At 42.5% G+C, this 71,776-nt stretch overlaps 5 protein-coding genes across 11 annotated transcripts in view; 2 read left to right on the forward strand and 3 right to left on the reverse strand.

The window, feature by feature from the left end:
• The first annotated feature begins 14,116 nt into the window (after window positions 1-14,116).
• Window positions 14,117-15,568, forward strand: pth1b (parathyroid hormone 1b). The gene is made up of 3 exons (XM_077024177.1): window positions 14,117-14,156; window positions 14,246-14,348; window positions 14,475-15,568. The coding sequence occupies exons 2-3, from the start codon at window positions 14,254-14,256 to the stop codon at window positions 14,671-14,673; spliced, it is 294 nt and encodes a 97-aa protein (XP_076880292.1). The 5' UTR covers window positions 14,117-14,156; window positions 14,246-14,253; the 3' UTR covers window positions 14,674-15,568.
• Window positions 15,569-15,845: 277 nt separating this feature from the next.
• On the forward strand, window positions 15,846-22,921 carry btbd10b (BTB (POZ) domain containing 10b). Of its 2 annotated transcripts, none has more exons than XM_077023638.1 (8): window positions 15,846-16,040; window positions 18,213-18,404; window positions 18,676-18,967; window positions 19,090-19,192; window positions 20,162-20,282; window positions 21,130-21,327; window positions 21,606-21,716; window positions 21,880-22,921. In XM_077023638.1, exons 2-8 carry the CDS (start codon window positions 18,251-18,253, stop codon window positions 22,209-22,211), a joined length of 1,311 nt encoding a protein of 436 aa, XP_076879753.1. In that variant the 5' UTR covers window positions 15,846-16,040; window positions 18,213-18,250; the 3' UTR covers window positions 22,212-22,921. The 2 variants fall into 2 exon arrangements, with proteins under 2 accessions (XP_076879753.1, XP_076879754.1); XM_077023639.1 differs by lacking the exon at window positions 15,846-16,040 and adding an exon at window positions 16,113-16,208.
• A 206-nt stretch (window positions 22,922-23,127) lies between these two features.
• Window positions 23,128-38,162, reverse strand: bmal1b (basic helix-loop-helix ARNT like 1b). Of its 2 annotated transcripts, none has more exons than XM_077023637.1 (19): window positions 38,036-38,162; window positions 32,196-32,261; window positions 31,892-32,039; window positions 31,671-31,691; window positions 29,008-29,046; window positions 28,793-28,831; window positions 28,509-28,666; window positions 28,309-28,388; window positions 28,108-28,200; window positions 27,843-27,960; window positions 27,445-27,594; window positions 27,111-27,354; window positions 25,916-26,022; window positions 25,642-25,792; window positions 25,376-25,461; window positions 24,678-24,786; window positions 24,484-24,580; window positions 24,292-24,385; window positions 23,128-24,179 (listed from the first exon to the last, which is right to left on the reverse strand). In XM_077023637.1, exons 2-19 carry the CDS (start codon window positions 32,206-32,208, stop codon window positions 24,019-24,021), a joined length of 1,908 nt encoding a protein of 635 aa, XP_076879752.1. In that variant the 5' UTR covers window positions 32,209-32,261; window positions 38,036-38,162; the 3' UTR covers window positions 23,128-24,018. The 2 variants fall into 2 exon arrangements, with proteins under 2 accessions (XP_076879752.1, XP_076879751.1); XM_077023636.1 differs by having other exon boundaries at window positions 23,129-24,179; window positions 27,111-27,357.
• A 28,697-nt stretch (window positions 38,163-66,859) lies between these two features.
• On the reverse strand, window positions 66,860-69,119 carry rassf10b (Ras association domain family member 10b). Its single transcript, XM_077023640.1, has one exon. It carries the CDS (start codon window positions 68,811-68,813, stop codon window positions 67,476-67,478), a length of 1,338 nt encoding a protein of 445 aa, XP_076879755.1. The 5' UTR covers window positions 68,814-69,119; the 3' UTR covers window positions 66,860-67,475.
• Window positions 69,120-70,675: 1,556 nt separating this feature from the next.
• Window positions 70,676-71,776, reverse strand: part of tead1b (TEA domain family member 1b) — a 48,984-nt gene continuing 47,883 nt past the window's right edge. For all 5 annotated transcript variants that reach the window (XM_077023645.1, XM_077023644.1, XM_077023643.1 and 2 more), the window contains one exon: window positions 70,676-71,776. This exon is cut by the window's right edge and continues 2,109 nt beyond it. The gene's annotated coding sequence lies outside the window, so the exon portion shown is untranslated.

Raw genomic sequence — 71,776 nt, forward strand, 5'->3', positions numbered from 1 at the left:
CTGCATGTAAGCCCCTGACCCTCTGCTGTACTGATGCACTTTACATCAACCCTCCTCTGAAAGGTGTATATTATGTTTTACCATGCTAAATATTTAGTGTGCAAGGAAACTGTGTATGTATGTGAGAAAGAAACAGGAAAGGACATAAATTGTGTGTGTGAGTGTGTCCTGTCACATTGTCATTTGCCATTTGAACTACTGACCTCAACAATGTCTTTGTATCTAAATGGTTTAAAAACTGTATAAATACATCAAATTGGTCATGTTCATGTTTTTGTATTTTCATTTCTTTTCATTTTGTATTTTCAGGAAAGAGGAACTTTCTTTTCTTTATAAGCGGGTTATATGGGTTAACATATCTTTGCAAGTTGTCAATTGATGTGATAGCACCTCATATTAATGTAAGTCTGTGTGATGTTTTGTGGTTTTGCATCTCAGGAGTGTTCTATTTTAAAACCGGTAGAGTTGGCAAAACACATTACAGAGGCAAAACAGTGCAAAGAATTTGTCTGCAGTACAGTTGGGGTTATTAATTCTTGCCTGTTTTGTGTATTATTTTTTCCAGTACAGTACAGCCAGGACCGACTGTTAATGAGGATTTTTAGCTCCTCCCTACTTTGTTTGTGTTAATGAGGCCTTTTAGCTCCTCGCTGCTCTGTTTGTGTTAATGAGGCCTTTTAGCTCCTCCCTGCTCTGTTTGTGTTAATGAGGCCTTTTAGCTCCTCCCTGCTCTGTTTGTGTTAATAAGGCCTTTTAGCTCCTCCCTGCTCTGTTTGTGTTAATGAAGCCTTTTAGCTCCTCCCTGCTCTGTTTGTGTTAATGAGGCCTTTTAGCTCCTCGCTGCTCTGTTTGTGTTAATGAGGCCTTTTAGCTCCTCGCTGCTCTGTTTGTGTTAATGAGGCCTTTTAGCTCCTCCCTGCTCTGTTTGTGTTAATGAGGCCTTTTAGCTCCTCCCTGCTCTGTTTGTGTTAATAAGGCCTTTTAGCTCCTCCCTGCTCTGTTTGTGTTAATGAAGCCTTTTAGCTCCTCCCTGCTCTGTTTGTGTTAATGAGGCCTTTTAGCTCCTCCCTGCTCTGTTTGTGTTAATGAGGCCTTTTAGCTCCTCCCTGCTCTGTTTGTGTTAATAAGGCCTTTTAGCTCCTCCCTGCTCTGTTTGTGTTAATGAAGCCTTTTAGCTCCTCCCTGCTCTGTTTGTGTTAATGAGGCCTTTTAGCTCCTCCCTGCTCTGTTTGTGTTAATGAGGCCTTTTAGCTCCTCCCTGCTCTGTTTGTGTTAATGAAGCCTTTTAGCTCCTCCCTGCTCTGTTTGTGTTAATGAAGCCTTTTAGCTCCTCCCTGCTCTGTTTGTGTTAATGAGGCCTTTTAGCTCCTCCCTGCTCTGTTTGTGTTAATGAGGCCTTTTAGCTCCTCCCTGCTCTGTTTGTGTGGTACTAGAGCAATTGCACCAGGCTCTTGCAATTGTTTTGATGCTAACTGCAATTTGATGCAGATTGGGTGAACACTTTAGGACTAGTTTGCAAAATCAGATTTTATATATTGTGCAAATTAGAAGAAAAAAACTTGCTCATGGCAGAAATGAAAGAGCAGGAGTAACTGAGCAGAATTTAGGAAGAGCCTGTGAAAAATTATTTCTGCATGAATTAAATCAGCAAGACTCAACCCTAGGCCGAACCTTACTGTCTATTACTGCTCATGTAAGCCGAATCATGCAAATTCTTAAATTTATACATTGTATATAAAATACATTAATAAATTGAACTGTCGCATACCATAGACACTGCTCCTTCACTCAATCCAGATGGGAAGTCTGTTGGCAAAAGCCAATTACCTGAACTCTATTGATCACACGGACATCCCGATCACCCTGAGATTAGAGATTCACCCTGCTGAATTTACGTCCTGAGTGCAGCTTGCAGAGTATTGAGCTGAGCTTAGAAACAGAGCGCTGAGTTTAGAAACACTGATCACATTCCAAGGAAAAAGTGGAATTGGCTGAACACAGACATGCTAAGGTGAAACATGGGGCAGCTGTGGCAGTATGTCTCCAGTATGGAGCCCCAGACTGACACAGCTGGGGCTGCTCTGGGTGTGGAACACAACAGTGGCCATGACATGAGAAGATGTCAGCAGAATGTCAGCAGTCATTTGAAAATGTCTGTTTTGGGTGAACCATAGAGGAATTGTAACCCTTTTTATACATATAGTCCCTGTTTTAAAACACTAAAAGTAAATCAAAACAGGTATTTGAAAAAAATTCTTGATCTTTTTAATTTGAAAAGTTTTTAAATTTCAGGACTGAATGTAATTCTGCAGTGATGATAATTGTCTATCACTACATACTTTAACTTCTTAACAATGTAGCATGCATTTAAATTAGGCTGACCAAAGTTTCTAGTCCCAGAAAGTGACTATATATTTACATTCACTCAACAATCTGATCAGTCAGATGTCTACAGTTATCTGATTATTCAAGTGCTCATGTAAAAAGCATGCTCTGATTTTTTTGACTGGATTAAGGCCATAATTGTATTTCTTGAAATCTGATAAAGAGAAGTCGATTTCAGCTCAGTAATTGGGTTTCTCTGTATCTATATACACTGACTTCTGTCAGATATCTTACACTGCACATGAGCAAAGACACTCCTGGACAGACAGTGTGTACCAGAAACTGCAAATGCTCTTTTGAATGATAGCAGAAACAACAAAACAGAGAAAACTCTAAGAACGGCATCATCGCACCAAAGAAACCATAAAAACTTTTGACAGGAAGTTTTAAATTTACATCACATGCCACTTCATCTGAGAGTTTACTGCTGGGCTGCACTACAGGAACCAGATTACTGCCAGACTCATGTTAAATTTTCCCGTTATCTGATTACTGAAGTGCATGTAAAGTCATTAATCGGATTACTGATCAAATCTGCTTTCTTGCAGTTGCCAGATTATTGAGTGCATATAATCACATGAAGTGTTCAACTAACCTCTGGGAGGGACAAAATGAATGACCTGAGTCACTCTGAATGTGGGTGATATGCCAGGCAATACAACTCTAGCACCTCCCCAACATCCTGGTCTTTTCACCCACAACTGCACACAAAAGCAAAGAACTGACTATCGGTGGATGAAACTACATCAGAGCTCAAAGGATAATAGCAAAGTTCATGCAAACAAACAAACTGTCCCGCATGAATTCAACATCAGTGTGTAGAATTCTGTATAGAACTCACAAAGTATTAGACTTTGTCTTGAATTTGCCTCAACAGAGAAAGAACATGTCAGCTACTGATGCCGTCAGCATAAAACCACAAAGTACATCCCCAGTGGACCCAGAGTTTGTCACAAACATCCTTTATAACCATCCTGTCGGGCGTCAACGCCACAGGCTTGTGATTGTAGAGACAGTGTGTTGTTTCCCTGTCACACATTAGTATCCTGAATAGCCATCAAAGAACACCTGAAGAGCACCACGCATCTGAACATCACTGCTCAGAACATTCATGCTCTCACACCTACCCTTCATTCAGAGGCACCTCGTGAGTCACCCTGTTAGGAGACAGGTAATCACAGTAGCAATCACAAACAGTCCTAGAAACAGGGCAGCGTGTTTTTTATTGCTTCAGTAAGCTGCACAGTCTCTGCATCCTGGCCTTGCTGAGCATATTTGGGATGAGGTGGAGAGTTTCATGCAGCGGCACCGTGCAACCATCCAATTTGAAGCAATTGTGTTATTTCTTCATGGTAATATAAACCAGCACAACACATCCTTGGACAATCCCTGCTGTAGAAGATAGTTAGACATAATGAAATGAGAACACACACACACACACACACACACACACACACACACACACACACATATATATATATATATATATATATATATATATATATATATATATATATATATATATATATATATATATATATATATATATGTCTGACTAAATATAACCTGCAACAAACGCCCTGTGATTACATTGAACCTTACATTGCACAAACAGTTCTGAAGAACAGAAGAACAGATGTTAGTTAACACTGCTGTTGCGGTATTTGTGGGCTTCATGTAATGATGGGGAAGCCAGCTGCTTTGTATGTAGCTTGGCGTGCAGTGTGTGTATGTGTGTGTGTGTGTTGGGGGGCTGCAGATGCAGCACCTCTCGCTCCAGCTTCCCTGCCGTACGAGCCTGTCACCTGCATGCAGCCGCTCTCATTAGCACACGCTTGCCTGATCCTCCATGACGGCCTGGGTAGGTGGGGCCCCTGCTCATATTAATGAGATCCACACCTTCAGAAATGTGATGTGTTGTATTTGCATTAAGATTTGGGCGGCATGATATAATCCATAAAATGTGTGCAAATTCTTTTCTGGTAAACCAAAACTTTTTTTTTTGCCATGCAGTCGCAGCAGATTTCTCACATGCTGCATGATCTCAGTGTTACCCGTGAACGATGGATCACACCACACAGCTGCTTCAGATCTGTGGAAAACATCGTCGTCTGAGAAATATTGGGCTGTTGCATCACGAATGCTTGGCGAAGCACTAGGGTCCAGTCCTGGGTGCTGGGGGGAGTACGTGGAGGGCTTTGTGCTTGTTTCCTGCCCGTGCAGGTGGATCCTCCCATGTTTGTGTCCCCAGCAGCAGGAGTTGGCACATTCTCATTAGGGTGTCGTGCACAGCAGTAGCTCTCGGTCTCCAGGTAGCAAATCTGTAGCATGAATGCGTCTACTCTGCTAACTCAACCTGGGCTCTACAGAGAAAGAATTTATACCAAAGTTCATGCAGTTTTCTGATTTTCTGTGCATGTATATTCATGTGTATGTGTGTGTGTCCATGATAATTGTGGATAATTGTGAATTTGCACTCTTCAATGGAAATTTCCTGTTTACTACCCATTTAGCAGCTCTTGACAGAGCCCAGCCTTTAGCTGTCTGTCAGGAATGACTGCAGGTTACAAGCCAGTGATCCTGCACACTTTTCATCCTGGAGTGTGTATCAGAGCAGAGACAGGATGGAAGAAGCCTCCTTCTGCCCCATTCTACTGCCCCTCGCCAAAATACACCTTCATGATGTAGTGTGCATCCATCTCTGAAATGACCACCCAGTGCAGTTCTGTGTGGCCACGCCAGGCTTAATAAATCTCATTTAGTGAAACAAACCTTTAGTGGATAAGTTAAAAACATATCCAAAGAAATGAAAGTTTATCATATGTCAAGGAATTTGTTTTAATAATAATTTAGTTCAAATATATATTGACACCGCACTTTATGAAAAATTACAAATAAAGTCTAACACTGCTTAATCATAATTAATCATAATATCTCTAAATAATTGTTAAAATACCCTGAAATCTAAATTTTTAACCCCCCACCCCCTCAGAGTAAGGGTTAGGGCTAGGGTTACAGTAAAATACTTACGGTCAAAAGGTTAGTGTTAGGATGAAATATAATAGGCATAAAGTGTAAAGTGTCATTTGAGAACTTTCTTCTGTATTATCCAGCATCACATTAGACATTTTGTTTGTTAAGAGAATAACTTCTATTTCACTGATGAGGCTTAACAAATGAATACATATGTTTACAGTTTTTTTTTTTTCTTTTTACTCATACCACCTCCTGGGAACATTTACACTAATTATCATTGCCACTGGCCTTCCTTTAATTATTCGAAAGTTAATGGATTTTAAATTGCCCTGTCTATTGAATTTTTAATATCAGAGCAGAACTGCCATTAGATAAAAGCGGATGTTTAAGAACACCTCCCCTGCAGTTTTTACCTGACGTGTAAATTAGAATCCTGCCAATTCGCTGGGAGACTAAAAGTTGCTTTATTAACCTACTTGAACAGATACTAAAGCTTAAAGCCACTTTAATCGACTTCACAGCCCTCGATACTTTACGTCAGACGTAGCCACAGGAGGAGGAGTAAACCCGCTGTGTGCTGAGTGTTAAGTCTTCTTTGAATGTACTGCATGCACATGTGTATTAATTGATAGGCAAGGGCGGGTTGTGTTGTAGAGAAGCTTGAGTCTTGATTGGTTAATGCGTCTGAACCATGCGTAGGTTTTCCGTTGCTGATGCCAGAACATGGAGTCACTGATGTGTTTTTGTTTCTTAAAGCAACTAGTTTAGTAGTAGCTAGCAGGACGTAAAGATAGTTTAGCCAAAATATTTTTGAAGTGAATTATGTGCAATGTTTTGAGACAGATAACTGGAATGGCATGGAAGCAGAAACAGTCCAGAAAGTATTATTAAGAGTATAATTTCAGAAGTAAATACTTTAATATTCTGCCCCATGTATGTTAGGCTTAAACTGGCCAAATCAGCATTACATTGGTAATAACACTATTGTTGTCAGATGGCTGATTATTTTGGTGTGATAATTATACAGCAAGATCATGACTATTCTTACTACTGGATTTATTCACAGGATATAATTAGTGAGCAGAGATAATAAGCTTGCCTTCTGACAGCATCACACACACACACACAGCCAAGACACATGCGTACATGCTAAAATGCGTCTCATCATAGACATCAAATGAACTGTTCCTCCCTGTAGCCAAAAAAAGGATCAAATATAGAACACAGGACATTAGACGATTAGATTCACAGGATATAAGTCAACAGCAAGGACAAGACTTGTATCTATCATACATGGGTATTAAAGCTATTATGTTTGGCACCTCCTATTGTGAATCATTTCATTCCTGTGCTTAAAATGCATTCCTTTTGCATGTGGTCTGGTAGGTAGGGCTTCGTGACCTGGTTCCACTGCCCCAGCTATGTGTTTGAAACTCTGGGCATGAACTGAGCCCAGTACAGCAGGCCAGAACAGGTCAGACTGAGTGTCCAGAACAGGTCAGACTGGGTGTCCAGAGAGATTCAACAAAAGCTTTGTGATTCACAGTCTGACAGGTTCCTGTTGTTAGGTGGATGTTTCACTACAGGTTTCTTCTTCTTCCTCTTTTTTTTTAGGTAGATAACCTGCTCACACACACACACACATGCACACGCCTTCCTCTCTGTCTCTATCTCTCTCTCTTTCTCTCTCACACTCACACGCATACACATGCATAACCCCAGTTTGATTAAATTCCTGTCTCACCCTTACAGTAGGTGGTCTACCAGAGGCCTGGGACTTTGAGGGGACCTGTAATTGCATTCTCCTGTCCTGAGATTGATGTTGGCAGTACTGGGATCTGTCAGAGACACTATAGCTTAGCTTAGGGGTCACAGCCCCAAACGCCCCCATCACCACGTGGACGACCTTGGGGTTAACCTTCCACATTCTGACTCTTTCTTCATCCAGTCCTTTGTATTTTTCCAACTTCTCATAATCCTTTGTATGGATGCTTCAGTGACGTGGAGCTACCATATCTATTACCACTGCTGTTTTCTGCTTCTTGTCCAATATTACGATGTCTGATTGGTTCTCCACTGTTTATCTGTCTTAGCCTGTCTGTAGGGGTGTCTAGCTCATGTACTCATGTGCATATATATCAGAAATGTTTATTCTTTTGGTTAAAAAGATGCATACAAAGAGCTGAATACACCCCCCCCACCCCCAAATACAGTTCACACCCTTCCCAACACCTACTTTACAAAGGAGTTTTAATTTTAATGATTCACATTTTTTCCTGAACCACTTTCTAAATGCACATCCCTATGCTGCCACCTAATGGATACACTCGTGTATGGCAACTCATCCATCACAACTCACTTATATTATACAAAAAATATTCATAGCTGAATCATCGTCCTGGAAGGTCAATGAAACATTTCCCAGAATACAAAATATAAAAACTGAACCTTGTGCCTCTGTCAATATCCTTAATATAGTTCCCTCATTACCTTGTACAGAATGATCTGCAGAAGGACAAACAAATTAGCAAATGTGCTTTTCCAATACACTCGGATAACAGTCACAGTAACACGTGTCTATAAAGAGACTTATTTTTACTCTTTGGCTTATGAGCTTATGATGGTAGCTAAACTGTTATTTTGTATGGGTATGATGTGGACATATATATATAGTATATAATTTTTTATTGATTTTACTTTTAATTTATGTTTTATGTAAAGCACTTTGGGTAACACTTGTGTTTTAAAGTGCTATATAAATAAAAGAAACTTAAACTTAAAGGGGGACCTGTCTTGTCCAGTATGGAGGCCAAGTATCCTAAGGTCTTCTGAAACTCTCTAATAGATATCAGAGATAACATATTAGAAATAATATAGTAATATATTACAGGTGGACTGGGCAGTGGGACTAACAATGAACATTTAACATTTTACTGATCATTCAAAGTGCTAATCAATACATTACGATTAACAATTTTCAACCTTCCAGTTCTTATTTTGATTGGATTCATCAAGACTAGCTAAGCTACATTCTGTGAGATATTACCTCTGAACTTTAGAATTCAAACCTCAATGTTTGGTACAATTGGCCATCCGTCATTCTGCATATGCAAGACAGTGTGTGATTGGAGAATAAAGACATGGTGGGGACCTGGCAAGGTGTTAATCATACCTGCCTTCTTGTTCAGTGATATCATGGATTATGTAAACTGCAAACCTTTTGCAGCCAGTAAAGTGGCAGCAGATTGAAATGTGCAGAGAGAAATGTGGGTGCTGTCTTGCACAGGACCTTCATATCTGCTTTGCCTCTCCCTGTATAGTTATGGATATTTTCCATAAAGAAAGTGTGTGTGTGTGTGTGTGTGTGTGTGTGTGAGCACATGTGCTTTTATAGGCACACCAGTATGAAAATTACATTCATACATTTTTTTTTACCTGTGTAGTTTTAGTTCAGGTTCAACACTGGTTTCCAATTTCTTGGTTTTGAATTCAAGGCACATCAAAACTTCTTCTCACCCAATTTGTAAAAGACAAGCTGTGTTTTAATTTCTGGAGGGGTAAATGGCTACAACACTACAGAACCTCCATGGGACCTCAAGGACTGAGATATGGACCACACTGCAACACAGTGAAGATGGCTACCCATCTTCACATCTCACATTACCAGCTGCACCCCACTGTTACTAAATTGTGGCATACCAGTGGTGAGATTGGAGTTTCACTGACGTCTCTGCTAAGGTGCCCTTCACATGTGTTTGATATGCATATAGATTTGGGTTGTTAGAGCCGGCAGAGCATCCTGTGAACTCATGAATGAGGAGACAGAGTTGAAAATGGGGCGATTCCCTTAGGAACTCTGTTTAGGCTCTGTTTAAAACAAAGTATCAACATAATTTACCACATATCTATAAGGAATCTGTACCCAGTTATCATATACACAATGTGTTAGTGTGTGGTCTTTATGATCCAGTTTGTCCTAATCTGTCTAACGAGTTTGTGTTTGTGTACTGTCCACTGACGCCCACTGACACTAACTGTTGAGCTCATGTTGTTGGTTAAATGTTGAATAACAGGTTATTAAACAGATCGTTCAAATGTGTTGTTCCTATAATGGTACATGGTAGGTTCTCATATTTTCATTTTAGTTGAGTTTCTACTTTGGTTTCCTTTTACTTTGTTTTGCATTAAGGGCACAAGTAGAATTTCAAGAAGGGACAACAGATGAGTTTAGTAAAGAGCCAAGACAATTAAGAGGCCTGCTGGCACTTCAGTGAGGGAAGGGCTCACGTCACACACTACGTACAAAAAGTTAGGGACTTTTGGCTTTCAGGGTACATTTGTGGAAAGTGTAAAATGTTCATGCTACAGTGATATATCATGAAAGCAGGGCATTTCTTCGTCTCAAAATATTTATTGAAACAAAAGCCGAAAGTAGTGGGTATACCCCAAGAAATAATGTCAGTGTCTCAATAATTTGTCATGTACTCTCGTCTTGAGCATCAATTACACCTTGACAATGACTCTCCATGTTGTTCACATGTCGACTTATTGTCATGGCATCTCACTCTTCCTGAAGGACCCTCAGGTCATTGAGGTTCTGGGGTACAGAGTTATGAGCTTCTGCACCACGACTCAGCTGATCCCATAGATTTTCTATGAGAGTCATGCCTGGACCATATTTCATAGCGATGGCACCCACTACGACGACTATATTTCATAGTGATGGTACCCACTATGACGACTATGTTTTATAGTGATGTCACCCACTATGACGATTATAGTTCATAGTGATGGCACCCACTATGACAACTATATTTTATAGTGATGGTACCCACTATGACGACTATGTTTTATAGTGATGTCACCCACTATGACGACCGTAGTTCATAGAGATGGCACCCACTATGACAACTATATTTTATAGTGATGTCACCACTATGACCACTATATTTCATAGTGATGTCACCCACTATGATGACTATATTTCATAGTGATGTCACCCACTCTGATGACCGTAGTTCGTAGTGATGGCACCCACTATGATAACTATATTTTATAGTGATGGCACCCACTATGACGACTATGTTTCATAGTGATGGTACCCACTATGATGACTATGTTTTATAGTGATGTCACCCACTATGACGACTATAGTTCATAGTGATGGCACCCACTATGACCACCATATTTCATAGTGATGTCACCCACTATGACGACCATAGTTCATAGAGATGGCACCCACTATGACAACTATATTTTATAGTGATGTCACCCACTATGACCACTATATTTCATAGTGATGTCACCCACTATGATGACTATATTTCATAGTGATGTCACCCACTCTGATGACCGTAGTTCGTAGTGATGGCACCCACTATGATAACTATATTTTATAGTGATGGCACCCACTATGACGACTATATTTCATAATGATGGCACTCACTATGACAACCATAGTTCATAGCGATGGCACCCACTTTGTCGACTATAGTACATAATGATGGCACCCACTTTGACTACCACTTTGATGTCACCCACTATGAGGACGGTAGTTCGTAGTGATGGCACTCACTATGACGACTATATTTCATAGTGATTGCACTCACTATGACCACCATAGTTCATAAAGATGGCACGCACTATGACGACTATATTTCATATTGATGACACTCACTATAACGACTATAGTTCATCGTGATGGCACCCACAATGACCACCATATTTCATAGTGATGTCACCCACTATGACGACTATATTTCATAGTGATGGAACTCACTATGACGACCATAGTTCATAAAGATGGCACGCACTATGACGACTATATTTCATATTGATGACACTCACTATAACGACTATATTTCATAGTGATGGCACCCACAATGACCACCATATTTCATAGTGATGTCACCCACTATGACGACTATATTTCATAGTGATGCCACCCACTTATCTCAGTCTTGTAGCCTTTCTTATATTCCTTCAAAAGGGACCAATTGATTTTGACAGTAGTTGAAATTCCCAAATACCACATTGTTGGAAAAAGAGGTCATGCAGAATTAGGAACCTGAAGGCATCATTATTATTATTGTTGTAGTTACTCATACCATGTGTTTGGTTTTATAGTTGCATTTGTATGACTTTACACATCTTTCACTATGTGAGAAGATTAAGTGGACTAAAATGAGTCAACCCTGTCATTTCCTGATATCATTTTCAGTGTGATTTATAAATATATTTCAACATTTTGCTGATTCAGAGCTTGGTTTAAAGAGTCGGCTGTGATGCTCTTATCAGACTGGTTTTCTTCAGTTTCTCTTTAGTAGCGTAGCTGTTTTCTGTGAGTGGTTGTAATGGTACATGCATGCGGCCTGGTTTTTCTTCCATGACTATCTAAATGTGGAAGTGGCTAAACTGGTTATAGTGAAACTCCCTCTTCGTAGCACAGACCAGATAAAATATTCTTGCATATATAATGATTTAGAAACATGACTCCTCCAACATGATAATGCATAGCTATGTCATGTTTAGCCATACATTCTTAACATTTCTAGAGTTGGTGTCATGTGTAGGTAGACTGATTATTGTTTATTAGTTAATTTTTCAAAATCCAAGTTTGATACATCAGGTTGAACTACAGCATTACATCGTGATGAGAGATATTTCAATGTAAGCTATTTGTTCCCATTCCTGAATTATTCATATCTTGGCAAGAGATATCTAAAAATGTGAAGGACGCAACATTAATTAATTTCAGTTTATTGCATTTGTATGATTTTACATTCTTCCAGGCAAAAATATCACTGGAGTTACTGACAAAGAAACATGCCAAGCACAAGCTTTACCAAAAGGTTAAATATAGATTCATGTCTATATATCTACCTCATCGTTCCAAATATAGAGGGAACCCTGTGTGATGTTCATTCTACATGGTTGTCATTGGCATTGTGGGGGTGACCCCAGTTAATGGTTTGTAAGCAATTCTTCACCTTAATCCTCGCCGAGCTCCTATGCACGCTGCAGTAGCAACATACCATTAGTGGGATGGCAAGCATTACAGCCGCATGAGGTAATGAGAACAGCTTGGCTGTGCTGGGTCCTGCATCTGCAGCGAACCTGTTCAGGACAGTTTTAGGAGTAAGCTGTTTACATGTGAAATGTGAATTCCGTGCTAAATGTGAAATGTGAATCGCCTTCTAAATCAGTTGTGTTCAGTGTGACACCAGGCATGCTTAATTTCACAGAAGTGCAAAGCTGTCAAAGTTGCATACAACTTGCTCATATGAATAAATAAATATGTTAATTGCTAACTAAATATAGAAAATGTAGTGCTATTGTTATACTGTGGCTGCCACTATAACATCATACTGACCACACATCAAATAGGTTATTATTAGTGACCCTATAATGACCTGCAACAATGCTTCTACATAACACACATCACACAAATCAACCTTTGCCCTTTGAAAAAGATCCTGTGTGTTGCGCTGTCTGAACAATGCCAGGCTAACACACTGCTCCATGTGGTCATGGGGGTAGAGTCCTCTCGACCTCGCTATGTAAGTGCGCCCTTCCTGAGTTAAGACAAGCACTGTGAACGTTAAGATGCGGGAATGGTATATGTACCATTGTGAAACATGAGAATCCTTATAAATGCCACACAGTGCCCTCACCGCCCACCCCTGAACAGAAGACTTTCAGTACTATAAGGGAGATTTGTCACACCACGCATTGTTTTGAATCCTTTCTGGAACTCACTTCTTGTGTCATGACATAGCCATTCCTCGGCCACATTTAGAAAACTTCTCTCATGGTTAACCAATGTGTCCCATGCGAGTATGACAAGGTTGTCCTCTTCCCATAGATCACTGGAGATCATGTAAGTATCAGGGAGGCTTTGCTTGACACTGCAATGCTGAGCAACGGGCCATCAGTTCTTCTGTTGGACTCACATAACATCAAGTGAGCAATAATGTACAAACCTCCAGCAAGTTAGATACTAAACAAACACACATTACTATGGAGTTTTCTGCTGGATTTCCTGTCATGGGTTTCCTTTTTTGGAGGTTCAATGGCGGTAGATTCATCATGGTCACTATCTGGGAATAAGCTTTCCAAAATGGTGGAAAACAATGGAATATCCACAAGAGAAATGCAGTGTTTGTGTCAGGAGGCGGGGCAAGTGCTTTGATGGGCAGCTTTCATTAGTGTCTTGGTTTGTTCTCAGCAGTTCTTCTCCTCAATCTCTATTTCAAACTCAGAAACCCTGTAATCAAAACCAAAGAATCACCTTTCCACTCTTATTCACTCCTTTATTACAAGTGCTGGTCCTTTTCTCTGCCTCAACTCTTATTGTCCATCTGAAAACACTAACCGTTTGTGTTCTTGGTTACGTGTATGAATGCACGCAACGTTGGTTCCTAGTAAGTGAGTCAGGGAAATAGCGATTTACTGGCCTGAAGGGCGTACCTTCTGACAAACATCATAGCCATCTATGCATGACCCAAGTTCAGAAGTAGTTTAATCACAAGAGGTCTTGGCTGAGGTGTTGAAAACAGAAGTGGGTGGTGGGTGGGGTAGGTATTGGGGGGGGGTTGGTAGAGGGGTCGTTATGTACATGCCAGTCCTCATCAAAGCACAAAGCGACATTACCATCAATAATCTGGATTGCTCATCAATGACCAAGGGGAGGGGCTTCATACATAAAAAGGGAGGAGCAGGCACGTCTGACACAATTACTACACTGACACATGGAGTTTCTGTGTAAAGCAAAGCTACGATCTGGTCCCACCTTTGTAAGTTCATTTTTAAATTTAATTTAGCATCAAATTTCATTGTAAAAAAGTCATGTTCTCCATTCTTATAGATATTTGTTATGTTTCAGTTAATGCGATGTCTTCGATACGTGCCATGGACAAAACCATTGTAGTGATTTTCCTCTGGAGCTTGTGCAATCTAGTTCTACGTTTGGAGGGAGTTCCAGTCGGGTAAGAGGATTTATAACTACAATGATGTATTTTAAAATATAATGTCAGAGTATTCTAACAGCCCAGTTTGTTTCTTACTGCTTGTATTGCTTTGGGACTGACCGGTAATAATCTGCACTTCCACAGCAAGAGGTCCATCAGTGAAGTTCAGCTCATGCACAATGTTGGAGAGCACAAGCAGGCATTGGAGAGGCAAGACTGGCTCCAGGTGAAGTTAAAGGCTGTTCTCATACCTTCGCTCAATGACTCTCAAAAAGGACAAAGGGGGAAAAACAGGACTCTTTTCTCAGTTATTTCATCGCCCAAAGCCCAAACAGGGTCTTGAGTTTATACTGGAATGTCTTCATGTTTGGTCTTAGTAATATGATACATTTTGCATCTAAAAATGTTTATCGTTCAAAGTGTTTATTGTCGTCACTGCGTCTCTGTGTGGGCATTGCACTGAAGTCGTTGTTGATAAAAAAATGCACTAATATGCAATTGCTTTATTTATTTTCATTTGTTAATTTATTTCTGTGTTCCACTGTTTGACATAAATGTAACTGTTTATGTCATAAATGTCTTTATTTATTTTATTTATTTATTTATTTATTTTGTTTTTTGGTTATGTTGTCCATTTATTAAAAGTTACTTCTAATGTGACCCAAATTAAATAGTTTGTTCTATCTTTCTTTTTACACAGCAGTGGCATTAAAATGTATTTATTTATTTTATTTTCTGTTGTGTAGATTTATTTAAACAAATGATTTCTAACCATCTAGGACATGTGAAGGACAGACATTTTGCTTTGCCTGCGGTCCTAAATCTACTTTAGCAAGAACTTTAATTTTCCATTTATTAAACAGTACTTCTAATGTTACCCAAATTAAAGTTTTTGTTCTATCTTTCTTTCTTTTTACACAACAATGACATTAACATTTATTTATTTATTTTATTTTTAGGCTTATTTATACAAATGATTTCTAACCATTTAGGACACGTGAAGGACAGACATTTTGTGTGCCTGCGATCCTAATGTACTTTAACAAGAACTTTATTTTCCATTTATAAAACGTTACTTCTAATGTGACCCATATTAAAGTTTTTGTTCTATCTTTCTTTCTTTTTACACAACAATGGCATTAAAATGAATTTATGTATTTAATTTTTTGGTTGTGTAGGTTTATTTATACAAATGATTTCCAACCATTTAGGACATGTGAATGACAGAGATGTAGTTTAACAAGATCTTTTATTTTTCATTTATCAAACACAACTTCGAATGTGACCCAAATGAAAGGTTTTTTTAAGCGTTGTTTTTTTTTTTTTTACACAACGACGTTAAAAAAATACCATCCCTTTCCTTTATTACATAATGTATGAATAAAATATTGTCAAAAAAAAAAACATTACCATAAATGCAACGATACCATTAACAACAATTTAAAGCAGAGACAAACAAGCAACAATAAAAATTTACAAAGTGTTAAGTTCTGGGTGCCTGCTGTTCTCGCGAGACTTCAGTCTGTCATCCTCGGTCTATGGTCGTTTCCTGCCAGCGACAACACTTTTAAGGCAGGATCATTTTTTTGCTGTTTTGGAAAATGCAGAGACGCCTCTGGAACTTGGCGTATATTTTTATTATTTGTTAATTTCCTTCTTGTTGCTGAATGCCCCTTTTTCCGAATGTCAGTGCTTATGACGATATTACAGGTAAGAAAAACCCCGTTTTTCCCCGTCATAAATACATAGAGAGTGTTCAGGGTTAGCTGTGGTGATGTCCGTTTTAGCCGTTGGGTCGTTTTAAATGTCTATGCTAGCTGTTAGCTCGTACAGAGACGCTTCGCTGAACGTGAGGCCCGGCGCGGCGCCCCTTGAACGGTGTTAAACACGCATTCTTACGTTACTACCTTTATTTACCGAGACTACGCCTTTTAGTTTTTTTTTATTGGTACCAAGGTAGCTAGCTGGCTAGCCCTGCTAACTGCTGTAGGCTAACCGAGAACCGCAGCCAAAGGCTTGGCCAGCTAGCCGCCGAGCTAACCAGCTAGCCACGTCATGAAGGCGTCTGTGTTAGCGTGTAGCGACGTTAACTGAGTATGAGTAGCATGCTAATGTCGCTAACTTTGGGTTGTGTTAGAAACCCTCTAGTTTTTCCTACGTGTTTTTCTAAATGCTCCGTGTTTGGTTTGACTTTATCTTGGTTATGTTTTGTCAGCCAAATCCGAAGCACCGAACTAAGGTTGGCTAGCGTTACAGCAGCTATCTGGGTAGGTTAGTTAGCTAGTTACACTCTTGGTTGTGTTTAGTAATTATAATAGTAACTAGCTAAGTTATAGTATTTTACGAATAAATGTGTCAGTTTTAACGACTGCAACTGAAGTTCGGTATTTAAAAAACGAAACTCGGATGCTGTTGGGTGGATTGTTCTCGTGTTCAAAACGTCGGTGTTTGAGTTCAGGTCTATAAAAGTTGGCTAAGCCTAGGTTTGGCAATATTCACAAATATTTTAGTAACGTTACAGATTAACCAAACTGGCTTGTTACAGTTACCTAGTCAGTCTATCGCACAAAACTCAAGGTTGTGCTGAAGACTTGAGTGTGGGTTGTATACTGACATGTCCACCGTCATATGACTTGTAATAGTCTTGCAACATCAGTGACACTGAAAACTGATGTTGAAAAGACTCAAACAAGTCTTATGGGTGTGAAGTAGGAAGATGCATTAAACAGCCAGTTCCTAGTTCTGCACTTAATGATTATCCAAATGGTTATGCTTTGAGACGTTGGATTTAAATAACCCACATACGACATTCAAAGGTCATTTTGAGTTGAGTTTCTTAATCCGGTCCTTGGCGACACCTACCCAGGCTACATTCTAAAATACAGATGCCACACACCTCAAGCAGGTAAACAAGGTGTGGTATGTCTCGGATTGCCTCAAGCCAAGGGTGTTGGAGAGCTAGAACATATCAAATATATAGACTGGCCTAGGTTCCTCAAGATTAGATTGACAACCTTTCCTTTATAATCCAACAATAACCCAGTGACTATGGGAAGTTGTTTTTACAGGTAGCGTAGTGATTACTATGGTAAAATACAGTAGTCTCACTTCTGAAAATGTTTTTAGTCCTTTGCTTTGCCTAACCTAGCAAAGGATTTCTTACAGCAAAAAGACTACACAAGACGGAAACCTTTAATGAAGGTTGTACCATACTATCCAAAGGAGCTTTAACGATCAATTTACTGCATTTGCTTGGAAAGATATAACGTCCACTTTGCTATGTGAGAAGTGGACAAGGTGATCTTGGGTAGCGTTTCAAATTTTTCTATATTGCCAAACAGGAACCGAAGGGGTGGGATTGTTCTCTTTTTCTCCAGGGTGGTTTAAATAGAAAACTATCTCTGGAATTTCCCTTTCGGGGGTTTCAAGGAGTCTAGATAGGCCTATTACGTTAGAGTACGAAAGAACAATTGTTTCACTAGAATGTTTATTCTTTCTAAATCTCACGTTTTTCACATCCTTTAATTTGTAGATGACACAGTCATGCAGTAATATGATGTTGTCGATAAATTCCTGTTACATACATACATGAATATTAAGATCACATTTCCTGACACAGAATTTTAGATATTCCTTTAATACTTAGGCAGGCCATATTCAGACAACAGCCAGTCTGTGGTTTATCAGCCACAGTTCTCTTGCACTGAATTGGCTTCCCTTTAAGGTTTAAGGTAAGACTTCCATTCATGCTGCAGTGTTGCTTCACAAGTGGTGGGCTAAATTACAGTAAGAAGCAGCATGCAAGACTGATATGGTGTTTGACTCGTGGGGTTCTGTAGTCTTATTCTCTGTGTTGGGTGTTTTGTGTGTGTCGTCCCTCAGTGAAGCTGCTGTTTGGATAGAGGGCTGACCAGGTAAAGATGAGCCTGCACGGTGCCAGTGGAAGCTGTGACCGCTCGCGAGATCGCCGCCGCTCCAGTGACCGCTCGCGCGACTCCTCACACGAGCGGGGCGAGGGCCAGCTCACGCCCTGCATACGCAACGTCACTTCGCCCACGCGACAGCACACTAGTGGTGAGCACGCCTTCCCCCCCCCCCCCCGTCGCCGAGGAGTGTGCGCTCGACGCCTCTGGAGATGTCTCAACCCTAGCGATGTTTATCTCCGTTGTTTATATCGAAAAAGGGCGACAGTCGGCAACGCAGATGGAACGGCACGTCACGGAACTTAATTAGCGGATTAGTCTGTTGTCGTCTTTTCGGTGTCGGGTGTTTGGTAATCTGTAGGTGTAATCTGATTCTAGTCCATGACTGTAAATGGCGTGTTGGGCGTGTGTTGTTCGCACAGAGCGGGATGGAGGGTCGTCCCGGCCCGGAAGCCCCAGGCCACAGAGGGTCTCCCCCAGCGGCTCCACCAGCAGCAGCAGTGGGGTGGTGAGCAGCCGTAACAGCAGCCTCTCGAGCTCGGAGGGCACGTTCAAGGGCATGGGCGTGGGCGAGATGGTCTTCGTCTACGAGAACGCCAAGGACGGGGCCCGCAGCATACGCACCTCGGAGAGGGTGACGCTGATCGTGGACAACACGCGCTTCGTAGTGGATCCCTCCATCTTCACCGCACAGCCCAACACCATGCTGGGCAGGTGAGTCCAGAACCTTCTTTGACCTGCCCTACCTTAGTCTGTCCGGCCACGACGCGGCCCTGGAAACGCACAGTCATTTTCCAGCTATTGATTGAGTTTTGTTTTCGTCTGTCCTGTTGTAGAATGTTTGGTTCGGGCAGAGAACACAACTTCACACGACCCAACGAGAAAGGGGAGTACGAGGTGGCGGAGGGCATCAGCTCCACTGTGTTCAGGGCTATTCTGGTAAGTTTGCCATATCACTTTTTTTTTTTTTTTTTACAGGAAAAGTGCGTCACACTAGCAAAAGCCTGTTGAAGATTAATTAGCCCAAATTGTTGTCTTATTGCAACATGAGCACGCACGCTTTTACCACACAGACAGCTGCATTTGAGTTTATCATGAAGGGTTATAATGACGATGAGGTAAGATTTTGTGATTTTTGTGTAAGGCATGAAGTTTGTGTTTGAGAGCACACACTTTTATCAGTTAACATTTCAGAAAAAAGATGAATAAAGTTAATGCCCTTTGATACTAAGACACTAAATTTAACCTGTTGCTTAAGTTTCATATCTGCATTCTGTATCAAGTACGGAAAAGTAGCAAGTTGTCTGCAGTTTGCATTGTTTTGGGTTATAATATTTTGTCTAGTGCTGCATAAAGATTCACTTTGCAGTAATGGAGCTAAACTCCTTGTGTCAGTACATGCAAGCACGGGCCTGTGAGGCTTGAAGCTGCCACCTGACCCGGTACTGTAACCAAGCCCCGGTGTCATTTCCACGGCTACAAAGAGGTCGAGTCAGGACACTGAACGGAAAGCTTGTGTGCCACATGGAGCTCTGCTGGAGTGAGAGGGAGAAAGAGTCTGTAATGAGGCGATTGGGTGTCGGCTCCAGTGCGTTTGCAGTTGACCTGTGCTTTTAGTTCAGCTTTTCTGGCCTGTGATCTAGGAAAGGAAGCGGGAGTTAATAATGTGTTTGTGAGGGGGAGGTTTTGAACCGCATTCCAGTACAGCCGCCCAATACAGCAGTTTGGCGCGTAGCTGAGTTGAGTGTTGCCTGTCTCCTCGAGACCAGCAGCTTCAGGACATGTGGGGACCCTGTGGGGAGCCTCGGCATCTGCTGCTCTGTTTTTAGGGGCTGATCTTATGTTAACAGTGCTGCCCCACTAATGGCTGACTTTGTGTTGTGTGTGTGTATCATCCCTAATTCGCAGGATTACTATAAATCTGGAATAATCCGCTGCCCTGACGGGATCTCCATTCCTGAGCTGAGGGAAGCTTGTGACTATCTGTGTATCTCCTTCGACTACAGCACCATCAAGTGCAGGGACCTGAGTGAGTCCTACTGGATACACGTACGCTTTGTGATCTTATAGCACCAGTGCAGGGACCTGAGTGAGTCCTACTGGATACACATACGCTTTGTGATCTTATAGCACCAGTGCAGGGACCTGAGTGAGTCCTACTGGATACACATACGCTTTGTGATCTTATAGCACCAGTGCAGGGATCTGAGTGAGTCCTACTGGATACACGTACGCTTTGTGATCTTATAGCACCAGTGCAGGGACCTGAGTGAGTCCTACTGGATACACGTACGCTTTGTGATCTTATGGCACCATCAAGTGCAGGGACCTGAGTGAGTCCTACTGGATACACGTACGCTTTGTGATCTTATAGCACCATCAAGTGCAGGGACCTGAGTGAGTCCTACTGGATACACGTACGCTTTGTGATCTTATAGCACCATCAAGTGCAGGGACCTGAGTGAGTCCTACTGGATACACGTACGCTTTGTGATCTTATAGCACCAGTGCAGGGACCTGAGTGAGTCCTACTGGATACACGTACGCTTTGTGATCTTATAGCACCATCAAGTGCAGGGACCTGAGTGAGTCCTACTGGATACACGTACGCTTTGTGATCTTATAGCACCAGTGCAGGGACCTGAGTGAGTCCTACTGGATACACGTACGCTTTGTGATCTTATAGCACCATCAAGTGCAGGGACCTGAGTGAGTCCTACTGGATACACGTACGCTTTGTGATCTTATAGCACCAGTGTTGTAGGTGTAGTAATGTGATCAGATAAAGCCATGTCTTCTGCAAAAAATAGGAGCGCAAGAGGTGTGTCTCTGTCTGTCTGTCTTTGTCTCTGTCTTAACGCTGTTGTTGTCCACAGGCGCTCTGATGCATGAGCTATCCAACGATGGGGCACGGAGGCAGTTTGAGTTCTACCTGGAGGAGATGGTATTGCCGTTAATGGTGGCCAGTGCGCAGAGTGGAGAGAGAGAATGTCACATCGTGGTGCTGACTGACGATGATGTGGTGGATTGGGATGAAGAGTATCCGCCCCAGATGGGAGAGGAATATTCACAGAGTAAGAGCCCTCGCACGTCACCAGGAACCCCTCTGATTTGGGAATCATGGCGGTCTAAATGTTGTTTCTTAAAACTCGTTAGTCATTTTGTAACTTAAAGGATTTGACTTGATAGACATGTTAACCTGACGGAACAGTCATTTTGCCCTCAAGTCCACTTTTAATCCATCTTTATACATATGAACTGTTTATTTGAGCCGTGTTTGATGCTGGTTTAGTTTTAGATTCTTTACTGTGTCACCTTGCTTCAGTATGTCTTGCCTGTTCCTGTCTTTCAGTAATATACAGTACAAAACTCTACCGTTTCTTCAAGTACATTGAAAACCGAGATGTTGCTAAATCAGTTTTGAAAGAACGAGGACTAAAGAAAATTAGATTGGGCATTGAAGGTGAGCTTCTGTCTTGTCCATCACATTATCTGAACATCCGCATTTAGAGTTTATCCTGCATTTGATGAAATACTCTACTGAGCAAAATGATTATTAATTTAGTTTGTAGATACTAATGGATGTGCCGCGTTCTCCATGGCCTCGTGTGTCTGTGCGTGTGTAGGCTACCCCACCTACAAAGAGAAGGTGAAGAAGCGTCCGGGCGGCAGGCCCGAGGTGATCTACAACTACGTGCAGAGGCCCTTCATCCGCATGTCCTGGGAGAAGGAGGAGGGCAAGAGCCGCCACGTGGACTTCCAGTGCGTGAAGAGCAAGTCCAGCACCAACCTGGCGGCGGCCGCGGCGGACATTCCCCAGGACCAGCTGGTGGTCCTGCACCCCGGGCCGCAGGTGGACGAACTGGACATCCTCCCCAGCCACCCGCCCCAAGCCCACCACTACAGCAACAACTACAACAACGAGCCCGAGCCCGACGCTGCCTCGCCTGCGCCGTGAACGCAGACACCCCCCCCCTCCACCCTCCACCCTCCACCCCATCCCTCCACCCTCCACAGCATGCTGCAACATGGAGTGAGAGTGACAGCATAACCAGATTTGCCTTCAGCACCTTTCTCACAGCCTTAGAGCCTCAACTATCTAGTCTACTGTACAAGGAAGGGAAAAAAAATACGGAAACAAAACCAATTACAAAAAAGTTTTTACCCATGAGACTTTGGGATACTGGCGTGGGCAGTGCTCTCCTCTCCTCTTTTTTTACTTGACCAAAGGAAATTTATTTTTTTTGTTAAATGTATGAAAGTAAATTAGCAACCTCACTTCTTTTGTAATTGGGCCTATTATTAATATTTTTTCATTTTCCTTTTCCATTATTACTACTACTATGGTTTGTAACAGATTGTATCTTATTTGAGAGGTTTGGGAAGTGACCTGGGTGGTGCCACTGTGGTAATATAGTATTATTATTATTATTATTATTATTATTATTATTATTTGTTCGTTTTTTTTTCATATGGAAAGCTCTCCCTCAGTCCTGGTTTGCGAATGTCTTTCAAGGCTCCTTTGCAGCACATATCTAAAGGAGTTCTTTTTGCCTGCTGAATGAATGCAGTGTTAGTTCTTTTCCATGGCAGGACATGCATTTGTGTGGTCAGGAATCCTGTTCAGAGCTTGAGAATCATTGTATAAATAAAGTTATAAAAAACAGGCTTTGTATGGTATTACAGCTGCAGCAGTTATGGGTTCCATGTTGTGTGTCTTCAGATTGCATGTAAAAAAATGACTCTGAAAAGCTGAAGTCATTGTGCACTTGCACGCTGCAGACCAGAATACATCCCTGATTTTGATAGCAAAAAAGATTTTTTGTCTACTTTGTCATGTCAGGTTTATTTATTATTGATAAATCATAATTCATTGTAGTTGCATTTAAATCAGTATGGCAAACCAAATATTAAATTAACTTTTTTTTATATGAAATACAAGTTTGCTAACATGGTTTCAAAATATTATGCATATGTTTCTTGTTCATTTAACCAGCCAAGTCAGATTCTTTTTATAGTTCCAATAAATGGGATATATGCATGTTTAGATGGCAGGTAACGAATTTGCAAACCTGCCTGGCATAAGCACAAATCTGTGAAGCATCTTAAATATGAACTAATTACTGAACCTGAATAAACTGGTTCAATTAAAAACACAATTTTAAAAAAGCTACGTATACTCTACAGTTTTGTTTTTGTTTTGATACATGGGAGGCAGCGCAATTAAAGAGGAAGGAGTACTTTTTATTTTAGAAATTTCACAATATACCTGTGTAACACGATATATAGTCTAAGAAAGAAAAAAAATCATACATTAGAGATTTTTGTAAGTACACAAAAAGCACATGAAGTGTCTTAGAGGGTTGGGGAGGAGTCCAGTGTGATTTACACAAATATGCTGCATACACATGTACAGAAAACGTGAGCTCAAACTGCCTCTTCATGTGCATGGAGTCATAGTTCTTCACGTTTCAACAAGGGAGTTCAGCACCTGCGGATATGCACTGCGAGGTTGGCAGACGTGGCCGGAACGCTCCCAGAAGCTTCTTGGCATGCTACGCTGCTGCTATGTCCATGCCTGGGAAAGAGCACTCCGCCCTCCGTGGGCATTAAGCAGCAATGCTTCAGGGAAAACCCTATCCAGAGAAGCAGGCACATGATGGAGAAGCAGCTTCCTCCCTTGGCCATAGACATGGCCACCTTCTCTGGCCTCGGGTGGGGGTGGGGTGGGGTGTGTGTGGGGGGCAGCAGATGAGTGGCTCCTATCACAAGGGCCATGGCAGGTCGCTGAAGTCTACAGGTCCCCCCAGGCCTGCATCAGCCTCCAAAAGGCTCATTATCACGGCCATGGCAGCCTCGTCGTTACTGGGGCTGCTGGATCCGGGCTCGTCCATGATGTCTCCAATGCCTATATGGGAGTTGTCGCCTGCGGTGAAGAACGGGAGGGTTGAGAAGATGCTTTTGCACTCAATTATTACTATTAATCTTCAAACAAGAAAGATATCTTAAATCTTAAAAGTTTAAAATCTTAAACTTACTTAAAATGGAGTTGTTTGAGAATGGGTATCCTATGGAATCCTGGCCGGACCCCATTCCCAGTGAGGGAATGTCTGGAGTGCCACCATTCTGAATCTGAACAGTTGGCAAAGAAAGAAAAACGATCCGATTTATTGGACTGTAAAATCATGCCACGGGCAGGCAGGCTGGCTTGCTTCAGACGGTGCCCGTACCTTTTTACCCCCAGGAGAGGTGGTGTCTGGAGGGGGCGTGCCGTTGGTGATGTTGAGAGGACTGGAGCCACAGCTAGAGGGTGAGGAGCCCCTTATCCTACCATTCAGGAATCATTCAAGACCAGTTAACACTCCACCCTTCCCAGTTCAACACCAGCTACAGCTACAGTAAGCCCGGTGGGAGCATAGCTCACCTCTGGATCTCCATCACCTCCTCCGCAATCATACGGCCGATCTTTCCCGCTCCAGCTCGGGTGCCTCCTGGAATGCCAGGCACTGTCTGCAGCGCCCGCTTTCCTGAGCCTGCGGGTCATCCCAGAACCCCATTACAGCACCAGTGAGGCACAAGAGAGATGAGCCAAGCCAGCTTCAGTACGCCACACACAAAAATGCTGAGAAATTGTATTCAAATATTTTGGGCAGCATATAGTCTTTTTACGATATACAGGTGCATCTCAATAAATTAGAATCATCAAGAAGTTTTTCATTAATTCAACACAACAGTGAAATGCAAATATTATATAAATTCAAATGTTTCAAGTGTTTATTTTTTCTGTTGATGCTGATGATTACGGCTTACAGCCAATGAAAACCCAAAAGTCATTATGTCAGAAAATAAGACTAAATAAGAAAAAACACCTGCAAAGGCTTCCTAAGCATTTAAATAGTGTGTGTGTGTGTGTGTGTGTGTGTGACAACACAGTGTTTGTCATGAATCTATATGTGCGTTTCACTTTTTGCACTGAATTACTGAAATAAATGAACGTTTTGATAATCTAATTTATTGAGATGCACCAGTATTTTGAAAAATATAACAGAACCAGCAATATCTAAATGATCAAAGTGAAGCCATTTTTCAGTGAGGATGAAAGTGAAGGTCCCGCCCACGTACCGTCAGCTGTGAGAACACTGTCCATGCTCTGGGGGGACGTGGAGAGCTGCGGATAGCTGGGATCGGCCCCGTCCAGCAAGCCAGCCCTAACACACCAGGCAAAGGCCTACTGTGTTAAAAACTTCAGAGGGGAGCTGGAGCTAGTCCTTAACTACACGTATACATCGCTTTAACTACACATGTACATTATTTTAACTATAAATGTACAGCAGTGAAAGCACAGACATGAATTAAGTATGAATTAAGTAAGAAAAGGCTTCACTCACGACACGACTGTGTTCGTGGAGACAATGTATTCCACTTCTTTGGTCCAAGGGTTCATGAAACTGAACCAGCGACTTCTCAGGGTGATGAAGGAACCGTCTTTGATCTTAAACTTGTAGCAGTTAGTGGTAATCTTCTCTCGCATGTGCAGGACTGTGGAGAAGTCAGACAGACCACGTTCACCGTCAACCTCAAGGTTTGTGGCAAATGAATACTCAATGCTGTTGAAAATATATTTGAGTTTTTACATGGCTAGAAATGTTTGCTCCCAGTTACCTTGTCTGTGACATTCAGCGAGGTGCCCGATGTCATCCTGATGGAAATACTCATAAAACGATGTCCCTAGCAGCTCCTGGGGCAGATAGCCGAGGATCGCAGTAGCTCTGAAATATCCAGGACTAATATTTAATGACCAAAAAAAAAAAAAAAACCCACATCTCACATGTGCCCATAAACATGTGATCACCTCACTTGTGCCCATAAACATGTGATCACCTCACATGGTCCTATAAACAAGCATCTGTAAAGATTCCAAATGTTCCACTGACACACAAAAACACTACACCATGGAGGCGTGATATTTTTAGCTCAAGCGGCTGCTCTGAATTTCACAGACTCTTTGGGCCGTGACTTTTTTGTCTCGCTGGAGCTAAACTTGGTCGCTGACCAGCACTACGCACAAGCCTTCATGTTGAATCCTCCCCTGGCAGGGGAAAGGCCCCGCACTGCCCAGCATCATACACGCCACCTCGGTGGCACGGACCACAGATGCCTGGGCCACATGACACTAAGGTCATAAGATCGGCATGTCAGAAGACCTGTCAGTGTTCACAGTGACAGCTTGAGCGTTTAACGTTTAATCTGATTTTGATTTGGTTAGCTGCAGAATTGGAATAACACTTGATTCAGAAAATATTACAGTACATTACTAAACATGTTGTATATATGAAATGATCTCCGTTTGGGAAATGGCACTTAAAACCCTTGGAAGGTGCACGGGGCGGTCACGGTCTGGTGATTAGGGAACTGGTCTTGTGACCGGAGTGTCATGGGTTCAATTCCTAGGCCTTAGGCCATGACTGAGGTGCCCTTGAGCAAGGCACCTAACCCCAACTGCTCCCCGGGCGCCGGGCTGCCCACCGCTCTGGGCATGTGTGCACCACAGCCCCCTAGTAATCACTAGTGTGTGTGTGTGTGTGTTGCTGCACAGATGAATAAATGCGGAGGACAAATTTCGATTGAGGTGAAAATCACAATTGACAAATATGGCACATTTTTGTGAGGTGAATCCCAGGTGAATCAGACTGCTTCATGCTTCTAAAGCATTGTCCTTAGATTACAGGTTAAAGTTATCCAACCCAAATGGGCCTTGATCCACATCAAGGCACGTGATCGTCATACTTTCAATGATTCAAATTACCAAGCTGCAGAATTACAAACCATCAAAGCGTAATCTGCATCCTTCCCTCACCTCTGGTCCACGAAGACAAACTTGCCGTCGATGGCGTGGCGGGAGACGTACTCGGTGGGCTTGACGCGGATGTCACCGTTCAGGGGCTGGGCCACGATGTGGGGGTGCAGCCGTCCGATGGCCACCAGACAGCTGAGGTTGCAGCCCTCGTTGTCTGGCTCGCCGTCCTCATCCAGGCCCATCTTGGTGGGCGGCCAGCTCTTCAGGTAGCCCGTGCTGTGGATGGTGCAGAAGGACTTGCGGTCTGCTGCAAGGAATCATGGGAGAGCGCGGTTGAGGGGAGGGGTTTCCGGGCACGGCAGCCCAAAACGGAATCACTGCAAACTGGCCTTGCCTTTCTTTTTGGAGCAGGTGGAGGGGAAGTCCTTGTCCTCCATCTTGACAAGGGGCTTGTTGCACTTCATCCTGCAGAAGAAGGAGCGGCGGGCCCCCGAGCACAGCCGTGATGGCCCCGGGGCGATGTCCGTCCTCACCGGCAGCCCCGCTAAGAGAGCAACACAACACACACGCTCACCTGCAGTCCAACACCGCAATCACCTTTACACAGTCACACTCCCGAAACTGCCGACCAAGGACACGCCATCCCACACGGACGGAAAGGAAACCGTGTCTTGCTCGGCCGTGCGAGTTTCAGAGTACATCTAGTATACGGTAAACAATAACATTGCGACGTGCTTATCCACGTCACGCCCCAAAGCACAGATCAGTCATCCATGGAGGCAGACAACATACTTTTGGCATCAATGAGTCTCTCCCGTGGAGCCGTGTCAGACGAGGACAGCTGCTCCTTCACTTTGGCAATGTCTTTAGGGTGCAAGTAATCAAACAAACTCTGGCCAATCAGGTCGTTCTGCCAAGGGACCCAAGAGGATATATTACTGCTTCTGAACGCAATGGACGTCAAACCTCTTGTGCTCCACATTTTCAAATGTGTAGCCAGAGATCTTGCAATATGAGAATAATATCAAACAAAGCCCTGCTAGACAGTGGCACCTACCTGGCTGTAGTTCAGGATTTTGTACACCGACTCTGAAACAAAAAGAATCTTCCCTCGATCACAGCCAACGACAAAGAGAAAGCCATCAGCAGCCTGGGGATCAGGCAAAAAACACAGTCCATGAACACAGTCCATGAGCACAGTTAGTCCATGAACAGTTACTCTATGCTTAGAGAAGCAGCGCCTCACAGCACCACATACCCTGAGGATCAAATGCTTCAGTTCATCATCCGACAGGAAGGCTGGTTTGTAGTTCGCTTCAGTATAAGGGTTTGCAGCACCTTGGAGAATCATAGCGGATCACAAATACGTGTAAATAAGTGAAACTACGCAAAGGATATTACCATAACGCATTATGGCTAAAACTGGTATTCTGTAAAGTCCCAGCAGGTCTCCCTCACCCCGCAGGGTCTTCATGTGCTGGACGGCCATGCGCAGCACCGTCAGCTTGTCCAGCTTGCGGGACATGGCGTTACAGGTGGGCACCAGAGAGGCCAGCTCGTCGATGAAGCTGTTCATCTTGTCCCTGCGTCTCTTCTCGATCTGACTGTGGGCCTCCCTGCCAACGGCCAGACAGCGTGGTCAAAGGTGACAACCATAAAGTTGATCTGGTGAAATCTGGGTAAAATAAACCCTTTTCCCAGAACACCAGCCCCATGAGTGAGGATGAGGATGAGGGAGCTACCTGGCGTTCTTCATCCGGCCTTGTTGATCGACGCAGTCCCTGTCAAAGGGGACAAAAGCAGACTAAATGTATTTTCTTTCAAAAGATTTACATTGATTTCAAAACCAGAGCCCCCTTATCCTAGACTATTACTTGAAATGAAAACGCATTTCAGTTAAGTACACTATTAGATACTGCATTCAGTTACAGCACTGTTGTATGGCTGCTATATTTACCTTCCAAGTTGTGTGTCCTTGTCGATGTCCATACTGTCCCTTGACAAATCAAAAAACAACATTAGTCCACGTAATACATTTGCCAAAACCATAACAAAAGAGTGAAAATGTCATCAAATGAGCGTTTAAGGTATCTCTAAAGCCTAAAACATGCTGAGAACAACCCTACAAACCAATAACCCCAAATATTTCATGAGTATGGAGAATACAAGAAGCTTTTAATATCTACAACGTCTTTCTATATAGATATACAATAAAAAATATACAAGACATGCCTTGGAATTAAAGGTATGACCAAATGTTAAAGCCATTCAAACTCTAATTCACAACTCCACATATTTTGTCACCGCATGTTTGGACATCCATTTTATTCACATCAGAGGTCATTTAAAAACAATATATTAGCTGTATTTCACAATATCATTTCCAGTGGGTCAAAAGTTTACACACGTCTTGAACAACTTTTTTAAATCAGGAAGATTTCAGAAGCTGATGATGATTGGTCAACTGTTGAAATTAGGGGTGAACTGGGAGTGCCCGGTTACCCCTCGACACCATGGAAACAACCCAAGTGAGTCAATAAACAAATGGTGAAACTCTAAAAGCTTGATTCCTTATTAGTAGCTATTTCTATACAACTAAATGTACCATGAGAATCTACACAAAAGACCATGGGAGCACAAATAAATCCCCAGGGATGGATGAACCTTGGTTTGAAAGATTCAACTCGACAACAATAACAGAACTGATGAAGGAGTTGGAGGCATCAGGTGCCAAAGCATCAACATCCATTGTTAAGAGGATGTTAACACCACCACAGCCTGGAAAGTTACTGGGCAAAGAAACTGAGTGGTGATGATGATCACTACTGTACGTAGAGGAAAATGAATAAGGCTTTAAATCCACAGAACACCATCCACGGACACTGCATATAATAATAATAATAATAATAATAATAATAATAATGTCCACCATCTGGGGCAGTTTCTCCAGGCTTGGATTAAGGCCCTTAGTTCCAGTGAAAGGTCACAGAAGACCACAGAAAGACATCTTAGAGACATTTACACGTTTCCAACTTTGTGGGAACAGTGTGTCCATGTGTACAATGTGAGGTCAGACATGGGGCCATATGTATGAACCGAAGATACACACAAAAATAATGTTGAGCAATAAACTACAAATTACACAGATAATTATGAAAATGTAACTTCAGATGTGGGTACTCCTCTGATAGTAAAAATGGAAATTACTGCAGTATTACTATGGTACTATGGCAGTATTACTATGGTACTGCAGAATCTACTGTTGGAAAAATGCCTGACCTTCCTTCTCTTCAGCCGATCTTTCTACAATAAATGACACGTGGCTGCGCTCGGTCAGCGGTAGACGGCATAGACGGGTGACTGAGGAGGAGCTGGATCTGCTGGGACGCTGTAGCAGGATGACTATTGTACAGTAGTATACAGTATAATGAGAGGCAGCACTGAGGCTTGTGATGTTCTGCATAAAATGGCCATTATGAATGTCGTTCCTTCCTCTGTGATCTGCCGAGGCCCAACGTTGCTGGCTAACGTGCCTGGTAACACTGTTTGTTCAGACATGGGTCACTAAAATAAAACGTCACTAAGAATCTCAAGTTAACGTTGTGTACGTGTTTTCACCCAAGCAGACCATCCTGGGTGTGAAGGTCACATGAGCATTTCAGCTCGCATCAGTGTCTTCCTCGACATCTGAGACGATGCAAGACACAGCCATTGGTCCGAGGAGACCTGCAAGGCGCCGCCCGAGTCAAGAGTCCTTCCCCAGACACCTGTGGCACCAGCCCAGAGTACTCCGTCTGCTTCTCACCTCCCTTTAAAAGCCATCTTTTCCTTTTTTGTCATGGGTGACCCACGCTGCTCCACTGTTCAGACCTCAGAATGCCAAATTTGCTCATTTCCTGTTTTTAGGAAGTGTGAAACTGCACTTTTTATAGTTGTCTCGTCGTTCTGACGTAATAAATCCAGCGTTTGATGGGCATCTATGTTCCACCATCACCATCCAATTATCAAAAACATTCGCCATTTTTCTAAATTCAACGAAAAATGTTGCATGGACATAATTCACATATATACATGCATGTAACAATTTTCGTTAGTTTTATACAGATGAGTGTGGTAAGTGGAGGACTTCCAGTGGCCAAAATGGCATCAGAATCTAAATCATCTAAATGACAACACAGGAAATTGACATGTGGATATGACATGAGATGTGAAGTTGTAAAAAATAATTGAGCTAAAATGACTTTAGCCAAGGTGTCGAAACCTCTGGCCCCAACTGTAGTTCCAGGATTAACTGTTCCTCAGTCATTTAAAGAGGGAGGTATTACACTGACACTGCAATAACCAACAAATCTATGAACCATGAAAGGGTCGTTAAAATATTTATTCACAGCTCTCTCTTCTAACAGTCTAAAGCCATAGTATAGCCAATTCTATATGGTCTGGAATTATACCCAAGGAAGTGGCAATATCATTTGTCTGAATCTGCAGCTATGGCGAACCTGATTATTCTTTCCATTAGAATGGTTATGCATAAATACAACACAGATGTACACAAACTGCAGACATATAACAACTTACTCCATTGTTTGTACATTTAGATTAGGTGGGTTTAATACTTACTCAAGCAAAAAATCTTCAATTCTATAAAAGCAAGAAAAAGACTTTGGTTAATGTCCTGCACAGAGGCCTACTATCTGCTGTAGGAAATACCACCTTAAAGGCGATCAATCATTTTAGAGTAGGAAATATCATTTTAGAATACTGTCAAAACAGCTGGAGTTCAGCACAGCACAGAGCAATACAAGAAGGAAGCTTTCTGATTGGCCGGCAGGAGACCTTACTGGTAATCGGGGCAACTGCCCTTCCTCTTCCGGGTGAAGTCCATCCCAGGTGTGCTGATGGAGCTGCTGATGAGGTCAGTGGAGCTGGGTGACATGAACTCATTCATTGTGGAGGAGATGTCCATTCTTTGGTCTGCCATTAGATTATCTGCCACAAAAAAAACACAACCTTTCTTACATATGACATTAGACCAGCTCCCACTTCAGAGCAGCAACCAGCATTCGATGTTGATGGGAATTGTGTAAAACTAAAGAATAATAAAAATGAACAAAAACAAGAAGAAAAGCCCCTTTCACAACTGACCACAGAGATTCATGAGGACGGGAGTCTGTAGACCATCTCATGAAGTGTTCTCCTGCTTTCTGTGGCCTGCAAGGACACAAGACTCAGGTGAGATGATCTTAACAATACTGTTAAGATTTGCATATATTGGAATGTACAAGCGTTTCATTTTTACTATCCACTGTATAGAATACTTCTCCACTCAAAAGGTATTTTATGATTAACCAGCTGTTTATGAGCAGCGCACTGCTTAGCTCCTGCTCTCAGAACGGAACCACTGCGGATGCTTCTGGGCGGTCGAGACCTCTCGTAACCACTCTCCAGTGACCCAGTTTCTCCCTACCACCTCAGCAACCTGAAGCTGACCCAGATGATTCCAAGGTCTCGCAGTGCCGTAACGCTGTATCAGACACGCGGCGTTTCAGCCACTTAGTGACGCACCGAGACTCTAAACGATCACTTTCGCCTCTTCACTTAAGCATCCCACTACGGCAACCCGAGGCCAAGGTTTCACCCTGCCATTAATATCAAAACACAGGCACATGAAAACATACAGCCATAAAAGCTTATCTGGACCCGACTGCCTGAGATGATGATTTATGAGCCTGTGGTTGCCTGGATACGGCAGCGGGGCAAACGCTGCACAAGGCTTTTGTGTTATGTACCTGCACACAGTCCCGAGTTGCCCATCGTACGGGGGGGGGGGGGGGGGGGGGGGGGGGGGGGGCAGTTTCTACCCACATTCTCAGCACAAGCGCTCTGCTGACACGCCATTCTTCTTCCAACAGACTTCATTGTATTGTCCAGTAACAGAAGGTCTTAAAAAGCACTCCTGATTAAAGACCCCCGCTCTGAAGGCAAGCAGACCGCGAAGAAAGGGGCGTGGGCAGGAAACGATCCATTATTGCCTCCGAGCACATGCCCCGAAGACAAACTAGGCTGGCTGCCTTCGCCAGGGTGGACGTAAAGGTGGTGAAGCGGAGCTGCAGAGCACCGTGGTGACAGGAAGACGGCGGGCACTCCAGACGCTGGAGGAGACGTGGTTTGGGCGAATGTAGGTCATCTGGATCAGTGGGTGCTTATGAGTCAGAGCTTTAACTGTGTCCTTTGTGCCTCTCCTCACCATGGCCTCAAAAGCCTGCCGTTTCAGCTCGCAAAAGTCCAAACAAGACGAAACTGAAGGCCAGACTCCAGCTGCAACACTAGATTACAACTGCACTTTCCCTACTGTAACTCTGGGATTAGAATACAGATTTGTATACAGTGAAATAAGGTCACAAATTACTAGTATGATTTTAGAGTTGTCCAAAGAGACCGGCTTTGCTGGGGTGTTCGGCTTTATGGGATATCCTTCTTTAGGTCACCAATTATAACAGAGCAGTTAACGTCTGCAAAACTCATATAGAAATCTGTTGCAGATCTTAAGACTGAGACGTCAGTGGCTGCCAATTTTCCGGCACACACTAAATAAATAATGCAGAGAGCTGCAATGCCACTCAGAAAAAGCAGGAGTTGGATAGGCACTGGGTAATGGGCACTCGTGTGAAGACCTCGTGCATTTTGCTAAGACAAGGACGTGTGCCACAGCAACAGGTGTGTGGATGGAGGTCAGATGGGGGATGGAGGTGGTGCTGTACATATGGTGCACACTCACCATTGGGGCCCCAGAGAAACAGTTAAAAGATCAGCTTTTAACTACAGATTATTCTTCTGGCATTACTTCAGGAGAAGAGGAATTTGAGATAGTGTTGGGCATCATAAACAGACGCCTTCATCCATGTTCTAAGGCCTTCCTGTAGTCAGTACAGAATTCTCTGATCATTTTGCTAATTCTTTGTGAATAAGGTCTTGCATACCGAAATGCATTCACGGTGCGTCTGTACTGTACTGCACCTTCGTCTGCATTCACAGATCAGTTGGTGCTGGTTTCTCTTCATACAGAGAGACAACGGGCTTCTTAGGTCCCAGTATGCTAAACATCCAGACCGGTACCTTAACCAATGACCTCGCCCACTTTAACCATGCAGGGCTGCGGTCATTGCTTAAATGAATCAATTTCAGACCCATATCAAAATGACCTTCTCTGTCAAAAGTCCTGGATCAGGTAGTTTTCACAGCTTCTCCGACAATATTTTAGAGACAAATAAGTGATTAAGGTATCCATTTAGCCAGTCTGTGGAAATTGTGCAATTTTAATCCTCCTGCACCTGACTGACAGCAGTCTTTGATAGTATCAATTCCAGCATTCTCCGAGATGGTCCAGAGCATGGTCTTTGAATTCATTCATGCATTCATTTAATCTAATACTGAAACGCTACAGACTGTAACACTACAGTCAGAACTGAAAAGCTGTCGCCAGGTTCCTCGATGGGTCTAACCTGGTTCATATTTTTGTGATAGTACTGGTTTCATTTCACTGATTACCTATAAAATAATGAAAGAACTTTAAGGCCCTTTTGTTGTTTTAAAAGCTCTTCATGGGTTATGACCAGCTCGCTTGTCTGAGCTCCATCTGCACACAACAGTCAGGGTTCAGTTTCTCCAAAATCACCATAGCGTTAAGATCATCTTAAATGAGAGAGAGAGAGTATTCCATTTAATACACACTCTCTCCATTTAAAGATCATGTCTGTTTCATGATGCTTTTGGGAAACCCAGTCCGGGTTTCTTAGATTTTTGAAGCGATTGCTCAAGTCTGCTCCATGTTGGAAGATGAATGCCTAAACATGACGCCTTTTCCATGGCCTCTCCCAGACTGTGGAACGGTTTAGTTCTGCACATTAGATCCTCGGTCACTTTTTAATCAGAAAAAAAAACACACACCTTTTCTCTCACTTGTGTGTTTCGATTGTCTGACTTCAATGTTTCATTATCAATTTTACTAGCTTTGCTTTTGATTTTAATGTATTCATATAGGTGTTTCACTTGATATTTTTATACTTTTTTGTGTTTTTTTATGGATCTAAAGCAAATTGATCAGCTACGGTTGTTTTTAAATGTGCTATATAAGCAGACACAACTACCTCCGGCCAAGCGTCCTGTCTGGGGGCTGCCCGACACTCATGTGTGTGGTAAAGGATCTTAATGAGTTCTCTGGTGCCCCTGTCCATGCTTTTATTTCACTTTGTATGTTAGGATTCATATAGTTCTAGGCTATATTTGTATTGCTGAACTCAATGGTACAACTGCATTTATATTATTATTATTACATGTACAGATTACAGAATAGATACATGTTTTTTTTCTTAAAACAATGTGTTTTAAAAAATCATTCTCCATTTATTTGAAAGAAGCTGATTTCATCAAAAGTAGCACCAGTCTCAAAAGTGGACGTGAGGTATTCAACGTTCGGTGTGAGCTCGGAAAGGGTCGTGTTCCCTGAAAATACAGACAAACAAAGGCTGTGCTCCATCTCCGCTCCAAATAATAACGCACCTTTGACATTTATGATTCCATCTCTCATTGTCCTTAGGGCTGAAAACACAAAAAGCAACCAAAGGGTTTTCTGAGCAGTTGCTGAGGGACTCAGGTGCATCATCCTATTCATTATAAAAACAACCTTCAAATGGATCTGTTGGTAGGAGACTCACAGGCCTCCAGTGAGGAATTTATACCTACAAAAGAGTTTTTCTCCCCCCTTGGCAGCTGATCTAAACATGTGTAAAATGTGTTCAAGGTTTAATTTATTATTAATTATTTTTTTATTAAGAACAGATTTTTTCTCCCTCTTCGTTTGCAACCTGTTCCTCCAAAGCCTGTGGCAAACATCCAAACAACAGCACCACAATGTACTGTAAGTGCTACACTATTATTATAACCATCAACAAACACTGTTTATATTCATGCCAAAGCATTTATTCTGAAATGGGACTTTTCTCCTATTAATACTTTTAACATAGTTCTGATCAATTACAATCAAATTGTTTTATGCATTTTATATTTTTCAGAAGACTTTGTAAAAAAAAATTTGGAAAATATAATTGAGCATGTATATTTCTTTCATGTACTGTATATACATTGTAAAAGTACAAGTAGAGCTATATATTTACATTTAAACTGTAGTCCTCAGCGGTGAGGACTGTGTAACTGGGACCTGGAGCTAATTCGGGTTTTGACTATACACCTCTCTAAAATACCAGCCATCAAAAACCGATTAGCTAGCTTGTATAAGAAAAGCTCCACTAATTTACCTTGAGCTTAAAGGTATGGAATACTGGGATATGTAGTTTCCCCAATATGTGCTTAAAACAAAGTGTTTAAAACAAACGCTGCACTTTTTTCCATTTTGAGGAAATGAAAAAGCCACGTGTATATAATAATAAATAAAAAGCTGACAAGTGTTAATATATGCAGCGTACATCACTCTCTGTGTAGGCCTGTGTGTGTTTGTAAGGTGTTGTGGTCTATGGATGAAAACAGAACCATCAGACACACTTCTTCATCAGACACACTTCACCATCACCCAAGGAGAAACCGCTACCTGTGCACAGGTCTTGTTGGGCTATACAATACAGAATATTTACACAGAGTTTGCTGCTCATTTCCTGCAAACACTGCACAGCGGACCAGAACACCGAGCCAAAGAAACTGGGCCACGAGTCAGAGTGCTAAAAACCATCATCTTTTATGTAATCAGGCACAGAGACCGGTCCCCCCAAACCCACCGACACCCACCAGCTTGCGTCCAAACGCCCAACGTGTGATGCGCTGCTCATCACCACGATGCACATACAACGGCAGGGGACGCGCCCCCATTGCTTTGGTCGCCACGGTGAACGTTAGACAATATGAAATACTGTTCATTTATGGCATGGATTTCACATAAAAGTGATGTATGCCGAGTCGAAAGTGATCAGCCAAAAAGACACACCATAACGAACAGTCCAGCTACTGGTCGCAGGTGTCAGGTGTATATTCTACAGAGATATATTCTACAGAGATATATTCTACAGAGATATTCTATAGAGATATATTCTACAGAGATATATTGTACAGAGACATATTCTACAGAGATATATTATACAGAGATATAGTATACAGAGATATATTCAATCAATCAATCAAATTTTATTTATATAGTGCTTTTTACAACAGTTGTTGTCACAAAGCAGCTTTACAAGTGCCGAGTCCAACCCCCAGTGAGCAAGCCAAAGGCGACAGTGGCAAGGAAAAACTCCCTATTCTATAGAGATATATTCTATAGAGATATATTCTACAGATATATATTCTATAAATATATTCTACAGAGATATATTCTATAGAGATATATTCTATAGATATATTCTACAGAGATATATTCTATAAATATATTCTACAGATATATTCTACAGAGATATATTCTATAGAGATATATTCTATAAATATATTCTACAGATATATTTTATAAATATATTCTACAGAGACATATTCTATAAATATATTCTACAGATATATTCTACAGAGATATATTCTATAGAGAGGATGAAGAGTTGCCCTCGACTAACTACCCCATACAAATGACCTGCGTGGTACAACCTCACTGTTTACTTTACACAAGGTCTTGTCTGACCTACATGAAGGCTTTGAATTAATTAGCAACAGAGGAGCGCAGCGGTGCTGACCCACTTCAGTGACAACAACATGTTTTTACAGAACACAAGTAATAAACCCGTTGTTGTCGACAGACTACTCGCAGTAGAGAGGCCTTTAAAAGTTAAGACAGCCAGACTAGCCAGTACAGTCGCGGTACAGTACAGCTAGTACAGTCAACTTCACACTCGTTTATGTAGGAAAATAAAAACAAATAAACGGTCTAAATCGCATCAGTGCGCTGTGTAAATACACACACTAACGAGTCTTTGGTTTTAAAAGGTCATACTCACATAAAGAAGGCCGAAAAGCGGTTGTGTTAGCACGATAACATGGACGGTATAAGACGGTAGCTGGGCAGCTACATTTTTAGCTACACTGACCTACTTTCGTGTCGCCACTAATGACTGCTGCACCACTAACCTACTTTACTCGACCAATCACGTTCGGCCAAAGGGAGCGCCGGTGCGCCGTCCGACCAATCACACGCCGCCCCAGCCGTACGGCAACCAATGGCAATGCGAATGTCGCCAACGCAACCAATGCGATTTCACAAAATAGCGTTTACTGATTCATAACACAAACAAGTCTAGCCTGATTTCTGGAAGAAAAGAAAACAATGGGAAGGATTTTTTTTAGACAATCAGCAATATTGGGGTTCGCCCTTAGAAAGAAAGAAAGAAAGAAAGAAAGAAAGACATTCAGTTTTGTGCAGTTGCAATTATATTATATTATATTATATTATATTATATTATATTATATTCTACTACATTGATTTGCACTTTTATTAAGGCATTCTAAAGCGTGGTGACTTGATTTTTAGTTGTATGACTTTTCCCGGTTTCTTTTGCATCTCCAACACTAGGGAGCACCAAAGTGACGTTAACGACCCACATAAATAAATAAATAAATAAATACTCTTTCAAAAAAGCATCTACCAGAGCCGAAGTGGCTAATCTGGAGATTCGGGAGGATTCCCGATGGGCCGGCTCATGTCCATTTCTAGTTTGGGCCGATTGGGAGGGAAAAATAATTTTGGTCCGGATTTGGGCATGAAACTCCCGGGCTGAAAAAGTGTCCCACTCCAGCCCTGGCACCTACCATAATACATATCTCTGTGAATTTCAAACATCGAATAAACAAGCACGGACGTAATTTTGGGGGGGGACGGGGGGGACATGTCCCCCCCACTTTTTCAAAAGCCGGTTTTGGTCACCCCCAGTTTTTACGGTTAAAACCAAATATTTTAATAGCGACGAATCCATGTCCCCCCCACTTTTGAAATCAAAATTACGTCCATGTAAACAAGGAATAATTAGAATTCATTTTTCGTATTGTAAAATTATGAGTTGAATTACCTGTACCTATTACCACAGTCTGTTAAACATGGACTATAATGGACATGTCCTTGTGCAGTGCTGTCGCAGGATTTGTTAAAGATTTGTTAAAGACGTAACTGAGTCTATGGAATGAGACCTGGGATACTGCCGGAAAAATGGTGGCGCTTTAGGTGTTAGGTGCTAGCAATTCCTCACACAGAGCACTAGAGGGCAGCCAAGTGCTATTTTCCCTCGTCAAGTCATTTGTACAAGCCATAGTTGCCTACAAGTAACCATTAGTGTCAACTTTTAGTATTTAATGCAACACTTACATAACCATATAGATGTTATAGTTACTGTTCTCATTAATAAAAATGGATTGTGTTTACTACAACATACTACTGCATTTACTGTTTAACATTCTATAATTAAATCTATCATTCTATTATAAAATACATTGTTCATTTTTTAGATTCGTTAAGATACATCATCAACAGATGCACCCCCTTCTGTAGGGTTTCCCAAAAATGCAAAACTGTCTATTTCTATTTTTGAGTAGTTTTAACACAGCGGTTGTAAAATGCATCATCTGATGGGGCTTCAGTGATTTCAGACTGGTGGTGGGGTGCAGTTTGTTTCTCTCTACACGTGATGGACAAGCGACGGCTTCTTTTAAAGTAACTGAAAAGAAAAGTGATTGGAAGACAAACAGAGTTTTTCCCTCCCTGTCCAGGAAGGCACGACGAGGGGGAAGTGCTGAGACTGGCTGACAAACACATGTCAGAAGGAAGCTGCTCTCAGCGGCTTGCGGAGGGAACGGAGTGACACGGGAGTCCTGCAGCGCACGTAGTGACTAACGCAGGAAACAGTAAAGCAAAGCAAACAACTGCTGGGTGACACGTCACACTCTCGTGCTGCTCCAGGGTCACGCACACATGGCTCATTTTATAGCTGCTTAACTTAATTTTTTTCCAGGTGAAATCAGAGTATTAACATTTCAACACACATCTTCCACACACCTTCCATCTTCCGTGTCAAGAGTTAAAACCTTTTCATTTAATACCTTTTCTCTCTCTGTGTGGAGCATTTTCTCATTTGGATGCTCCACACAGAGGACACCTGAAATGTCTAAAATATTTGACAATGTGTAAGAGATCACCTGAATAATAAGTCAGATGACCACGTGCACTTCTAATCTTACAGAAGAGCTGAATAGCAACTCTGTCAAGGGACCTGGGTGTCATGGCTGTCTTTTGTGAGCAGGTACTGTGTGTTCACCAGAGAATAAAGGGTGTGTTTAGCATAACATGACTTATAGCAGGGCGTTTCTAAATTCATTACATTTAAGTGTTCTGGGTGTTTCGTGGTTACTCTTGCCAGTACTTTGAAGTTTACTTTCTACAGTTTTGTTTTTCACATACAGGATTGTTTGAGGGGAAAGGAAAGTTTGAGTTTATGGAATAAAACCCCACAGACACTCTTTGGTCTATGATAGGTTGTTAATTGCTGATATAAACAACTTCTTTTTCATTACAAAAACATGGTCAATAAATTACATCTTGAAATAAGGTAATAACACATCCTGAAGGTTATACATTAACATCAAGCAATGGTTTATGCATAAGAAAACAATTATTTCATTTTTTTCCTGTTGGCATTCATATGTCAGTTTAGCAGAGCTGTGTGCCTGATTTGAATAACATTAACATTCTGGTGAGATTCTCATGAGGCTTATCAGGCATACATGTATGTATCTTAATTATCAACCATTGCTTTTTTGGAGCAAATCTAGTCTCTTTTAGTTGAGGGCAATATCATTACATTGTGAAAGGTAATATCGTTTCACACACCATGGTAATGTATATCATGGCGACTCTCACAATAGTCTGTTATGGCATATCACAGGAAACTATATTTTGGAATACAGGAGTGTAGAATGACAGAAAGAATGACCACACTGTTATATGTTGTTTGTACTTTTTCAGTGAAAGAATTTGTTAATTGGGACTACTGACCTAAAAACCAGGTTTTGGAATCTGGGATGAGATTCAGTACTCCCATGCATTTCAGCAAGACCACTAGAACAGGCCTGCTGGAATCTGAAGGGTCCTCTCTGGCAAATTCCTCATTGGCTGTTTTAATGACTCTGTGTCTTGGCAGTAACAAGAGAAACATATGCATGCCCTGTTAAGTAAGACTCTGCTTTCCAGGTCTGAATCCTAATCACTGTTGTACCACAGAGGCACCACAGAGTGAAACACAGGTCACAGCACAGTGTCTGCCGCTGGCTGGTGATATGTTGGCAACAGGAGCATGTTTTGGTCAGACTCGGTTTCAACGCCTTTCTTTACCTCTCTTAAACATTATGCTGCAACTTAGAGTGCCGAGTTACAAACAATCAGCCTTTAATAAGTTTATTAAAAAGCTTTCAGCTGATGGGGTACTACAACCTTTGGCAACACTTCAAGTTATGAATTTTCTCTGCAGCTAAACTTGCATTTGTGTGTCAAGTCTTTTGCCCTAGCTTGCTGGTTCACTATCTTCTAATCCCTGGAATGTGCCATTTTGTGCCACTGTGAGACAGGGTGTGGGGGTCTGGATTATTAATGAAGGCAGGTCCTCGAGACTGGCTTTCATTAAACACTCAGCAATGCCACTGCAGCTCCAGAGGGTGCCAATCGTCCCCAGGGCGTAGGAGTACAACCCACTCAAATGCACTTCACCCAAATCAGTGGCTTTGATGGGACGGAGCAAGGCCTTGTGGGACGTGTTCCCCACACAGGGCAATAGTACCAGGACCCCCTCAGCCCCAGCAGTGCGCCACAGGAATTAATTAGGGCTCCATCTCATTACAGCCTGACTACTAAAGGTTCGACAGGTGTGGTGATCAGCGGAGCTCCAGAGTTCAGCGCTGTTCTTAATACAGAGTGGACAGGACCAGAGTTTAGCAGAGGGGCCATCCATCCCTTCAGAGGCCCTTCACCTCTGTAAACACAACTGGGGCATGTGAGAGAGAATGCATTGTCCATATAGGGCTGCTTACAAACATCACAGAGTCAAATGCTGCTGCAAGACATATCTGGCTACACAGTTAGAGCTTGTATCTGCCAATGGTTCTGAATGCGAGCAAATTAGATAAACTCTCTCTTCCCAAAATAATTGACACCTCATAATGGGTACCTCAGGAAAGTGGCCCTGTTCCATTTAACATGTCCCCTCCAGTGGTTGGCAGACACTCCAAAAAATCTTCAGCGAGGGAGTAATTTCAGTCAAAAATCCATTCGCTAATCTGATAAGCAACAGTTACTTATATCTTGAATTACATTATGTATTTAGTTGGATTAAATGTGCTTATCCACCGGTGGTGACTCGTAAAGCCCACATATGAAAAGTAGTGCATAATTACTTTTCAAGGTGAATAATTCCCCTGGGGCCCTGTGCTTTGAGAACACCTCCCCCCATCAAGGATGTTAGTCACTGCTTTACTTTGATTGCCTGGGGTGATTTATGCTCATATGTAACCCTGCTGCCCATAACACAACTCAGCCAACTCATACTTTGTATTTGCTGATGCAGGAGGATGAGACACAACAAGGGAATGGCCCAGTCAAAACTACGGCACCGCAAACTCCTCCAGGACGCTTTACTCATGACATTTACGATGGCTGATTGTCAACACCAGACAGACGTCCCCAGGCCGATGTTTCTGGCCACTTTACTGATCTCCAGATGAGCCCCAGGTGGGCTTTTACTTCAGCGGAGAACCTACGCAGATGGAGATCTTCTCCACAAGGCCAGGCCATGTCTTGCAGATCCCCCCACACCAGACAAGCGGTAGCCGGGTTGAGGGGGGGGGGGGGGGGGGGGGCAGCAGGAGGGTGGAGCATATACAGATGATGGAGCGGCTTTATGGGGTTTCTGTTACTGACTGACACAACACTGAACACAACACCTCTTTGAAAAACCACCTTCCACACCAGGTTCTTGTCAGGCACTTTACGCATCCATTGTATCAAGCTGATGCATTTGTCTAAAGCAACTGTCAATTTTAAGACTGAACCCAGTTGAGTGAAATTGAATGTTACGGGCCTCTTGGGGGTGTGAACTGAAAACCTTTGGGGTGTAAATGGACAACCTTTGGAAGGCAAGTACCTTAACTGCTTACCTCTTCATTAGTTCTACTTTGTAAGACACAACCCAACTCCACCTTTACTCCACTCTATCAGAAATCAAGATGGAATCCAATAAGTTTCTGCATCACCTATTCTGGCCAAACCCCAGTCATATACAAAAATAGTTTATAAAGTATTTGAGTAACATGATTATGGGCTCTCTGAAATAATAAATAAATATGTCATCAGAATTCACCTAGTAGAATAAATCAGTCCCTTGCCAGGGAAGAGCATCAATTTCCTGATGTTCATCATTTATCTGGGCGTCTACAAGTCACCACGCCTTGTGATAATGGCTGCAATGAGGTTTTCCATTGTTAAACAATAAAATATTATGAATAAACAGCCTAGTTCACTCAAAAGTTAAGTTATGACAACATTGATAATGACGGGAAACTGTAACTGAACTCAACTCTCATCTAGAAACAGACTCCATACTGTATAGAACTTTCATGTGCTGTCCGTGAATCTCTCTCACTTCAGTCAGTTCACACCAATCAGAGAGGACCTCATTAAGACCCTCTAGGTTGGTCTTCTCTCCCTCTGCAACGATCCCCATGGCAGGACTGGCCAGAACTGTCCCACTGTTGATGTCCGGTTGAGGTTCTCCACCTCTCTGAAAGACAAACACAGGTATGAAGGGAACAAAAAGGGATCCTGAGGCCATTATTGCACCAAACGTGTGATGAACTGGAATAATCCTTCATCTGACCCCTGGTGACCTGTGGCTCCCTGAGATTTTAGCCACTAGCTTACTGACATGGGAACAAGGAGGCATGTCAGGTATGAACAAGCTTCAGAAGCCCCAGGATGTTTTGTCTGTGGCCACAGAAGTGTGACCAGAGGAGCGGGGCGGGCTGAAGACTCCACCCGTGCACGTAGAGCAGACATGATCGCTGCAAACACTGCCGCAAGCCAGTAAATCTGGGATCTGGGATGCAAATGACTTTTGCCGTACCACCTTAAGCCTGGTTTCCAATTCAGATGTCAGCTTTCCAAAAGCAATGCAGTATTACAATTATATTTAATGGCAGAGAGCACTCAGACTTTTTTTCTTTCATTCTTGAACTATTATTTTTACCATTTTTAAACATTTTTGCTTTCACCCCTGTTTATGCATCTTATTTTGCAGTACTGTAGGGTTTTACTCTGCAGGGGTGTAGGACCAGTTTATACTGTGTATAATACATAGGTAATTATATTTGTAATTAAACTAACAAGAATGCAATGACAATAAAGCCTTTTACTACCAGTGATTGCACACACACATAAAGTTCACACACACTGAGTTTGCACTCTTTGAACCACTGAAAGATGAAACATCTTATTTTGTGTTAACCATCTCTTTGTGGGGATTAACCAAGTGATGCTGAAAATGTTGTAAAAAGAGAACAAGAGGAAAAGATGCCATGAGCCAATAAAGCCAGATTAGATTAGCAGCCACGCCCATTGTTGGGAATAGGATCTTTTATGGTGGTGTCTACAGAATGAGTAAATGTGGCATGTTGCAGGTGGCCTTATCACGCACTGAGACATAGTCCATGGGTTTGTTATGGTGTGAGTTACAGAAACCATGCTGCCCAGACTCCCAGAATGCTCTGCTTCTCCATGACAGTGAATGGCTCGGATGGGCCTGGGGCATCAGACATGGTGTCATGGATCCAAACCTTTACTGCACTTGCAGTGTTTTATTGGTTAATGGGGGGGAAGTTTGTTTTCTATCACAATAGGGCTAGATTGAGTTGCAGCATTTGTAGGGCAAATTCATACAACCTACCTGTCACATTTATAATAACACAAGCAGAAGGGAAATAAGACCCACTGAATGCATATACGTTTTCCATGTGTTTTTGAAACACTTTGAAAGAAAAGATAAAGAATTCATGATAGAGTTACTTAAGAAACTGGGCTTTATATGAAATAAAAAATAAAACAATTTATATAAAAAACCTGGTTTCTTAAGGAAGCAATTCTATCATAAGTTCTTTGTCATTTCTGTCATATTTCAGTAAATCAATTATGATCAAGGCAAGTTAATACAAGACGTGCTCCAGAAACATGGTGAGGTATAAAGTGTGTTGTGAATGTGAAACATGGTATACCCAGAGGCAAATTCCCAAATCAAGTATTTAATTCACAACCGCACTCAGAGGGAAAAATCACAACATATGAGTTATGGCTTTCATCAAAGGTTAGTGGCCTGCCTAATTACACAAGGATTGTGTCTTGTTTATTTATTGTGTTTTGCAGTCGCTTCAATAGAACTACACTGAAGTCAACAATTTCACAACTGCTTTTAGGTCCGAATAAAATGGTAGATTGATGTAACCATATCTACACAAAGCCATTATAATCCAGCAAGATAACTGGATGTGGAATCTGAAGACTACATCATAGTGTAATATACACTGGGTCAACTTACACTACAAAGATAACAGGTCAGCTTTCATGGCAGGGGCATACATGACATGGGAGCGTGTTTGAACAAGATGAGAACAACCTTTTCTCTGTCATTACATATACACTACAAGAAACGAATGAGTCACTATGTGTATAAATGAAATAAATACTATACTGTATAAATGAATTTCAGTGACGTCCAACCTTTGGCACAGTTGTGTCTCATCCCACGCTCTGATATTGACATCACCCCATTTCTGCTCAAGTTTGAGAATGAAAAGGTTCTGCTCAGATAAAAGCATCTGAATCAGCTCCTAATGGTTTGTGTATGTTTGTGTGCATGTTTGTGAGGCAAAACAAATGACTAAACATCCCAAAGCTGACAGAAATTTCTGTGCATTTAACAGATTGTCTTTGACATAATGCCTTTATCGTGTCTGCAGGGAACTGGACATGGCGTTGTGCATGCATTTCCAAGCCAGGGGTGCAAGACAAAACAATGATCCCTCTCTGGATAAGTCAGGAAAGAAAGAGGCCCCATTTAATATGTGAGTTTAACTCAAATCATACCACACAAAGGAAATTCACCATAAACTGTTGCTGATACCATTTACTGACGTACCTTAAGCAAAACTCAAGAAAAGATATTTTCCATTGCTTGAGATATGTGACACTAAGCTGATTAACTGTAGAGACATTTTCAGCATGGTTTTGGCATTGTGCACATAGACCTGCACCTGCACTGAAGATACCACAGAAAGTTAGTGGTTGCTTATGGACTCCGTACAAAGGCAACAGAAGAATGTCTTAGTAAATGAGAGGATACAGAACTTTGTTTTCCTTCCCCAGAGACATGCTTGACCTTTCAAAGCACCTTTGACCTTTGACCTTAACCATTCCACAGCCACTAATAATGGATAAACAGCTGCTGGTAATTACACACTTCTTAAAAAACCAGACTAAATTCTTACCATAGAAAAAAACAAAGGTTTCTTTGATTTTTGGATGTTTTTTGTTTACATTTTATTTATTTATTTATTTATTTTTGTGAAATTCTCCTCCTAATTTATTAGTGTCTATGGCAGAGATTCTTTTTCTCTTTTGTAACTCCTTTTCCTTGAGCACACATTTAGAAAGCATTGTTAAGCACACAACATGGATAAACACACCTTTTCTTCAGATTCAGAGTGGTGCATTTGGCCCGTCTGCAGCGATATGTCAGTGAGTCTATAAAAGACCTCCCCTTAGGCAAACGGAGTTCAAACAGCTACAGTATGTGGAGTCCTGGGGTCTGATTCTACCAAACCAAAAACACTGTCCTAGAACCCTTCACACAACAGCAGTAAATCAACACACTGATTCCACCAAACCAATCCATGCTGTTCTACATGCTGTCCTAGATCATTTCACACAATACTAGTAAATAAACACACTGAATCAAAGTAACCAGTGATATTCTGTATACATACATGCTGTCTTTGGAAAGAAAAAATGTACAGACTCCATGTGTACTTAGGAGACTGCTGGCTGAGTCATTATATGAATCCCAGACTTGCTTTAAAGAGAGAGTCTGTTTTCTTAAAACCTTTTTGAACTGCTGTTTGCATTCCTGTGGTGCTCCAATCGATTTAAGAGCTCACTGAGTATTCCATAACTGTGTGCCCACCAAAACTGGAATGCCAGTAAGGTCTCTACCCAACGAGAGTTCCCACACTCTGCTCAGACGCCTCATCCTGGACTTCCCCGGGGTAACAAAAGAAGTAAATCAAGCCCATACTGCTTCCCACAGATGGACCGACTCCTTTGTTAATGAAGGCATGCAAAATAGTATTTACAGACGACAGATTGGGCCACCGGCTCTTCAACATAAAGGGACTCCTTCTGAGAGCCATCTCAGAGCTTTGAGAACCCGTCGGCGCGGGACCGCGTGCGGGACTACGGACTCCCCCTCTCACATTGTCCTGCCCTTTTCACAGCGGCGTGTGCATTTGGGAGCCAGCTGCCCCTCCGAGGAGGCACTGCTGTCGGACCCTGGACAGGATGTGGCATTCACGTCATTCAGAACCCACCGCCACCCCAACCTCAACCTCAAGCCCTGGAAACCACCTCAGTACAGCAGCAATCACTGGGCAGTAAGTAGGCGTGATATTTCCTTGCTTTCTCAGACTTCTTGTGTCCCCCATATAAAAAAAAAAAAAGAAGCAGCCTGCCGGCTCACCGCTGAGATTCCTCTTCATTCTCTTGCCCTCATTCGCTCCCCTTTGTTCTGACTCCATAAAGACCTGGCACAGTCCCCTGACAGAGCACAGAGGTGCACTCAAGGTTGCACAACATCACTTTACCATGGGTAGCTTTGTGAGGAACGACCCTTAGGCAAGTCACAAGTTTGAGAACTTGAATGAGCTCCAACAATAATTTATGGCATCTTAGAACATAAACGTCATATTGATAGCAGCAACATTAGATTTCTAAAACAGATAGATACAGATATGGATTCACATTTATCTCCCTTACAGTAGCAATAATTTATACTCTGCATGAAAGTCTTTTAGGTAATTACACTTAACCCTCCAAAAACCCGAACCAACTTGTAAAAGCAGCATGCCACCAACATTCAGTCTGCTCTTTCTAGAGAATCAATTGTGCTTTATTTCCTTTGACTCCCATGCCCTTAGGAAGCTGTGTCATGATCCAACGAAATGTGCATGGCGGTGGTTTTTGGTACATACACCACGAGCACACAGTTGAAACGATGTGGAGAAATGAATCAGATCCCGACAATCATACACTTTACCAGCAACAATGCTTAATGTTCCTGGAGGATTTACATATGTCTTACAACAAAACGCCTTCATGTGAATGTGCCACGCTGGGCCTTTCTTTCAATTGTGCTTTCTACCCTCAGCATTTCTGAGCTGAGGGCCGGACTCTTCCCGAGGTCCTGACATGCGGCGGAATGTCCTGCTATGCCATTGCTGCAGCGGGATGCGATCTGGCAGGACTTTACTGAGCGCTGTTGGCCAACATGGTTACCAGGCAGGAAGATCTCTGCAGTATCCACTGGGAACGCAGGAAGCGGGAAAGAAAGCACAGCTGGTGTGAAACCACTCGTCACGGTGAACGTGCAAAACTCCATATTTACACTGACAACCAATGAATGGACTTTTTTGTTTGCTTCATATATCTGGCATAAAAGTACCACAATGTCATGGAATAGAGAAATGTGCTCTACTTCTTAGAGAACTTATTTTCGGGACTCAAACAGCGTGCCATGGTTCTGGATGACTGATGCCGGCTGTCAAGAACTGACACTGCAAAGATAATAGCTCGACAGAGAGATTCAGCCATGTAAGCCTGCTGTATGGCTCTTGTTAAACTAATTCACAACAAACACCGCACGGTTGCTACAGGGTCATTTGTCTCCAAGTAGCTAAAATAGTGACTCCATCACTAATTCCGTAATAACGTACAGATTTGCACTGCTGATCAAATACAGGGACATGTGAAGGAATGCACCACATACATCACAAGCAAGCTAAAGCCTTTCTATTATGCGTGACCTGGCCCAGACTGTGTCACAAGCGCCGAAAGCTGCCTGTGCTTGATAAGTTAAGCATACATCAAATTTCTATTTCACAATTCAGTGCCAAAATTCTCAATGTGCAATGGTATAGTCTGAGATATCTGGTGTGATTCTTAGATTATAATCCAAGACACCTAAATTATAGCGTTTTTAGAGGTGTTTCTAATGTTTTTTTTGCCTGAACTAGAAATGTAAAATATTCATTTAGCAAAATAAAACATCTACTTTAGTCATGCAAAGTAACTAAAAAACACAGGTTTCTAAAACCTCTTCCGCTCCTCTCAATGTCATATCTTCACTGAGAAAACAGCTCTAACTTCTGTGGGGTGTGTTCTTCTATAGATAGCGATACAAACACTCTTTGACATGGTCATAAAACTATTTACACATTCTCCTGTCTTGCACACACTTGCATATGCACACGCACACACACACGCATACACACGTATACATGCTGTGTGGGTGTATCAGCCCTTTCATGGCAGATATTTACGACTTGTCAAGTCATGGATTGTTGTCTAACAGGTAGACATCTGTTGTTAGAGGAAAAAAAAAAGCTCAGCGTGAATTTTCTCACCCTAATTCATGGTTTTAAACTAATGAAATACACGAATCAAGCAATTATTTATTCTGGCATACAGGCTAGATGATCTGTGTGGTCTTGTGTTCATAGGGAAGGTAAAGTTGTTGCGAGAGGAACAACTTTCTTCCCTTTCAGAAGAAAATTAATATTTTCAGAGGAAAATTCTACACATTCCACAGTCTGCTGTCAGTGCAGATTGACTGTTTTCACTGCTGAGTAGAATGTGAGGGGCTGGTTGTGCACTTCAGCAGTGATGCGGTGATAGTGAGGCGGGGTGATCAGAGCATCGCCCCCCCGCCTCTCCTCCCCACCACCACGGGATGATAAGAGTAGAAAGGACCTGAGGCTGGAACCGTAATGGATGAGGTTAGATACTGGTCCGGAAACCTAGCTGCACAGGCCACCAGTAAAAGTGCGCTTGTGTGTGTGTGTGTGTGTGTGTGTGTGTGTGTGTGTGTGTGTGTGTGTGTGTGTGTGTGTGTGTGTGTGTGTGTGTGTGTGTGTGTGTGTGTGCGTGCGTGTGTGTGTGTCTGTTTTGAGTGGCTGTGTAATTACCATCTGCTTAACGTCATCTGGGTTACATTCTGGCAGTGCCAGATCTCGTGGGAAGACCCATCACGTCAAGATGGCGTTAACACAGCGCCAACCCACTTAATGATGACACACACACGGGAGCTGCGTGAAGCTCCACATGGTCTAGACTCTGGCTTACTGGGAACAACCTCACTTATGGTATTAAATCCACCATTATCCACTTGCTGTTGAAGAGGTGAATAAGAAATAAGTTACAGGTAATGTTTACCCTGGCAACAGCATTGATATATGGGAAGGTGTTTCTCTAGGTCAGGGGTACTCAACTGGCGGACTGCGGTCCGGATCCGGACCCGAACGCAGTCCTGTCCGGACCCAATCTCATTCCTGATTAACTGGATACGGACCAAAAAAAAAACCGGAGCATTTATTTCAGGGCTATTGAAAAAACACTCCGTCACGAGTGTTACGTTCGCCACCCCGCTCAACAATTTACGTTCGCCACCCCCGCCGCACCGGACCTCAGGTCACAGGTATCTGCCAAAATTGGACCGCGGACAAATTTAGTTGAGTACCCCTGCTCTAGGTCTTCAAATAAAAGATGAGCCTTTTTTTTTTTTTTACAGTTGCTCAGATCAGATGAAAAAGGCAATTATCTACAGAGAACATTTCAGGCTAACACCCAGAGCAAACATGGAGCACAGCATTAATTTGGCCATTTGTTACGTTTTGTCTGCTTTTATAGGTTTTACCCCAGTAATTGTCAAACATCAGCTATTTACCTGGATTAGTAAATCACTAAGGACCAGCACTGCTGACTTCAGCAATGTACAAACCAAAGTAGGATATGCAACTGGAAAAGGGTAATACATGCACCAGAATCATCATCTTCATCATCTTCTTCTTCAATAATAATAATAATAATAATAATATTAATAATAAAACAGTAACATATAACACCTTATAATAACAAGTACCGCAGCTAATGTAGGTAAACAGCTTACACTAAGAGTCCACAAACAGGTGTATTCTTGGATAAGATGATGCTGCATCTGTGGATACCAGCCAAGAACCCCTCATGAAGAGCACAAATTTGAACCTTACCTTCACCCTCCTCTGCAGACTCTGTCATCTCTGTGAAGATGTTGAGGATGCACAGCTAAATCACTGAAGATGTCAGTCTTGTCAAGCATTCTCGTGTAACCCCATCAAAGAAGTTACATGAGCTTCTATTACAGCCGCTACATTTTAGGTTGGTGTAGGTCATTAAACTACTGAGACGTTTCAGGGTGGTGTAGGTTATTAAACAACTGAGACGTTTCAGGGTGGTGTAGGTCATTAAACAACTGAGACGTTTCGGGGTGGTGTAGGTCATTAAACTACTGAGACATTTCAGGGTGGTGTAGGTCATTAAACCACTGAGATGTTTCAGGGTAGTGTAGGTGATTAAACAACTGAGACGTTTCAGGATGGTGCAGGTTATTAAACAACTGAGACGTTTCAGGGTGGTGTAGGTCATTAAACTACTGAAACGTTTCAGGGTGGTGTAGGTCATTAAACGACTGAGACGTTTCAGGGTGGTGTAGGTCATTAAATGACTGAGACGTTTCAGGATGGTGTAGGTCATTAAACTACTGAGACGTTTCAGGGTGGTGTAGGTCATTAAATGACTGAGACATTTCAGGGTGGTGTAGGTCATTACACGACTGAGACGTTTCAGGGTGGTGTAGGTCATTAAATGACTGAGACGTTTCAGGGTGGTGTAGGTCATTACACGACTGAGACGTTTCAGGGTGGTGTAGGTCATTAAATGACTGAGACGTTTCAGGGTGGTGTAGGTCATTACACGACTGAGACGTTTCAGGGTGGTGTAGGTCATTAAATGACTGAGACGTTTCAGGGTGGTGTAGGTCATTAAATGACTGAGACGTTTCAGGGTGGTGTAGGTCATTACACGACTGAGTCATTTCAGGGTGGTGTAGGTCATTAAATGACTGAGACGTTTCAGGGTGGTGTAGGTCATTACACGACTGAGACGTTTCAGGGTGGTGTAGGTCATTAAATGACTGAGACGTTTCAGGGTGGTGTAGGTCATTAAATGACTGAGACGTTTCAGGGTGGTGTAGGTCATTACACAACTGAGACGTTTCAGGGTGGTGTAGGTCATTAAACGACTGAGATGTTTCAGGGTGGTGTAGGTCATTAAATGACTGAGACGTTTCAGGGTGGTGTAGGTCATTAAATGACTGAGACGTTTCAGGGTGGTGTAGGTCATTACACGACTGAGACGTTTCAGGGTGGTGTAGGTCATTAAATGACTGAGACGTTTCAGGGTGGTGTAGGTCATTACACGACTGAGACGTTTCAGGGTGGTGTAGGTCATTAAATGACTGAGACATTTCAGGGTGGTGTAGGTCATTAAATGACTGAGACGTTTCAGGGTGGTGTAGGTCATTAAATGACTGAGACGTTTCAGGGTGGTGTAGGTCATTACACGACTGAGTCGTTTCAGGGTGGTGTAGGTCATTAAATGACTGAGACGTTTCAGGGTGGTGTAGGTCATTACACGACTGAGACGTTTCAGGGTGGTGTAGGTCATTAAATGACTGAGACGTTTCAGGGTGGTGTAGGTCATTAAATGACTGAGACGTTTCAGGGTGGTGTAGGACATCAAACACCTGAGACGTTTCAGGGTGGTGTAGGTCATTAAACGACTGAGATGTTTCAGGGTGGTGTAGGTCATTAACTGACTGAGACGTTTCAGGGTGGTGTAGGACATTAAACAACTGAGACGTTTCAGGGTGGTGTAGGACATTAAACAACTGAGACGTTTCAGGGTGGTGTAGGTCATTAAACGACTTCTTTTCATATGCTCTCTCTCTCTCAATCCCTCTCTCTCTATCTGTCGCTCTCTCTCTGTCTCTCTCACTCTATATATCTATCTCTCTCACTCCCCCCCCTTCCCCCCGCACTTCCCCAGATTAATGTAGGCCTTTGTTGTTCTAAGCAGTGCTGTGGTATGGCGCAATCTTATCTCCATTCGTGTGTGTGTGTGTGTGTGTGTGTGTGAGTGTGTGTGTTGATCAGGCGAGGGCAAGGTCAGGGCTAACACGGCCTGCTCTTGCTCACCCTGGGAATGAGGCGTGAAAGCAAAGGTTAGATCAACACCCGCTCCTGCCCTGAGGCACAACTGTCACTCAGGAATTTCACACACATTACACATAAACTTCTATAACCATGCATGTCCCAGTGAAATATTATATCCATAGCTAGTTTTAACCTCACCTTACATTCTCAATTCAATATCATGTGTCTATTTAATATATTTAAAATATTACAAATTTTAACAATACTCTATTTTTATGTTTACAGAGTAAGCTTTTACTATATGTATATACACTAGTTAAATTGTTGTTTTTTACCCCTTTTTCCTATTTATAGTTCATATATCTTATGTTGTAAATATTGTCTCTGCAATTTGTGGAAATTGCACTCCACAAGTTTTTCACTCACCAGTGTCCCTGTACTCAGGTGATGGGACAATAAATCTGATTTGATTTAATTTGATTTGATTTGATTTTGTACATCACTAAGGGAACAAAATCATCCAGGGGTCAGAGTTTATAGTTCGAAGGCTCATTACAATCACGGCCTATTACATCAAAATAAGTTGAAAAGTTGAAGAGCGCATGGTTAACCACTGAAACGCACTAAGTAAAAACTACATGCTCACGGTGTTCCTCGCACACCTCAACCACTCGACCACTTACAATAAGAGGTAAGCAATGTTGTCCTGGTGAACTGCTATAAGGGCCTCAGAGAAGAAGGAACTCTGTAGACTGGAGATGAAACAAAAACTGTGGTGTTTTTTTCCATGTATGTGGACCATGTATGTGGTTTCTGACATAAGTTGGACACCAAGCTCTTTTAATCCATTAACCCATAAGCAGTTCCTTAAAAAAGGGACCTTCACCTTCTGAGCTGTAGCGACTACGTTAATACATTATTAATACATTAATGCATTATTATTAATACATTAATACACATGCAGTTTATATCTTTAGTAAATAGCTTTAACACCTCCTTCCAGCATACTTGGGCAGCCCAGAGTGGAATAAATCATTCTGTTCAGGTTATCTTCCGCATACTTTTAAAAGTTTTATTTACAATGCACTCAGCAATCGCTTTATTAGAAACACTTATCTTGCAGGTCCACCGTGTGAGGGTTGGAGTCTATAGTCCACCTGTTGCTGTCCTGCAGCCCCTCACAGGTCTGGCCATTGATTCACTGTTGACTGAATTGCTTGGCTATCAGTGGTACTGCCCCACTACTGCCCCACTACTGCCCCACTACCACCCCACTACCGCTCCACTACTGCCCCACTACTGCCCCACTACCGCTCCACTACTGCCCCATTAGATGGACAACAGTCTGTAATTGTAAACTTGTAGGTGCCTGTATCTTTTTGAAGGTAAGGGTTTCTAGTGTGTTCAAAATGGCTCGAAAGTTAGTAACTGTATCCCAGGACAGCTAGTAAATAAATGTGCAAAAAATTCATGAAATGAATTGAAGATAATTCAAGAATGTAAGTGCATTAAGCCGTAAGGCTAGTACACACACCACAACTGTTTATCTCACATAACAGCCCATTCTTCAGTGAAACAGAGATGGGAAGTCCCCATCTGAGACTCACTCCACTCTAATACTTCCCCAACTCAACAAGGATCAACCAAGATCTGAGAGCAAACGCATGAGGCATAAACAGGATAAGAATGTTTCATAGTACTGGGTAGATCTGTGTGATTAGCAGAAAACTATTTGGAAGATGTTATTTCCATAACAGCAGCTGAACTATTATGGTTTTTTTTATGTCTTTCCATAACATGAATTAATTTTCCATGTTTTGGGAAGGGTCACTGATACTTATTCCCACGGCAGCATTCATAAGCCACAGGTCTGTGGAGCTGCCAATCAAACACGCTATGAGCAGCATACACTCTATACATCGTTGCCACCTACAACTATTAAACCACCTATCATTCCTACATTAAACAGAGCTAATGGAGTTATGTAATTTCAAGTTCAACACATTGTAACAGTCTTACGAAACAAGTGCTCTCCGCCTGATTGGAATACGGCACTAACGAGCGAGACATTAAACACAGTTATGCCTTTGGTTATGACGAGAGATCAAATCTGAGCTATTAAGAAAGAATTTCTGATGGGCACAATGTATCTTCTTTGTACTTGTTGCATTGTTAAGACCAAATAATGTATATATAACCTTTTCAAATATGCATTCAATTAACAAATCCTACCATCGCACCAAATAGTCACTGGTGTTGGATAGGTCAGTCCTAGGCTTTCATTAAAGTTCTTCTTCCATAGTCTTTATTTATGTTCTTCAGCCTCTGTGATTTTGAATAATAAGAGGGGGGATCTCTCATCAGCCTCCTGCCTAACATTCAAGTGGGCTGTTTTGAATGGTGATGAAGGACAGTGCCTGTCACACCTAATGTTCCTCGGCTTTGCACTCATATTATTTCCACAGAAGTGTCTGGTAGCACATTAAGCAGCAGTGTGAATGGGTCACGCCTCTATGCCTGTGGGTGTCTGCATCTCTCACTCTCAAGGGGGAGCATCGGTCGGAACAAAAGAGATTCTGGTGTGACGTACAGGCTTTTGTGCAGCCTTGTGCCGCCCCAACCCCCCCCCCCCCCCCCCACCCCCCGTCTGTCAGCAGTGGGCTGTCCCTATCTGACGGACCTCCAATCACCTGGGGGGTCCAGGGGTCATCAGTCACCATTTCTGGGCCCACATCCCCCAGCCTGCTTGTTCAAGCATTGGATCACAAGGCCAAGTCACCTGCATGCATGCATAAATGAGGTTTGGGCCTGGTCTAAAGGTGTGGCTCAGTCTGGAGGTGTGGCCTGGTCTAAGGGTGTGGCTCAGTCTGGAGGTGTGGCCTGGTCTAAAGGTGTGGCTCAGTCTGGAGGTGTGGCCTGGTCTAAAGGTGTGGCTCAGTCTGGTGGTGTGTCCTGGTCTAAAGGTGTGGAGGTGTGGCCTGGTCTAAAGGTTTAACTCTGGATTAAAGAAAATTAGTGCAATAATAACTAAAGATTACCAATATTCTTGAAGAGAATGGTTTATTAAGAGCAAATAACTAATTATACTAAGGAATAAATAAGGAATAAATATAGTACCAATTTAACATAATGATTTTTTTTCATAATCTTAAAAACACCATAATGAATGAATAAATAAATGCATCAATAATTATATTTCCTTCCTTGTCTTAATTTGTTATTTATAATTGTCATTATTAAATGTAATTATTTTATTGATTTTATTTGATTGATAACAATTAAAATAATATATACACAAACATTTATAAACATGAATTTATTATCTTACCTGCATTATTTCTTCTACATGTCTTCTACTGAAATTACTAAAAAAACGTTTTTTAATTAATGGCTGAATTTGTAAAGTAATCCTAAGAGGAAAATGTCTGGTTCACTGACCACTCTCCATTTGTTTAAATCTTGTTGTAATCCTAATCCTAAAACTCTATTTACCTGTATTCCCCACAATATATCTTTGATACTTTCACACCCCATCAAAACTATTTCTAACACAAAAATCCAATATAGTGTTATAGGGGATTTGAGTGCTTGTGGGATTTAGTGCTCGGTAATCTAGTGACCTACTTTCCTCCTGTCTTTGTTCTGGACCGCACCGGCCTATTCAGAGGACAAGTGGCCCCCAGGCTCCCTGAAGGTCATCTTGCCCAGCTGCAGGTCAAATCAGAAAGCCTTATGTCCTCCGAAGATGAAAGTGTGGGTTAAGGCCTTAGGCTTTTGTGATAACTTGCTTTGTCAAACTGATGTTTTTCCCCATTGAAGGACAATGGTTATTACTTTTCTTCACCGCAAATTCATTGGAAATACACTAGCGCGTATGGTCCGTTTGAACGGCTGTGTGATTACCATCTGCTTAACTTCACAGATTTTAGAGGCTTTAATACCCGCACACTATAGGACCAGAGGTGGCTTCGGCCTTAATCAAATAACATTACTCTGCCATCATTATGGTGGCACAGGAGACGTAGCACCACAAGACCTTTTACACAGGTGTTCTGGTTATGTGTGGCATTACAGATACGCTTGTTCATTACGTCCTGGAATAAGACGTAGCCAGAGGCCATAGAGAAATCCTATTCCATTACACAGTCCCAAGTAAACATCAGAGCAAGCCTTTTGTTGACTGTTCTCAATTGATTCTCAGTTGATCCGTGAGCATTAAGGTACTTTACAGTAAGAGAATGTCTTGAAGGGGCCTGCAATAATTCAAAGCAAATATTGAATTACAGAAAGGCACTTAATGGCGGTTATTAAACGATTGAGTGTACCTTATTACTTTTCGAGAGGATTTTGATGGCTGAAGACCATAACTACCGTCCCAGACAGAAACGTTGTTGGGCTTGGCAATAAAACGTTGTTGTATTGCATTAAAAAATTGCATAAAAAGGGCACTCCTCCCCTGCATGGTGGATGAACCACCACAGGTTCTGTTTAAACGTGTGCACACCTCTGGGACACATCTGGGACACACCTCTGGGACACATCTGGGACACACCTCTGGGGGACACCTCTGGGACACACATCTGCGACACACCTCTGGGGGACACATCTGTGGGACACCTCTGGCACACACCTCTGGCACACACCTCTGAGACACATCTGGGACACACCTCTGGGACACACCTCTGGGACACATCTGCGACAGCTTATCTGTGATCAAATTGGGTTCTGGAAGAAATCTGTCCTCTGCACCTTTGTTGGATATATAGATGAAATACTTTGCTCCAAGATCAGATGCGTGAACAACAGGCTGGTTGAGTCAGGGCTTGCTTTGAGGAGGAATACACAAGACTTTGGGGACAAGACTTTGGCCTTCTTGCTAAGGCTGCAGTGCAGAGATTCTTTCTGCCCACAAGATTTCGACACATTCTCAATGTCACCAGGCCAACAACACATGCTACCCTTGGAGTTCAAGTCAAATCTTAGAGGAGTCTCTTTTTTTGTACTGCAGACATGAGTCACGACTTCCAGACAGTGTGTGTGTGTGTGTGTGTGTGTGTGTGTGTGTGTGTGTTTGTGTGTGTGTGTGTGTGTGTGTGTGTGTGTGTGTGTGTGTGTGTGTGTGTGTGTGTGTTATGCTCCAGACACATTAAGACAAAATGATAATGGGGAATTCAGCTCCTTCTGTTCAGTGACCAAACGTGCTGGTGGTGGTGGTTGCAGGGAAAGACCCACTGAGAAAACGCTTACACCGATGTGCTCTGTAGCTACTGGCAAACCATAACATTAAACAATAAGTGTGAATGCAGCTTCAGGAATGTCAGTTCACTGTATCAGATTACTGCCCCACTATTCTATAAGATAGGAGTTATAGTGGAGACAAGTTTATGAATGATTAAAAAAGGTGCCTGAGAATTTGGACTCGGTTCAGAGAATCAGAAAGAGGCAAACCTCAAAACCACCAAGCTGTGGCACTTACTCAAACACACTTCACGAAATCAACCGAACCCTCTGAGAACAACTCCTGCTTTCTCTTTCTCCTCGATTGTTTCTCTGCCAACATTTTAAAAGCATGTCCTTGGGGAAGGGAACAATGTGTGAGACTCAATGCTATCTGGCCCACTGAGGGCTGCAGGAGAAGAATAGGACCCTTGTAGCGACGGGCCCCGGCACCTCCAGCAGCTGCACCGCCCCGCAGCCACGGCGCCGGACTGAAGCCCAGAGACCCGCGCCCCCCAGCCGCACCACCGCAGTCCCGCAACGCAACGGTCCTGACCCGCTGCGGTTCCGCAATGCTCGGCACCTCGTGAAAGCGGAACTGGAGATCTGGCGAGGAACAGTGAGCTTCATCCCTTCAGAGGTTTTAAAACCCGTGGTATTTGTCCAGAAAGGGACGTGAGGGATGAATGCGATGCCACTGTATCTTCTGCCCCGTCTTCCTTCGCTCTCTGGGTAAACGGAGCGGGCGTTATGTCATCGTGCCATTGAGGTGCTCGCGCACAAACGCAGGCACAGAGACAGCATTGTGGCATCTCTTCCCCCGGAGGCCATGGGCAAAACACTCTGACATTTCTCCCGGAGAAAGAAACCAGGCAGAGAGGTGGACAGAGCCCACTGAAAGCGCTACTTGACTCCGCAGGCTTCTGCTAATTTACGGTCACCAGAGGAACAAGGCATAGACCGTAGACATCGTGTCGTGTTACATATGTCAGACTTTAACACTTGACCCCTCAGTCTGCTGTTAGCGAGTCTCGTTTGGCGATGCGGCCTGCTGTGTATGTGTCCGTACATTAATGATATGTGATAGGCCCTTGTTGTGCCTAAACAGGTACTGTTACATAAAGCCCAGGAATGCAAGAAAGGTCTCACAGTAACACTGGCAAGCGTTACCTCGTTACCTCGTGGTTACTTCACAGACTGTATTGCAGAGAGCTGCTGAATAAGATGTGTGTTCCCGTGCTGGTGAATGTTGAGAATAAGCAGAGACACTGTGGATGGTATATTTGATATAGACTTATACAGGGTTGCCAACTTTTGACGTTCGCTTGGAGTGAGATTTTAACCTGGAGCCGGTGGCGAGTGTATTTTGTTGAGCGGGGGGGGGGGGGGCGTGTGGCGGACGAAAGTTGTTGAGCAGGGGGGGGGGGGGGGGGGCGAACGTAAAATGGACACATATTCAGTGTTATATCGCCGGTGGATGGCGCCAGAGCTAGCGAACTAGTAACGTATTGAATCATATATGTGGATCTGAGGTAAATAAACTGGATATTTTTTTTCGGCGTGAGATATCGGAAGTGTGGCGTGAGAGCGTGTGAAAACGGTCAAATGCGTGTGTCTCACGCTCAATGCGTGAGAGTTGGCAACCCTGACTTATAGTTAAAAATGTTAACTGGAGGAGCACAGTTAGCATGATGAAGCTACACCAGGGAGAGCACTCCTGGTCCACATCTCAAGGGCGTCTGAAGGACACAGTCATCTTTCGTTTTAACAAACGTGGTTTGTATTCTCCAAACAAACATCCTTGCTTGGATTATTGCTGCCAAAGGTCTGATTACAAGTCATGTAACATTCAGCAAAATAAATAAATAAAAAAGCCTGCACTCACATTTTCAAATTTTGTTATATCAAGTCTGAAAATGGAAGTCACAGATTTCTTATGTGACATACAGGCTAACTAAAGCTCAAGCACACAGATATCAGACCATATGGATAGTGGGGATGATGGGGTGGGGGGCAATCTGCTCACTAGTATACTGTTGCTCTAACAACACCGGCTGGCAAATATTGAATTAGGCAGGTGTAGATGCGTGTGTGTGTGTGAGTGTGTGTGTGTGTGTGTGTGTGTGTGTGTGTGTGTGTGTGTGTGTGTGTGTGTGTGTGTGAGTGTGTGAGCAACCTGTGACTGCTGAAGAGTTGAGGTTTTCTCCAGCTTGTAATAAAGGAGTGTTGGAAACACACAGTCCCGGGAACAAAGCCTCACAGGGATAAGTAGCAAGCTTGTGACATTTCAGTGATCAAAGTCTTCAACTCAAGGCTGGCGAGTCCGCCACTTAGGGTGGGGGGTGACGATCGGCATGTGCACAGCTACCGTCGAGCACGAGTTAGCAACTGTATCCTGCGTTTTTAGAGAAGAGTCCCCACAGCGTTTCGGATTTGCCAGAATTGCCCGTCGACACACTAGTGGAGCTCTGCACCTTCTCTGGTGTCTGATGGACAGTTTCCAACACTGTGTGCATTCCATTGTAACAAGGTAGAGAAGGACTTTACTCTCCATCCTGGGGTTGGGGTGTTCTTTACAGGCGGTGCCTCCAAGCCATTTAGTTTCAGATTGCATAGATGAATAGCAAAATCGGTCAACTTCTACCAGTGGCACCCTATGGGTTCTTGCTTTGAATTTGGAAAGCAACTCTTGTATCTGCAGAGGTAGTTCAGCTTCGGAAAGCAGAAGAGCTCTCAAGGAGCATGGTGATTTGCTAATAAGCTCAAGCCAGCAGGTGGAATTAACGGCTTGAACCAGATCACAACCCACAACTTTGAACCTGAGTGTACAGACTACACCTCTGACTATTCTCACCGCATTCGTGAGTGCAGTGCGACACACTCCGAATATGATGCCTTCCGATACACACTCACCAGCCACTTTATTAGGTACACCTTGCTAGTACCGGGTTGGACCCCCTTTTGCCTTCAGAACTGCTCTAATCCTTCGTGGCATAGATTCAACAAGGTACTGGAAACATTCCTCAGAGAGTCTGGTTCATATTGATATGATAGAATCACGCAGTTGCTGCAGATTTGTCGGCTGCACATCCATGATGTGAATCTCCCGTTCCACCACATCCCAAAGGTGCTCTATTGGACTGAGATCTGGTGACTGTGGAGGCTGTTCGAGTACAGTGAACTCATTGTCGTGTTCAAGAAACCAGTCTGAGATGATTTGCGCTTTATGACATGGCGCATTATCCTGCTGGATGTCACTGTGGTCATAAAAGGATGGACATAGTCAGAAACAATACTCAGGTAGGCTGTGGTGTTGACACGATGCTCAATTGGTACTACTGGGCCCAAAGTGTGGCAGGAAATCATCCCCCACACCACTGCACCACCACCACCAGCAGAAATCAAGACTCATCAGACCTGGCAACATTTTTCCAATCTTCTATTGTCCAATTTTGGTGAACCTGTGCATATTATAGCCTCCGTTTCTTGTTCTTAGCTGACAGGAGTGGCACCCGGTGTGGTCTTCTGCTGCTGTAGCCCCTCCGCCTCAAGGTTCGACGTGTTGTGTGTTCAGAGATGCTCTTCTGCATGCCTGGGTTGTAACTACTGGTTGCTATAGTGTAGCATTACAGTAATACTGTAATACCCAGCCCCAGTCTAATACCCCAGCCCAGCCTCACACATTAACAACTAAAAGGACTTGAACAGCGAGACCTTACCATCAAGGTTGGAAATGGGCTGTACACTTTCTGAGCTCTTGCGTGTCCAGTTAGCTCTGCAGACCTGCAGACATCTGCGCAGCCATCTGCCACGGGAATTAGATCTGCACAGACTACCGACCCTAAGAGCTTATATGAGACAGAGGAATTTTAACCTTGTTAGGAGCCATTTTGCAGGAAGTGGAAGGGGCAGCAAGCCTTGATTATCTTCATTTGTGGTTCACTGGGGTGTGAGTGGCTAGTTAAGTAGCTCCAAACCAATTTGTTTGAAAGTTTTCAATTCAGCTTCAAATTGCAGGGAGCACATTAATGTAACTGCTTGTACTGTCTTATGTGGTATGCAAGGATTCATGAGTTTATTTGTGTTGAAAATACGTACATAAAAATACATCAGGGGACCATGTGTGTGGCTAGTGATCGTGTGTGTGTGTGCGTGTGTGTGTGTGTGTGTGTGTGTGTGTGTGTCCTCTGGTGGGGGCACAGCTGGTTTCTCTCTTTTCTTTCACTTCATTTCCCCTCATTCAACCATACACTGAAATCTTTACACGTGTACACACACACACACACACACACACACACACACACACACACACACACACACACACACACACACACCACAAAGCACTGAATGACCGCTTGACTGTCTCTTTGGGAAGATTCCTCCTGAGCTTTGCCACCCATGTGACGGAGGGAGCCTCCCTTTAATCTGAGCTAATAGTGGTGTACTGGCCAGTTCAGTGGGTGTACAGGCACACGGAGCTTACAAGCCATCCACTGCACTACAGACACACACTTACCTTATTAACATAGATATTGTCATGTAGATTTTCACATATACATCTGGTCAAATAACAAACAAAAATGAAGAATAAAGGAAGATTAAAAAATAAATCAGTTCTATTAGAGGACAATAATACGATGTTGGCCAGTTTCTTGATAAAGACTCATTTAGTGAAAACAAATTATCATTATCATATTTCATATACATTACCTGTACCTGTCAGATGATTTGAAGACTGGGAGTGTTACAGCCTCCTGGCACAATTCGCAAAGCTTTTAATGTTTGTTTTGTTTTGCTAGTTTCAGTGCAGCTTTTAGGTCCAACAAACTAAATGAATAAGGAATTGTGCTCGGCCCTCAGATCTGGGTGGACGTGCCCCCAGTCTGAACTGTGCGTCTGTGAAGATGTGTGTGGGTTCCTGACTCATCTGTGTGTTCCAGTCAGAGGACCTCGAACAAACACGTAAGATGTTGATCAGCTGGTGAACTCTTTCTGCCTGCTGAAGGAAGGTGAAATTCCTTTCTACATCATTACACACCAACACAGCAAGCTTGGGTGGCCACACTAAAACTTCACACTAAAAGCTTCCCTGTAGACTCATAAATCCTCCCACTTCCTCTGAAATGCAGTTGCCTGCAGTCGATATAATCCTGACAACTGCAATACGGAATCATTATTATCTTTATCTTAAGTGTAATTATTTAAAAGCTTTGAAAAACACATTTTATGAATACACACTATAACAAAATTGGAAGAATGGCCAAATATATATTATTATCTAGTCATCCTCACCTAAAATAATATACATTTTAATAATAACAATAATAATGAGAATAATAAGGCTGTTATGCTGTTATTGTAATGCTGTTTATCTTTTTAGTTATTAATAATATTTATACTATTATTTTTGTTGTTGTTGTTGCTGGGAGTTGAAGAATTTAGTTACACCTGCTAGTATTTCAGAGATTTCTGCTGTTAACAGCAGTTTATTAGGATCCTAGTTTTTAATCATTTGAAAACAAAGTATCCACCCCTTAAATGTTATACTTAATGTTAAAATACTTTCACTTTGTCTTTGCTATGTGGGCATGCCGAGATACGATTCCTGTCATTGGTCTTGAGACAGTATAATCATATATCATATATATTGCTGTTAATTATTTTGCTCGTAATAATCAGGAGTGCAATAATTATTTCTCTGTAGAAATATTTGGAGCTTAGCTTGTTGAGCTGGAAATACTCCTTCGACTAAATTAATATTGTGTCTCTGACTTTCCATAACAAACATTTTCTGCGGGGCAAATGGGCTCCGTGATCACATTGAAAACTGTGCCTTATAAACAAGATAACCAATCAGCGTGCCACAGGGTCTGCATGTACTTTAGCTGTGATGTAGCAATCTCACCTGTGTATATATGTTTGTGTAAGCCCGTGCATACGTGTGGGGGAGTGTGTACGCAGATATAGTTTATACAAACCTTATATATAAACCGCTGCACTCATAATCACAGACCTGGTGAAGAATAGTAATAAACCAGTTCTCTTATTTTTCATGACTAAAGGATCATACAGAACACGGTTAGGTAAGAATGATGAGAGTGATTTGGCGTGATAGCCACGTGCTGCAGATATATTTATGGTGTTACAAACACACGCTCCCTCTTTCACAGAGCTGGGTTGTGCCATCCGGGTAAAGGGCTTTAACATGTTGTTAGCAGCTGTAGCTGAAAGTCAGTCTCTATTTTTTGATCAGTCATAAGCTACAATTAGGGCTCCTCATCACATGGTGTGCTGTCTGGAGGAGTCACCGATGCCCGCAGGTGTTGTGGGTGTGGAAATGCCACTGGCCAGACGCTGATGAGGGGAGACGTGTGTCGTCTCTAAAGGTCAGGGGTGATTTAATGCCACGTGAAAGCAGAGCTGCTTCTCTGAACCTGACGTTCTGCAGGGAGCATGTTAGATGGAGTGAGCAGGGTGTGTGTTAGCTGGAGTGAGCAGGGTGTGTGTTAGCTGGAGTGAGCAGGGTGTGTGTTAGATGGAGTGAGCAGGGTGTGTGTTAGCTGGAGTGAGCAGGGTGTGTGTTAGATGGAGTGAGCAGGGTGTGTGTTAGCTGGAGTGAGCAGGGTGTGTGTTAGATGGAGTGAGCAGGGTGTGTGTTAGATGGAGTGAGCAGGGTGTGTGTTAGCTGGAGTGAGCAGGGTGTGTGTTAGCTGGAGTGAGCAGGGTGTGTGTTAGATGGAGTGAGCAGGGTGTGTGTTAGCTGGAGTGAGCAGGGTGTGTGTTAGCTGGAGTGAGCAGGGTGTGTGTTAGCTGGAGTGAGCAGGGTGTGTGTTAGATGGAGTGAGCAGGGTGTGTGTTAGATGGAGTGAGCAGGGTGTGTGTTAGCTGGAGTGAGCAGGGTGTGTGTTAGCTGGAGTGAGCAGGGTGTGTGTTAGATGGAGTGAGCAGGGTGTGTGTTAGATAGAATGAGCAGGGTGTGTGTTAGCTGGAGTGAGCAGGGTGTGTGTTAGATGGAGTGAGCAGGGTGTGTGTTAGATGGAGTGAGCAGGGTGTGTGTTAGATGGAGTGAGCAGGGTGCATGTTAGATGGAGTGAGCAGGGTGTGTGTTAGCTGGAGTGAGCAGGGTGTGTGTTAGATGGAGTGAGCAGGGTGTGTGTTAGATAGAATGAGCAGGGTGTGTGTTAGCTGGAGTGAGCAGGGTGCGTGTTAGATAGAATGAGCAGGGTGTGTGTTAGCTGGAGTGAGCAGGGTGCGTGTTAGATGGAGTGAGCAGGGTGCATGTTAGCTGGAGTGAGCAGGATGTGTATTAGATGGAGTGAGTTATCTTATCATAATAAGTAGTAGGAGGAATAAAGCAGATGTAGTATAAAATGTCATAAATGTACTGACATTTTATATGTAATCTGCTATCAAATATTTAACATACTATAAAATCTTAAAACACATGTTGCATAATGTCAGTTACATGAGCACCCCATGCAAAACCGATTCTGATTATTTGAACTTAAAATGTAAAATGGTTTAATAAAGACATAGACCAGCTAACAAACAGCAGTCAGCAGTCAGCACACCTCAGTACCAGCACATCTTGTGCCTCAGTAGAACACAACACCTGGCTCTTATTGACAGCCCCAGAGTACCACAGTCTCTCCCCACTAAGCTGCAAAGCCATGATCCTTCCTCCAGAGCTCAGGCATGTCGGACCGGATGAGCCCGGCATCGCAGGCCCTGCCCTCAGCCATGCTAGACTGGGTCATCATGCTCAGCCCGGCACCTGGGTGTGGTGCACTTCTGGCCTCCTCGACTCCGCCCCATTAGCCCCGCCCTTTGGAAGGATGACATCACTGGATTGATCCAGACCACTCCTGTCATTTCACTGTTGCTGAGCATCTGTGGAAACACTGGTTCTAACCTTCTGTTAAGGGTCTAAACACTGTGCACTTTTCCTGTTACATGCATATTGCTCAGGTAGATTAATGGCACCATGTTTCAGTAAAATGCATTCTCATGTGAAATTCCATTCATAACTAAAGGTAGAGTAGAAAAGTAGATGAGTAGATTATTGCTGTCTTATTACTTTCAAAACATTCACTGCATAAAACACGTGTTTCGTGACATGTGCCTGTGATGATCCATGTATTGAACTTGTTTCACCACACAGCTTTGCACAGACTGTCATCCACGTTCACAGAGGTTTCCCCTCCCACTGAAGTACACTTCCTCCATCAGTTTAAAAAGGCTTTTTTATTAAACGCTGCAGAAACCCAACCATAAAGGCAGATTTACCATTCCAGCTCTCACACCACTTTTCTGTATTGTCACTTTTATGACACTCTTAAATGCTACTGCCTAAACATGAATGTTTATGGGTTAAGTGTCCATTAAATAAAAAACTGTTGACTGATAGCAATAATATGCAAATAAAATGACAGATTTATAGCATATAGAAAAGTATGCTATATATATTTTTTGTTCAAACAGATTTTGTTTGATCCTAAAAATGTACTTAGTAATTGTTCACAAATCGCACCAGAATTCAACTGTTTCATTCCGGTCTGCTCTTAGAGAAAATGTCAAATGTATAAGGTCCATTTTCACTGTGAAATTATTACTATCTAATAATACTGATGTAGTCAACAGTACAAAGCTAAGTAAAAAGTTCATGTAAAAATAAAAGTCACCAAGAAGCGTAATCTAATGCTACTGTGTAATATTATAAGTGCATATGCGTTGTTATATAGTATCTGTTGATTTTTTACACAGACTTGTCAAAGGTATCCAAATAATGGTGGTATACACGTTGTATTGTGTCCTCTCCCTGAGCGATTCGGGTGTGTATTGTTATACCAAAGACTCGCAAACAGGTGCGATATCCGAGTCCTGGCTATGCATAGAACTGAGTCCCGTATCTGAATCATCGTCATTGCTGTTGCAGGACTGAGCAAGGCCCCTTGCCTGCTCAACCCAGCCGCTCTGTGTCTCCACGGGGGGGACGCCGGCAGCCTCCGTGTCCTCCTCACTCTCCTGTAGTCCTTCACTTTGCTCATCTAAATCCAACGAGTCTACCTTTTCCAGTAGGTCCCTGAGTTCTTCCTCCTTCACCCCCAAAATCTCCTGTGCCAAGTCCAAATCGTTCCTAACAGCCTCTAAATCTGTATTCAACCTGAGACCGATGTACAAACTCGCGTCCAGCTCGGTTCTGATCTGTTCTTCCTCCAAAAGTAACTCGCTGTCCATGGGAACATCGGCCTCGCGCGCCAGACTTATTCTAAAGGTGTGGTCACCTGAAGTGAGGTCCAGCTCCTCCTGTCTTCGCTTCATCCACCTCTCATTCAGTTCCTCCTGGATCTGAGCGCTAATACTGTCCATAAGTGCCTCGCGCTCAAACAGTTCCTCCTCCAGTTTAATCACCTCCTCGCACTTCTTGGCATATTCCTCAAACTGCGCAAGGACCTCTGCAGAACTTGTTGTTTTCTCTTGAAGAGAGTCTCTTTCCGAATTTGTGTCGACCAAATATGTTTCCTGCACATAATTTACGCCATGCATTTTCATCCTGTCCAAGTGAACGTTCGCTTCATACCTGTCGATGGCCTTGTCCAGCTCCTTCACCCTCTGTATCTGCTGGCGGATGGTGTGATCTTGAGAAATGACCAGATGCACGAGGGTCTCCATCTTCTCCACCGACGACGCGTCCTTGGATATAGCCTGCGCTCTTTTCTTGTTGATTTTTTCTAATTTCCTGAAGGCTTTTCTGACAATTCTCCTCTGTTTCTCCTGCGAGAAAGCCATCGTCACCTTCGCTGTGCCCTTGTACACGCACGGGCTCTCCTTGCTGAGGACCACGCGCGCCTCCGCGCTCCTGGGTCCGTTGTTCGGTAACGACGCCTCGTTCTTCACCAGCACGAACCTGACGTTCTCCTGCTCCTCTCCCCATGCGTTCCACAGTCGAAGGATCTTCGTTTTGTTCGGTAAGATCCTTTCAAATCCTCTCCACTTCTCTACAATGCAGTAAGACCGAGGAGACCCCGAAAGCATCGCGGCGGACACACATTGTTGGAAGTTTTGGTCCTCCTGAAGAACCTTAATAACGTCAGCACAAGTCGTGCGTTTGGACAAACCCGAAACAAGCTTCTCTTCTCGACAAACCCACACGGAGATTTTATTTTCTTCCACTTCCATCTCTCAAGATTTTTGCTCATTGAGCGAGTCTGTGAAGTTTATAATGGAAGTATCTATTATATTCCGCGAATTGACCCAAGGCAGAGGAATAAAAACGTGGAGGTAAAGCACCCACGACGAAACCAAAAACTTTACATTGAAAAACGTAATAAATTCGCACTTTAGATGGTTACTAAAATACTCCAGTTGCGCACGGAGTTGAGAATACACACACAAACGCTTTGGCTGCGCGCGCTACGTGCATGAGCTGATACTGCGCAGCGCAACTCGGTCGCGCGCTAACCAGCGCGGTGCACAAGACGCACCGTTTGCCCACTTTCCTTTTGATCACATGACAACGACAATAGGAACATTCCGCCCATTTTTGCTTAGAGACTTCTACGTTTCGAGCGCATATGAAATGCGCTAACACACTGTAGAACATATAGGCTACACCTGAAATAACTGAATGTAATTAAATACAAATGTAATTGAACAATTTTCTAGAATCGGCTATACTAGAGCTCAACAATTAATGGATCGTTTGCCTTTTCATCACCGGTAACAGGTGGTACTGAGCTAAACATAAAACGTGTTTAGGTGGACGTATTCAGTATGATGTCTAAGTAAGGACTGCAGATTGCAATATTCGTCAGACAAGCACAGCAAAATTGTAATCCAGTTTCAGGGTTATTTGAGAGAGGAAAGGAAATCTGTGCAGGTTCAAACAGCAACAAGCACTTCTGAGTAGAAGTGTTTGTTTGTTTAATTGATGCTACAGCCCAATTGCTGAGCCCTAAAAATACCCTGGCCCACAAAGGATTTGTTTGTAATATCACAAAATGCTAAAAAGTGTTTTCATCGGGGCAGTCGGTGTGTTTTGTAACACTGTAATTGTCCGTACATAATGATTTAAAAAACATATGCACTTTCTGTACATAATGATTTTAAAAACAATGCACTTTCATCGCAACTCTTAATAAAATGTATTTTACTAATGTGTTTTATTAAGAACGTGTGTAAGGACTGAGTTGACATTATCTGTTTCAAATGAATTATTTGAAGTCCAGTATTTGAACATCCTGGGTCCAGAAGTGACGGGCTAATGGTTTTAACAGCTCCGCTTCTGTGATCGGAATAACATATGTATTCGTGAGCGGCCTAAGACCCGCAGACTAATATATTTGATTATTTCGATATTTTTTATCAAATAATCAGTGTTTTTATGAAATAATCAGATTTATTAGATCATCTGTCACTTTGCATTGGGCCCTGTCATACCTGCTTTTGACTCGAGAGAAGCGCGTTCACCAAGAATTAGTGGGACAATATCGCCACCTAGTGTTCAACATCCTTATTCGGCAATCACAGGGTCGCTCGTGGGAAAAGATACTTGAAAGTAAATTATTTTTTAAATGTTGAATTTAACATCATTAATGAATAAATATATTGTTGCCAATCGGTTTGTCCTTCTTTTGTATGCTAATTTACAACAATTTGTACTGCTTTGCTATGGTATAGGGTAGCTATATGTGTCTTGAAGTTTATACAGATGACACTTCACTAACTACTAGTAAAAATGGAATAAAGAGCTGTCCTGCACTTATTCAGGGCATCACCGCTGGCGTCTTAGTAGACTGGTGAGCTAGAACTGCAGCAAGGCAAGAGCACTCCTCTTTAATTTCCTGTTTACCTAGTAGAATGCAACCGGGGAAGACGCAGTTAAAGGAGACGCCGCCAGGTGGCGACAGGGCATCCCGTTTAGTCTTGTTTCTTTGGCATTTTATTCAGATAAAAAAAAAAACAGGAAATAAAAGAATAAAGACAATTTCACAATACTATCGGATTTAATTATAAAAACGCCCACTCTCCAGACAAGGAAATTACTGTTTTACTTATTTATTTTATTCAATATTGTATACATACAAAGTATCTAGAAAGCTACAAAATATCTACCACTTTATCAAGAAGGCATCAAAATGTTACAGAGCAAAGACAAGACCATATGCAGTAAAGAACACATACACATAGCAGGTTTTCTTCTATTCTTCTCTCACCTTTGCTCCAACGCTTTACTATCATTAAGGATATTAAAAGATATCACACCTTTGTACCAAGAAAAGCCAGAATATATAATTTTATACAAAGCACCTTTTTACAAAAAAATCTCTGCACACGAACCCAATATCTTTATGATACTATTTTGAACTACAGAATAGTTCACTTTAAAGCCAACTTCTGAAACGGTAGTGAACGGAGGTACCAGTACCTACACACAGACAAATAAAGAACGAGACTGCTGACATACGTCATTATTCCGTTAGAAAGCAACTACTTAGTGTCCATTGCAATCAAAATAATGTCCTTCTAACATTCATCATATTAAAGGCATTGATGTTCAGTTCCCTACTGAAGTAAAGGGTGAAATCTGGGGGTCGTTTAAAAGGTGGAACCGAAACGTCAAAGGGGGACCGGCAGCGCAGAAATAACTGCGTCACCGCACGACAGGCTCCGGATATACTGACGTCATCACAAAAACCATCGCTCGCACGTAGAACAGTAATACGGGGGAAAAACCCCCATACGCAACTGCATGAAAACATGAACAACAACAAAAGGGAACGAAGGGCAAACACAAAACAAATAGTCCATTGCTTTCGTGACAAGCATTCTGAAGTCCACAGTTACATTAAGCAGTACAACAGACAGATCAGTCAAACATAGTTCGCAACCATATAACGGTTCTTCAGAAATGACTGAATAAACTAATAATGTGGGTATATAGCGTTAAAAAATGATAGTTAAGTGTGCTGAAGCTGTAAAAATAAAGTCTTTTAACAGTAAAGGCCTTAACAAATCCCCATGTGGTTAAGCAATATCATTAACACGTTTTGATAAGCTAAGTAGACTGTAATTCTATTAAGTCCGCTTAAAATAGAGTCCACATAAAAGAAAAAAAATCCAATTTTCCAAAGTGGTAAAAG

Source organism: Brachyhypopomus gauderio, chromosome 12 (assembly GCF_052324685.1).
Source record: "Brachyhypopomus gauderio isolate BG-103 chromosome 12, BGAUD_0.2, whole genome shotgun sequence".
In the NCBI taxonomy this organism is placed as follows: domain Eukaryota; kingdom Metazoa; phylum Chordata; class Actinopteri; order Gymnotiformes; family Hypopomidae; genus Brachyhypopomus; species Brachyhypopomus gauderio.

Excerpts from the sequence above, each read along its gene's own strand:
- btbd10b (XM_077023638.1), top strand. The coding sequence starts at position 18,251 with ATGAGCCTGCACGGTGCCAGTGGAAGCTGTGACCGCTCGCGAGATCGC. Across the intron at positions 21,328-21,605 it reads GGGAGAGGAATATTCACAGA|TAATATACAGTACAAAACTC; the intron begins GTAAGAGCCCTC and ends CCTGTCTTTCAG. Across the intron at positions 21,717-21,879 it reads AATTAGATTGGGCATTGAAG|GCTACCCCACCTACAAAGAG; the intron begins GTGAGCTTCTGT and ends GTGCGTGTGTAG.
- pth1b (XM_077024177.1), top strand. The coding sequence starts at position 14,254 with ATGTCTTCGATACGTGCCATGGACAAAACCATTGTAGTGATTTTCCTC. Across the intron at positions 14,349-14,474 it reads TTGGAGGGAGTTCCAGTCGG|CAAGAGGTCCATCAGTGAAG; the intron begins GTAAGAGGATTT and ends GCACTTCCACAG.
- rassf10b (XM_077023640.1), bottom strand. The coding sequence starts at position 68,813 with ATGGAAGTGGAAGAAAATAAAATCTCCGTGTGGGTTTGTCGAGAAGAG.
- bmal1b (XM_077023636.1), bottom strand. Across the intron at positions 31,692-31,891 it reads GGCAGTTGCCCCGATTACCA|AATTGAAGATTTTTTGCTTG; the intron begins GTAAGGTCTCCT and ends TTGCTTTTATAG. Across the intron at positions 25,793-25,915 it reads CGCTGAATGTCACAGACAAG|TCCTGCACATGCGAGAGAAG; the intron begins GTAACTGGGAGC and ends ACTTCTCCACAG.